The 72,089-nt window shown below is 33.2% G+C and overlaps 2 protein-coding genes and 1 pseudogene across 2 annotated transcripts; 2 read left to right on the top strand and 1 right to left on the bottom strand.

Annotated features, from left to right (window-relative positions):
* Positions 1 to 12,300: 12,300 nt before the first annotated feature.
* LOC110278537 (uncharacterized) lies at positions 12,301 to 13,685 on the bottom strand (annotated as a pseudogene).
* Positions 13,686 to 40,425: 26,740 nt separating this feature from the next.
* On the top strand, positions 40,426 to 49,319 carry LOC127745489 (zinc finger BED domain-containing protein RICESLEEPER 2-like). The gene is made up of 6 exons (XM_052258256.1): positions 40,426 to 41,102; positions 41,201 to 41,382; positions 41,617 to 42,097; positions 42,173 to 42,416; positions 45,496 to 45,570; positions 49,152 to 49,319. Exons 1-6 carry the CDS (start codon positions 40,426 to 40,428, stop codon positions 49,317 to 49,319), a joined length of 1,827 nt encoding a protein of 608 aa, XP_052114216.1.
* A 6,973-nt stretch (positions 49,320 to 56,292) lies between these two features.
* Positions 56,293 to 57,640, top strand: LOC110278536 (uncharacterized). Its single transcript, XM_052258255.1, has 6 exons — positions 56,293 to 56,422; positions 56,634 to 56,668; positions 56,942 to 57,008; positions 57,124 to 57,163; positions 57,293 to 57,425; positions 57,632 to 57,640. Exons 1-6 carry the CDS (start codon positions 56,293 to 56,295, stop codon positions 57,638 to 57,640), a joined length of 414 nt encoding a protein of 137 aa, XP_052114215.1.
* Positions 57,641 to 72,089: the final 14,449 nt, after the last annotated feature.

Raw genomic sequence — 72,089 nt, 5'->3', positions numbered from 1 at the left:
TTCTAAAAATTCTATCATTTTAGAAGATTTAATGTTTTAGATTTATAATTTAGAATTTAGGATTAAGGCTCTATAATTTAAGGTTTAGAATTTAAAATAAATAAAATAATTTTTAAAAAATTAACTAACATTAACTAAAAAAGTTAGCTTTTCAGCATTATTTATCTATTAATCTACCGAAATTTCATAATACTAGTTAGCTATAGCTTGGTCCCATGCACGTTTCTTCTATGTTATTTCCATGTCAAAAATCGAATACTTAATACTGATGTTCAATTTTCGATGTTGAAGTGTAACAAAAAATTAGGGAAAGGAAAGTGATTGCAAGGAGTACTGATGAAGGGTCCAAATGATAATGTTTATTAGTATGACTATGATCGTGATTAGGTATAGCTAACGCGGGAAGAAAATTATGAGACGGAAAATTATTCGTTAGTTGATCAGTTGCTTATGAACTTTTGTATGTGGATTTTCTGATGATGCAACAGATTCTCTTAATCACACAAGTGATTTTTCATGAGAACGAGAAGAATAAATTTATAATACTATATTATATATTAATAGTTAAAATTAAGATAAAATATATATTAAAAATAAATCAAATAAATATATATATACACAAAAAAATGGCCCAATTTTAATGTGCACGTAATATTTTTAATTTACATATGGCTATACATCTAAATTTATTTATTTCACTCATATAAACCTAGTTATCTAATATATGTGAGAAAGTGGAATTTATTCTCTCTAATTATGTTGTATGCATTTAATTTACCACTAATAATAATTATATTTCCAAATTAAGTCCTTTTTATAGAAATTAATATGAATTTTTTTAACAATAAATTTTCAATTTTAAGGAATTAATTTGTAATCATTGGGCAAGGAAAAACAATGTAAATAATCTAATCAAAATCGCCTTTTGATTGATCGGTTGCAGTATGAGATTGGTGATGGTGCAAGTGGCGGAGGTGTCGTGATAATTGGCAGTGACCGATGAGAATGTGAGCGAAGTACTTTCAGATTGAGATCTGACGAAAGAAAAAAGGGAAAAAAAAGAAAAAAAATAGCTTTAAGATTAAAATTAGAATATAAGTATAATTATTTAGTGGCACCATTATAACATATATATATATTAATAATAATTATAAATGTATAATTCGGTAAAACTAATTTTTTTTTAGTAGTGTGCTAGTGTAATAACGATTTTTTATATAAAAAAATATTTCATTCATGAACAAAGATTAGATTTAATCTTAAAGAAAAAAAATTCAAATATCCCCTATATTAAACTAAAACTGAAAAGTGAATTCAATATTCATATAGAACAAAAACACACTGTAAAGTGTTATTGAAAATTAAAATTACATAACAAAAACCAAACCAAAGTAAAGGCAAACTGGTAAAAAAAGAAAGGGGAAAAAAAAACCCAGTGCAATTGTAAAAACAAAAGTTTGAGTTTCATTCAGTTATTTATTTGTTTGGGTTTAGTTACAGTACTTGTTTTTTAATAGATGTATTTTTCTTTTTTCTTTTTGTCAACACATTGTAAAATTCTAAATCAAGATAAATTATGATATAATTGGCGAGTTGTATTAATTTGATTCTTAATTTTTTAATTGTTACTTATGAGATTAAATTATAGTAATTAAAAAATCAGAGATTAAATTAGTGCAATTCGCCAATTTCAAAGATCAAAGTGAGATTTAACTTGTCCCACAATATTATTTTTATGTATGGCCTCTCTTTTATTCACTTACTAGTATTTTTACCCGTAATATTATTATGAAAATATAAATTTTTAAAATTATGTCGATCCTGATATTACATATTATGACACAAAATTTATAGCATTAAAATACATATACAAAATGGTCATAAAGGACAAAAATCTCCGTTAACTAAGAAGATCAGGATTTCTATAAATAAAAACAAAATTAAATAATAATTTTTTTAATGATTATTTTCATATGAAAGAATTTAATTTTTTACTAATAATTAATTTTAATATTCGTTATCTAAAATTTCAAAGAATTTAATGTGTATACTTTTATATTTGATTAGGTGTTAAATTTGTTAATATATTTTGTGAATAATTAATATATTAACAATTTTAATTAACAAAATATCTTTCGTGAAACATATTTACTAGAAATTCTATCTATATTTTTTTCAAAAAAATGATGGTTCATCACCTTTATTTTTTCATAAAAAAGGTAAAGTATTAAATTGGTCTATTATGTTTAGGTGTAATTCTATTTTGGTCCTTAAAATTTAAAGTGTCCTATTTAAATCTAAAAAAGTTTTATTTAGATTCAATGTAGTCCTACTGTGAGGTCAAAGTTAAATAATTAACAGAATGTCCTACATGATAGCAGTACAAGAACAAGATCGATAATTTAAAGAACAAGTACAAAGCTCCAGAGACACAAAATCAATCGTAAATGGCTAAATGCATCGATATATTTATTTATCATTTTTCTTACAATTTAAATGAAATATTTTTTATAGAACTAAAAGAATGATAAATAAATGTATTAATACATCCACGATTGATTTTATACCTCTAGAGTTTGCACTTGCTCTCCAGATTATCGATCTTGTTTTTGTATTACTATCATGTAGGACATTCTGTTAATTATTTAACTTTAACCTCTCGATGCAACTACATTAAAACTAAATAATTTTTTTAAATTTAAATAAAATACTTTAAATTTTAAAGACTAAAATATGATTACGTCCAAATATAAATTTAATACTTTACCCTAAAAAAATCAATGCAACTCCTCAGCTTCTCGCTCTTCGAATAAGTTTGTGAATTGTATTTTGCACGTAACGATCGCGAGTAGGGTTTACATATAAACGATTTGAAGATATTTACAATACGGGTATTTGTCTATTTGACGAAAATGTAAGCACGCATTTTCTATATTCTAACAAGAAGAGTTGATGAACTTATTGAAAAATCATGGTAATTTCATAGAAAGCGAACGCTACCTAAAAGTCCCTCATATTTTATATACGTTTTCTAGGATTGGGAGATTTCTTTAAATTGACTTATCTGAGGCAACAGCTAATATGGCAAGAATTTGTATACATTAACATAATTTTATTATAAATGCAATCAGGTTATCACTGGAGGTTTCTTTTAAATACATGTGCGCCAGGCAGAATAATTTAAGAAGAGTTTACATTCAAATTATAGGTATCTCTAGAAAAATGACCGAACGCTAACTACACCAAACCAACGGCTTTTTCATTTAAAAGAATATTAGTAAAATATTAATTTTAAAAAGAAATATAGAGAACTAATTTTTAGTTAATTAATAATAACGAACCTTTTTTTAAGGTTTATAACTTAAAATCTAAAATTAAAGATTTATAATTTAAAATAAAAAATAATTTAAAAAAAATGTAAAAAATTAACTGTTTAGTATTATTCATTTGAAAAATACGTATTTATAATTTTTTTTTTTGGTAAACATAGGAGCCTAAGCTCAAAAGAAAAAAAAATACAAGTTTATCAAATTACAAGAAGTTTGTATCTCTACAACATCTATTTGCAGCAAGCGCTTTATATCTGCCGGTGAATTATCGATGAAATTGAATCTATATTGATGGTTAATGCTGATCTTTCCAAGCCAAGCTACATAATTGTTAGTTTTCTTATTTGCATACTGAAACTTATTTTTTCAAGGACGTTTTTTGTACTCTTTTATTCTCCTTAGAATTGGATCTATTGTTTTAGTTGGTTGGTATGTGTTGATTTCTTTTAAAACTTCTATGCATCCATCTCCACAATCACCCTTGTCATTCCTAAATTCCACGTCATTTGTAATCCATATAGAACTGCTCATATTTCTGCTTATGTTATCTGGAAATATCCCAATGTTGCAGTGAAACCTCCAATCCCCTCCCCTTTTGTGTTCAAAAGCCCCTTGCAGCCCGATTTCTTTGCTTTTTCTTTGACTGATCCGTCGGTATTTAATTTCACCCGACCCTTGGGTGGTGGTTCCCAGGCTTGTCGATGATTTTGGAGATTCTCAGGTTCTGCTCAAATTAGCTTCTTTTTAACTGCTTCTTTGTAATTGCTCACTGAGGCCTTAATTATTGTGACCACATTCCTTGGCCTTGTAACTTGTTGTGAGAAGAGATCTTGGTTTCTCCACTTCCATATTCTCCACCACGATACAAAGAACTCATCTATCCAGTTGTAATTTGATGATTTTTCAATCTGATTTGAGAGGTTAAAATCTATCCATTTAGCCAGATTCACTCCAAAGAAAATTGCAATTGCACTAGGTTGAACCAACTCGATCCAAATTGATGCTGCATATGGACAATCTCTTAGAACATGTAACCCAGTCTCAGGTATTCGATTACATCTATGACAGTTTGGATCTGTTCTCATCATGCGGGATCTTCTGCTGGCTGTTAGGAGCCTTCCATGTGCTTCTTGCCACATAAATACTCTGATCCTCTCTGGTCCTTTCCACCTCCATATGACTTTCTATATCCTTTTAGTCTCCATGGATGAGTGATTTGTTAATGTTTTGTAGGCCGAAGCTACTGTGAAATTCCCATTTATCATGTGGTTCTATCTTATTTTATCTTCACCTTGACCGTCCTTTGGTGGAGGTATTTATCTAATTTTGTCTATGACTTCTGTGGGAAGCAGAGCCATGAGCTTTTCTAAATCCCATTCACCTCTGCCATTTATGTATTCGACTACCTTCCCATTCTTTTGCTCATCTGGAATGGGTGTAAGAGCTTTGCTGCTGAGGCATCCTTCATTTTGTACCCAAACATCATCCCAGAAGGAGGTAGTAGAGCCATCTCCAATAGCAACAGAGCAGTATTCTTTCAAAGCATGCCATAGTTTTGCAATGTCTTTCCAAAAAGGAGAATCACTAGGTTTGCTTTGTAAGCAAGGACCTTCCTTATACTTGTGTGTAAGCACCTGTGACCACAACGCTTCAGGCGCTTTCATAAATCTCCAAACTATTTTCATCAAAAAAGCATCATTCATAGTTTGAATTTTCCTCATTCCTAAACCTCCCTGTAGCTTTGGTTAGCATAAGGTGTGCCAACTAAGATGATGAATCCTTTTCTGGTCTGGCCCTTCACCCCAGATAAAGCTTCTCTGCATTGTCTCTAATTTATTGCAAAGACCTTTTGACATTTTTGAATGTTGCATTTTAAAATTGGACATCAGAATAAAAACTGATTTTATCAGTGTAATCCTGCCCGTCAATGACAAACAATTCATTTTTCAGCCCTTCAACTTACTCTGCATATTTTCTATAATATTTTTGAATTTGTCCTTGACTCTCCTATGATTTGTTAGCATTGCTCCCGAGTACTGACCTAGACATGATTTTTCTTGATAGTTACATTTTTCACAAATTGCTGCCTTTTCTTCCCTTTTGACATTTGATGAAAACACCACCGATGTTTTTGAAATACTAATCTTTAAGCTTGATGCTTCATAAAAGGTCTTCATGCAATTCATGACAACCTGTATATGTTCTTCATTTGCTTCTGCAAACACTAGTAAGTCATCTGCGAAGAGCAAGTGGGAGATCTTTGGTCCTTGTCTTCCAACACTTATAGGTTTCCAAGACTTGCTAGCCACAAGATCCACAATCAAGTGAGAGAGCCTATCCATGACAATAACAAAGAGGTAAGGTGAGATGGGGTCTCCTAGCTTGATTTCCCTTGTCGGTCTGAAACTCTCAGTCTTTCCACTATTCCACAACAAGTTGTAGGACACTGACAAGATACATTCCCTAATGAGATTAGTTAATTGAGCTCCTATATCAAAATCATCTAGACATTCCTTCAAAAAACTCCAGCGGACTCTAGCGTAGGCCTTCTTGAAATTGAATTTTATGTCCATAAATCCTCTTCTCCCCTTTATCTTTTTCATAATGTGTGTCATCTCTTTAGCAATCACTATGTTATCATGGATTTTTTCCTGAGACAAAGCTTGACTGATACGGAGAAATTCTATCTTTCAAGGTCAGTTTGAGCCTTTCTACTATTATCTTTGACACGCACTTATAAGTCACATTGCACAATGAGATGGGGGTAAAAAAGGGTGATTGAGTCTGGCTATTTCACTTTCGGGATAAGGGTTATGAGGGTTGCATTGTTGTCTCTTATTGTGTCTGGGCTCTGTAACACCCTAACTTTTAGCACCTCATGATCGTACTAAAAGCTCAAGCGTTACTTACCTATAAACCTTTTTATTTTATACTCTCTTTATTTAATATCGAGTCTTTGTGAATATGAATCGGAATTTTAATCAAGAAAACAAAAAGTCTTTACTTTTAACCACTTTATCAAAATGATACATATATCTATCTATATATTCACAAAGCATTATATATATAGACTTATTTCAAGATTCTCAAATACAAGTCCTACCCCTCTAAAAACCAAAACAATAAACGACGAGGGAAAAATAAAATCTAATGAGAGTAAAAAAAAATAAAATGCAAATAATTACCTATAACTTTTAAAATAATTACCTTTAGAATTTCTTAAAACTTACTTTAAATAATTAGTTAGTTCTCTTCAAGTTATTTTACTTTAAACAAATTCTAATTATGTCACTCGGTTTTAAGTTACAGTAATCAGTTTTCGGTTATTTTAATCCCTGACATATACTGAAGCCAACAAGCATAAGCACACATGTAATACAAACACACAAACAATTCACACATAAATCAAATACAAGGAATTCACAAATAACTTAGCACAACATACGGGAACACTCAAGCAATTCACATAATGCATATGATGAATGCGTTTCCTATGCAGGTCATGAGCTCATGCTTTGGTTGTCTACCCGCAACCCGACGTTACTCAAAGCGAACCCCAAATATGGTTTCTCTACTATGTCAGTCAGACACATTGGTATCATCATGGGCGAACCCATGTCAGTTAGGATACCTTGGCATCACAGTTACCCATGTCAATTAGACCAAATTATAATAACATTTCTATATGCATAATAGTAAGAAACAGGCTATCAGTTAGGCGAACATTTCTGCATTAACAATCTTAGGCTATCAGTCAAGTGGGTACTTTCGCATTAGCAATTCGGCACAAAGGCCTAGTCAAACAAACAATTCTCAATTATCTTTTTCATTCTAGCTATCAGTTAGGCAGACATTCCCACATTAGCAATTTGGCACAAAGGGCCATTCAAACCTACAATTCTCATGAATAATTATCCCTTTTCAATTCTCTCTTTTATCCATGGTTTCTCATTTTCTTTCTTTGCATCATACCTCCGCATCACCAAATTAATCAATCTTACCTCCGTATCACCACATAATTTCTCACATCTCTGCATCACCATGTAATCACTCATACCTCCACATCACCACATAGGTATACTTTCAGTTATTCATCAGTCTTAGCATCATAACGTTTAGTTTTCAACTACCCAAACTTCTTTAACGTTCAATCAAGATAAAATTTATTTTCAAATAATCTGAACTCAAATCATAGCTTAAGACAAAAATATTTTCCCAATAGATTAAACTTAAAACATAATACTTCTCTTAATAAATCAAAAACCACATAATATGATTCCTAGATCAAATTTTCTTTTAAACAACGTTTTAAACAAAGTCTCGGAGTTTTATAAAAATTTCTGCAATATTTCTTCTAAAATTTGGGCTTTGCCACCCTTCAAGGGTCCCAACCAAACATTTTCTCAACCATTCGGAACATCAAATTATTTTTAATAATCAAACTATTTTCAAATATCAAATAATTCTCAAAATAAGCCTATAAATCAGATTTTCAAAACAAAATCACGCTTTCGTTTATTTTTACGAGAATTCGGACAGAACCTCCCCTTAAAATTTGACTTCACCACCCTTACGAGCTCCCTTACTTTCATAACTTCTCAACAGTATACCAGCCTTCTATCAGCACTTATCAAACATAAGGTTCTCAACAACCAACATATGATTCCAATCCTTATAAAATCATTTATAAACTCTCAAAATTACTACTTTTAGCAATTTCAGGAACTCAGTTTAGAAATCCAGACTCGATATATTTATCATTTATCAAACCTCAACCTCACAATTTACTCTTTATAACTTGACTCAGCAACCAATTACGTTATTAAGTAAAAATTAGAACTTTTGACAACCATTCATCCCAAACAACCTTGCAAGAGGTACATAAGCGCTAAACGAATTTCAATTCATACGAACATAATCATCATCATAATAATACCAAAATCAATTAGCATTCAGTTTCACAACCAAAAACTCAATTACAATCATAGCCAATCATTCACAACCAAGAATCTAAACTCAATAATATTATAATTACTAATATATTTGTAATTATCTACTATGTTTTTGGGCATTTTTAAATTGAAAACTGTTAATTTTAAAATAAAACCCCTACCTCCTACAGAAATCATGACAACAGAAGCTTTCGGGAAGGTTTTTGAACAAGATATCAAAAAAGAAAGCATCAAAATCAGCTACTCCACTTTCGGGATTCCCTCGGCCAAACGTTGCATGGAGGGACAGCAGCTCCACCAGCGATTCCTCCTGAACAAAAGTGACGTCAACATAAAGAGGAGTAAAATACGAACACTTTTATCGAATTTGTTTTTTAATCGGAATTACAAATTTAAAGTAATCGAAGTCGGAAGCTTGGAGGTTCCATGGTTCTCTTCACCCACGATTCACTTTCTTTAAGTCACGTTTATTTCTTTCTTTGTTCTCTTAATGGCATTGGTTATCTATCTATTACTTGTATAATAGGCATGGCTCATTAAGCCAGGTGTCGCTCTCACGTTGATTTGGAATAAAGAAATGAAAAAGTAGTAACCTAAAGGTAAAGCTTATTCTTTCTGTCTCTGCGCTGCTCCTTCTCTCTCGCTTCTCAGTTTCTCACACATTCTCTCTCCTCCTTCCTTTATTGTGTCAGTGTCTCAATCTCTCTATAGATCTCCTTCTTTTCCGTAAAAGCCAACAGAATTGTCTGCTTCAAAACCATCACTGACGGATGATCTGTGGATTACATCCGTCTCTCGGTTATCTGCTCTCTCTTTCTGGCGATTGCCACTCAGATTCTCTCCCGTTCTTAATCCCAAACCCTACCTTTTCACCTCCGTTTTGCACCTTTAGGTTTGTGTGCCTCTTCAATCTTCGCCAATTTCTCCCTTCATTGTTCCGAAATCACCAATCCCTACGACACCCACCTAAAACACTAACCCTAGCAGACCTCTCCGAAATCCTCAACCCATAGCGACACAACAGGCGAGATGGACTATAATGAGGCGGAGGATGTCTCGAGACTTCTTCTTCTGAGGCAGTGACTCTCCCTCCCAAACGCATCAGCGGTGGAATGATCACAGGAAGAGGGCGATGAAGAGTCAAAGAGGCGAGATGGAGTATAACGGGGTGGAGGAGGGCTCGACAAGAACGGAGTTCTTCCTCTGATGTAGTGAGTGTGACCTCTGGCCGATGTGTTCTCTCTCTCCGTGGCCGACTTCCTCTTAAGGGTTTTTTGATTTTGTTTCAGGTATCACCCGCGAAGTCATTTTGTCCCAAAATGACAATTCCAAGAACCACTGCCTCATATGGAGTGATGATGCCGTGAAACGCATACCCTTCGCTCGCCGGTGCCCCACCGGAAAAGCTAGTAGCAACTCCGATTCCTCTCACCGCAAGCACACAAAATTTCTCCATCATTTCAAGTGAGATTTCTGTTTTTTTTTTGTTTTTAAATTTAACATTGTTGGAAATTATAAGCTCAAGTTGTATTTCAGTATGATTGGCTTGCTGATGGAATGTTTTGGTCCCAGAGGATGGATTTAATTCTAGCTGTGAGGTAGAGGCCGAAGGTGAATGTGATGAATCCGACGTGGCAAAAGTAAATCAAGTGGTCAAAATGGATCTCACTAAGGATTTATTGCAAATAGCATGCCCCTAATTTTTAAGTCAATTTGAGATGTTAATGGTCTTAAAATTATCCACTCAGGCCTATCCGATAAATGTAGGTTTTCTCATTTTTGGATCCTCCCAATCTATGCAAAGCTGCGCTAGGATTTGTACGCAGTGGAGCCCCTGATGAGCATAATCATGGGTACTCCATTTAGATTTCTAGCCACTTCTGAAAATCCGAATTCTAGATACATCTACACAGTATCTCTGCCAACTGATTAAGATTCCTTTTTTGATTTGGAGGTGAATGATGGGTTGGCATGCAACTACAAATTACTAACAGTTTTAGAATAAGAATGTAATGAATGTGTTAATTTTGGAATGTAATTTTTTATTGGTAGTTATTATTTGTGTCTTTGCAACTGCAGTGGGAGATTTTAGAATGTAATGAATGTGTTAATTCTGAAAATGTTTATTCCCAATAAGTAAGGATATCTTGTGTGTTAGAAATTTCTTTTATGTATTCCTTACAAATATTATCCACATGGGAATTTTTAAAATTGGGTCTTATCTTATGGCTGCTTATATTATGTCTTAGTTGGAAAAAAGCCATTTCTCCAGTAATAAAGGGGTTAGTTCCTTGTCTTCTTCATCTACTATTCTAACTTTTAAGGCCTTATTTGTTTTTGTCTGAATCTAGCTATTTGTGTCTCATATTCGACGCCAATGATTTGTAACTTGATTGGCATGGAAGGTCAATATTGTTTGAGTTTTGCAGAAAGAAAAAGTTTTGTCTTGTCAATCCATGAATATATCATGGAAGTAGGTATGTGAGGGTTTTAGGTTCATTTAATTTAAGTTTTTTTTTTGGAATCTGTTATTGCTGTTTGTTCTTTTATTTCTAATCATGATGTTCGTATGGTTTTTATTAATGTTTGTTATTGGTCGCAGATGGTGAGGAGTGATAGATTTAAGATGGGGTAAGATTGTAAGAACAGTAACTTCATAAAAAGGACTGTGAATGAAGATCTCAGAGAAATCTTCATTGAGATGATTGAAAGGTGTTGACAATGGCCGATATAAGTTTATCTCACTGATATGAAATGACACTCGCTAGGTGTTTAGTAGAAATGTTTCTTTTTTTTATTTGTAATTTTTTTATTGTTATTTGTTTGTTTAATGCATTGGTTTATTGGATGAGACTCTCTGTGAGAATTGGTAGGGGCTGAGACGGTAAATCCTCTACTTTGGTTAAGGTCTTTGTCACAGCCTAAAATGAGCCATGACTGGCGCTCAGGAAAATAGTTTTCCATCCAGCCTAACTGATTCGAATATAAGATAAATAAGAAGGTTACACATATTTTTGATAAATTTACAATTTTTTTTTGAATAAATAATTACATATTTTTAACAAAAATAAAATAAATAAATATGAATGGATCCTGCCTGTGACATATGGAGCAGATGACGCCGAAGAACTTAACAAAGAATAGATACCCATTGCAGATATTACTCTTGAATAGAAATACTCACATAATTAAATATTTATTCCTGGAAAATATTTAAAAAAAACGGAGTGAGTTTCGCAACCCAGTGACTAGACAGTACATCTATAATTCACATGAGACCATATAAACATTATTATAAAAATAATTTTATTTAGAAAATAATAATTTATATGAATGAGTGAATCAATAAGGGAGTTCTCATACAGAAATCAAATCAAATAGTCCACACTTGGGCGGCTCCACCTCTAAGGGCATCCCTTTTCTCTCGTATGTCCGTACAGAATAACAGATCCAACGTGTGGCCTACACGTTAGGCTAGCAACGCCCCTGCTAGCTGAGGTCTGAGCCAGATGCATCTAGGTTAACGTCATAACCGCCGCTAACTACGGTTTTCTAATACGAGCCTCTCAAACCAATTCAAACATATAATTTCAAATATAACAAATTCTTCGATCTTTCAAACATGAGGTATCAAATCAAATCAAATAATACTTTCTCATCCAAATCATATTCAATTATATTTTTTCAATCTTAAGGAATTTCAAATATATTTCACAATTTCAAAATAAGTGAATACCAACAAATACTTCAATGTTTCAAAAATACATATTCGAGTAAAATCAAATGCTTTAAAATAATATGAAACTTCTTCAAACATACATATAGTCTCATAAAAACATATAATCTCATGTGCATATTAAAATGAGCTTAACAAGAATAAATATTTAGTTCTAATAAATCGATCATTCAAACTAATTTAAAATCTTTTGATAAAAATCTTTGTAAGTATAATATAAACTCAGTCACCATATATCAAAATAATTATAGCAAAGCCAAATAATTATAAATGTAAAGCCTACTCACAACATGATCCTAAGGGACCGAGATATCGAACCCAGAGTGCCAGAATCTAAGGTGAGGAGGATTGAAGTAAAATGAAACAAATGAGTGCAGAATTTGGATCGAGAAGGTGGCAGCAACTTCCACGGCTACATCGCAGATGTAATCATAACATCAACAGCTCCAACCGTTCCATGATAGCACTAATACTAGTACTCAAGATAATTTCTAGCAGAAACGCAACAAAAGTAGGGCGATAGTACTAAAACAAAGACATATTATCGCAATTAAAACCAGAGCATGTAAGACAAGAAGAAAATATAGTAGAGTAAAGGTGGAAGCATTACAGTTTCATAAATGGAGTCAGAACAGGGGAAAAATTGTGCTGATTTAGAGACAATAATGAAGAGGGTGTGGGGCTGAGCAAGATAAAAACAAGGACGGAGACGGTTCATTAGCAGTGATGTCGGTGATGCTCCCCTGACGACGAGCTCCGTTGATGGCAACGGCAGACGGGACGATGGTGAACGGCTCCTCCATTGCGACTCTTTCTTCCTCCCTTTACTGCCCGACTCAAACTTTCCCTCTTCATTCAGCAATGACGGTAACCCCCAATAGAGATGGTGACAGTTGAAGCTTAGCGGCGATAGAGATAAGGCTTGGCGGCTGTAGCAGTTTGACGGCAGCGAGGCAGAACGGAGGCAGTCCTTCTTCCATGTCTCCTCTCTTGCACTCGTCCCCCCTCTTGGACGCATCTCTCTCAGTTCTGGCCTCTGATGCCAACGCAACTGCAGTGAGCTGGACGTGGCTGGTGACGATGCGGCGGGACATGAACGGCGTCCTCCAGGCCGGCAGTGATGAGGTACGACTCTCTCTCTCCTCGCATGCATGGTGGTTCGGCATGGACAGCTCCCGCCTTCCTCCTCCCTTCTCTTATCGCAGTTAACCTTTTTCTCTCTTTCCTTTTTCTTTCTTTCTTTTTCCGTCAGAGTCTGGGTGTGTGTTATGAGGAAGAGGGTGTGAGGGGAGTGAGAGTGTGTGCGGTAGTGAGAGGTGAGTGAGTGTGTTAGAAGAGGGTTAGGGTTTGGTTTGAAAAAAAGAGGAACAAGGGGTATTGTAGAAATTTTACAGTCTTGGTTTTAACTGTTTGTGAGATCTCTTCGAATCTGTATCATTATCATAACCTGAGAAAAAAAAATTAATGTCATAACAGATCTGTATCATTATCTTGTGTATAATTCACTTTAGCTTTGGTTTCCTTAAGGATTTTTTCTTAAAAAATAAAAATATATTGCTGGTTGGGTTAAAAAAAAGGGAAGTTTAATTGTTTTGAATTCTAAGCTGATTTGATAAGAAATTTTAGATTAAATTTACTGTTATATTTTTCAATGTGTGTTTTCGACATGTTTTAAAATCTTGATTTTAATTTTTACATAATTTCTCTAGAACTTATATTTTCAATAAATTATTGATAGAGATTTAGTAGCTCTTATTTTTTTGGAGACTATCTCGTGTATAATTGACTTTAGCCTTGATTTCCTTAAGGATTTTTCTAAAAAATAAAAATATATTGCTGCTTGGGTTTAAGAAAACCAAGTTTTTTTTTTAAATTCTAAACTCATTTGATGAGATGTTTTGAATTAACTTTACTGTTTTGTCATCTGTGAGGTGTTAAATTTTGGATTAACTTTAACTATTTATGTGTCTCTTCAGATTTGTATTGTTATCATAACCTGAGAAAAAAATAAGCTGATGACATGATAAATCTGTATCATTATCTTTTGATATATGGTTATGCTTATTGATCTGTTGTGTTTTCTTAGGATTTTATTTGATGTGTTTCGAGTAAATGCACATGAACTAATTGATTTTTGTTTTTTTCCCCTTTTATATTAGGGTCTGATCACGCTGGTCCTAGAGTGCCTCACTTGCTCTTGCTCTCTAACAAGGTACTCTTTATCCTGTAATTTGGACCCACATTGTGTGGAAAAAAAATTATAATGGTGTCACATGATAAATTCTTTATCCTGAAAGTTATCATCGTGTTTTCTAAGATTTATTTAATTATCTTTCAAATAAATGTTAATTTAGTATTATTTTTTATTGTGATCTGTTGGTATATGAAGGTGTTTAAAAGATCAATTGAGGATCCTTGCTGCATTATGATATGAGATTGCAGCACAGTTCCTTTGGACAAGGAAATGGGCTCAGAAAGTTTGCAACTTAAGTTAAATAATTTCTCTTTCTGCCTTTTTTATATAGAAATTATGTTTAATTTGTTCCTTTTTTGTGGTTTTAATTTGTTATTTGAGATAATGCATATTTTAATATACATATTTATTATTTCCAAAATGTAATTAGTCTGAGAAAAATATAAACCCAACTTTTGGCAAACTAGATAGTATGGGAGCTCACAAACTAGATACCTCATGCATCCATCTGAGGGACCATTTTTGGCAAACTAGACCCTTTTAAGTGTGGTTCAACTCTTTCGTACCTCTTTTTTTATTTTTCAATCATATCTTTTGAAGTCATTTTAATCATAGATAAAGCTGATATTGAATCTTGCATCATATTTGCCTTTTTATATTTGAAATTAATTAAGTCAAGAATCTAATTTCCTTTAACTTATGCTAAGCATATCCCAGGATAAATATGACAACACAGTTAAAGAATGCACAAAAGCATTGGATCTGAATCCAGTGTACATTAAAGCTTTAGTAAGAAGAGGAGAAGCTCATGAAAAGGTTGAACATTTTGAAGAAACCATTGCTGGTAAGTTCAGATCTTATGTTAGGGGTTATTATACTTTAAGCATGACTTGAACTTTATTCTCTTTTGCACAGTAAGAGGGTAAGTGTAGTTTCTCAAACTGAAAAGGTGCCATTGTTATGTGGTATTTGCCAACCTAGAGAAAGCCAGTATGAGTATCATTATGCATTCCTTATTGTTGGATCTTAATGAAGAAGTACATGTTCTGCATACTAGTGTCATTCAGGTTTTTTTCCTTTTCGCATCATTGAGTTCATTCATACCATAATTTTTTTCACTTCACTAATTTTAGTTATTTTTTCAAATATCAATTGACAAATATGAAAAAGATCTTAGAAATTGATCCTTCAAATGATCAAGCTAGGAAGGAAATCAGATGAGTTGAGTCGCTTGCTGCAGAAAAGCGGAAAATGATGAATAGATGATTGGCAAGTTTCTATTATCATCTTTATCTTGGATTTCAATTATAATTGCTATTGTATTATGTACTTTGCGTAGAATAGTGCATGGGCATTATTTCCTTACATGACCTTGATCCTTCATGCATACATTTATAATTTGTTACCCAAATATGATGCTCTTTTCTTTATTTCTTCTTGCTGCTGCAAAATTACCATCAATAACGGAAAAATATCCTGTTTTGATTTTTGTGTATTCTTTGGCACATTCATCTAGCTTTTTTGTCCATCCCTAAGATTTATTTGCAATCTTGTGGTTGAAATTGGCTAAGTCCATATGTTTGTTTAGTCAAATGAAATCTTTTTGAAAGAAATTATTTTATCAAAGAAATTTATAGATGCCTTATTGTGATATTTCTAAGCATGGGATACCTAGGTGATAGAAAGATATACTATTATTTTATCAAAGGAATTTATTTACAATTTCTTCCTTCATTCTTCCGAAATCACCAATTCCTTGGGATAGATGCTGCTGGTGTAAATTCTTCTTTTGTATGCCTTCTAAAACTCCTTCTTTTCGTATCTTTGGTTTGGCTTAGTCACTAAACAAGAAGATGAAGAATATTTTAGAATTCAAAACTTAGTCCATGAAGGTGATATTTTTTTAAAGAAAAATTTAGCTACTTTCTTTGTAATAATAGCATTTTCTGTAAAGAAATTGAAAATAACTTTGCAGTGAATTTCAATTCTGAATTAACAGAGGCTATAATTTTACTTTAGTTGTTTCAATCTGAAATTTCTGGTATTATACTATCAGATAAATATTGAATTATTGAATGTTGCTTTATTGTCGTTATTTTCCTAATAATTTTTCATCTATGTACAATTCAATAGTTGAAAATGCTATGTAAATTGAGTTGGTTCACATTATCTCCTTAAGTTTCTCTAATTTCTGTGATAAATATTTTATCCCACTTTATAGAGACGAATCTCAAGTTCTAGATTTGTTGAGTTGTATTTTTAAAAGTTCTTTAGAAGTTTTGTTACTATTCTTTGTTTTGTTCTCTGTCTTTTTCTCTCTTTTTTATGTTTTTATTTGCTTTGTTTTTTATTTTGGAGATAGTCATCAAATTTATTTTAGTTTTATTTGTGATATTAAATCACTTGTAGTATATATTTTAGTTTCACTTTAATAGAAAACCAAAAATTTATTTTAGTTTTACAACTAAATTGAGTGTCAAATTTACATTTGTGCCTTTTTTTTCTCTCGGTTGAAAGTCAAAATTACGTGGACATTTTTATGTACAAGTGTACACCAATTGATTTTTATTGGTAAGCTATTTAAAATACTTTTTTTTATTTTGTATCCATTCGTCTTGAATAATCAAAGGTTTGTTTGCTAGGAAAAACAAGCTGCTTGATGAAGTTAATAGATATTTCTCTTTGCGTATGTTTACTTAAAATAGGTTTTTATTTTCTATTTAGCTATCGAGCTTATGTTGATATTTTTTCTGAGAAGTTTGAGTCTTTGATTCTTTTCTCTTATTTTTTTAAATAAAATTAGTAAAAAATGTATTCTTATTTGTTACTCTCTTTTGTTTATACGTTCATTCATTGATTGTATATCTTTTTTTTTCTTTTGAGCACAATTTTTGAACTTTACTGATAGCCACTTTGTTTTTTGGTATTTCATTACATAGATAATTATCTTGTGTGTATCTTTATTGGGAATATGATATATTTTTTATTGGAAATATAATTATATAGGAAGCTTAATCAAATAATGATGTCTATACTAAAAGGCTTCCTCATCTAAGTCTACCACTCTTAAATATATGCATAGATTTTCTTTTTATTTTTAGTTCTTGCTTTTTTCTAGGTGTTACCTCATGTTATCTTTGTTATCTGTCTCTTCTCTCTCATCCTCTTCTCATCCCATCCTCTCTTCTCCTATTAACTTACAATTTATATAAAAGATAACTTAGGGTTAATATAGCTTACCATTTATACACCTTATTTGTGTATCACTTGTTGTTAGCTTAGGTCCTATATATAGGATTATTTAGTGGGGCCTGCAAATATCTTTCGATTGATATCTAAGGTCAATCAACATCAATATCTTTCAAATGTCTATCTTTCTTCTTTTTTTCCCTCGCAAAATAAGGGTTCTATGGATTTCGAAATTAAAATTACTCAATTGATTTGTGTTTATAAATAAAGGTAGAACCCATTGATCATGGCAGATTTTTCTCACATTCATGTTGCTGTTGTATGTGTTTCTTAGTTGCTGTTTGATTGACTGAAATCTGTTTTCTCTTTCATCCATTTAATTGCATTTCAATATGACAACTGCCATGGATATGGTTAATAAAATTAATCCTGAGAAGAAAGCATGGAACCTCAAAGTTAGGGAGATTAGGCTTTGGACTGTTCCTACTTTCACTGGTCAGCTTCTCCCAAATTCCATGGAGATGATTTTGGTTGATGAATCTGTGAGTTATAGTGACCTAAATCTATTAAAATTTTTTGGCTGTTTATTTTTTGTATTTAGATGTGTTTCTCCTTGCCTTTTATATATCGAGGTCTGAAATTTTGTTTCATTTAAATTTGTTTTTCTCTTTATTTGATTTGTCATTTATCAGATTTTTAGTATAATTTATGTTGATTGGTAGAGGTGCAAAATACAAGCTACTGTTCGGAAGACTATGATTTACAGGTTCAAACATCTTCTCCGAGGGTCGAGTATATGTATGAAGCTCTTCTCTGTTGTGCCAAACCAAGGATCTTATAGGGCCACTAGGCATCAGTTTAAGTTGATTTTCCAATTCAGGACTACTGTCAGGGATGTTATCTGCGATTTTATTTCAAAATCTGCTCTTACAATTTCTTCATTCATTGAACTTTTGGAAACCAAAGAGGATTCCGATTTCTTAGTTGGTATGTTGTGCTATTTGCTCATACTTTTTTGTCTGGAATGATTGCAGTCTTATTTCTTTGTGATTTGTAGAATGTTGCTTTGTTGTCATTATTTCCTAATAGTTTTTTAAATATTTATTTCAGATGTGGTGGGTCTGTTGGTCTCTGTATCGAAAGAGAAATAATATGATAAAAATGGAAAGAAGATGAAGATGGCTGTGATGGAACTTGCTGAAAATGAGTTAGCATTCTTTAATTTCTACCTCTTCCTCTTATTGAGATTCTTTTTTGTTTTCTGTGTGTGACATCAACTGGTAATATCCCGATTGAGGTTTGGAAGGGTCTTGGAGAAAAAGGCATCAACTGGTTAACCAAGCTTTTTAATGAGATTTTAAGGTCAAAGAAGATGCCTGATGAGTGGAGAAAGAGCACCTTGGTACCTATCTACAAGAATAAGGGGGATATACAAAGTTACAGAAACTATAGAGGGATTAAGCTTATGAGTCATACTATGAAGTTATGGGAAAGGGTGATAGAACGGAGGTTGAGAAAAGAGACACAAGTAATAGAGAAATAATTTGGATTTATGTCAGGAAGATCTACCACTGAAGCGATATACCTATTAAGAAGGATAATGAAGATGTGTCGTAGTAATAAAAGGGATCTACATATAGTGTTTATTGATTTGGAAAAAGCGTATGATAGGGTACCAAGAGAGGTCTTATAGAAGGTTTTAGAAAAGAGGAGAGTAAGGATTGCATATATTCGGGCAATTAAAGACATGTATGATGGGGTCACAATTAGTGTGAAGACTCAAGGTGGTGTGACGGAGGAATTCTCTATTGGTATAGGATTATACCAGGGATCATCCTTAAGTCCATACCTTTTCACATTAGTCTTGGAAGTACTCACAGAACACATCCAAGAGCCTGTGCCATGGTGCATGCTTTTTGCCGATGATATCGTCCTTATGGGAGAGTCAAGGAAAGACCTAAATAAGAAGTTGGAGTTATGGAGAGAAGCTTTAGAAGTGTATGGTCTGCGCATAAGCCGTAGCAAGACGGAATATATGGAATGTAATTTCAGTCTGAGAAGGGAAAACTCCAATATAGAGGTGAAGATTGGAGAAAACATCCTAGAAAAGTTAAAAGTTTTAAGTATCTAGGGTGCATCATACAGGATAATGGAGAGATTGAACAGGATGTAAATCATAGGATCCAAGCAGGTTGGTCAAAATGGCAGAGTGCATCTGGTTTTATATGCGACAAAAAAGTGCCTTTAAAACTTAAAGGTAAATTCTATCGCACCGCTATAAGACCGGCTATGCTGTATGGTACGGAGTGTTGGGTGGCTAAAGGGGAGCACGAACATAAGATGAGTGTGGCAGAGATGAAGATGTTGAGATGGATGAGTGGTCATACGCGATTGAATAAAATAAGGAATGAAGATATAAGGGAGAGAGTTGGAGTAGCACCAATTGCGGAAAAGATGGTTGAATCGCATCTCAGGTGGTTTGGACATGTGAGAAGAAGACCGATAGAATATCCAGTCAGGAGGGTGGATGAGATGGAAGATGGATAAAGGGCGAAAGGCAGAGGAAGACCTAAGAAGACCATCCATGAGGTGGTCAAACGAGATCTACATGTAAACGGTCTCTCTGTAGACATGATACATGACAGAGCACAATGGCGTCGTTTGATTCATGTAACCGACCCCACTTAGTGGGACAAGGCTTTGTTGTTGTTTGGAACTTTTGTTGTACTAGCAAAGATAGCTGAAATAGTTGAGGATGGTCCTTGGTGGTACTCTGCCTGTGTGTGTGGCAGAGGTGTTTAGGCAGAATCTGGGATTTATTTTTGTCAATTTTGCAACATCCATGTTACAAATGTGACTCCTGGGTATAAATATTTTACAATGCTTTCTTTGTGCTTTGTTAAATAGTGAATTATTTCTGCATAGTTGTTAACCTTAGGCCAGTATTTATGTGCATCTTAAAAAAATCCAGGTTTAGAGTGAAGGTGTTGGTTGAAAATACCACTGGTGTTTCTATTTTTGTCCTCTTTGATCGTGAGGCAAGTTACCTACTGAATAAGACTTGTGCCTAGCTGCTTGAACAACATCTTAAGGATGTTGATGTAAGTCAATCCAATGCTATATTCTTTTTATGTGCTGAGTTTATTGTTAAATAGTTCTCTTATCCTTTGGTTTCTACCGATTCATTTTTTCTGTTGTGTCTATTTTATATTGTTCATAGGTTGTGTTTGGCACACAGTCTCCTTCTATATTCCAAGAAATTGTTGAAAAAACTATGCTGTTTAAGGTTCTTAGTAGGCCTGTTGGGATGGAGAAATTCAAAGGAACTTATCCAGTGAGGCGTGTTTGTGATGATGCTGCAATAGTTGGAATGTTTGAGCTCTCTGGTTCAAATTTGAGTCCAGAAAAGGTATAAAATGGAATTCGCACCTATTGTTTCATTTTAATAAATTCTTTCTTAAATTTTTCATTTTTGGTTGTTCCAACTTTATTCATGTCTTATATCGGATGTGCTTTGTATTATCCAAAGCTGGGTTTGTACCAAAAGAAGAAGGATCATTTGGGGAACCCTCTAAGGTTACCAAATCAGCGAATTTGAGATTGACTCCTTCCAACTGCTTTGAGCTCTTTGCTGGTTCACCTCAATATACCCAAAAGGAATCAAGTGTTGTTGACTCGAGAGCTGATGAAGATGCTAAGGTTCCATGCTTTCAGTTTCTTTTATTATTTTTTCTGTATTACTTTTCACCCTTTTTTAAGTTGTGTTTAAATTGAACCTAATATGTTGTGTCATTTAATAGTGTCCTCTCCTTAAGAGAAAGTCTGATGATGCTGTGGTGGATAAGTTAAATAAAGTGGATAGTTCTGAAAATTCATGCGATGAAGTTGATGAAAGTAAAGAGGTAAGTAGTGTTGCCAATTCTGTTTTTTTTTACAGCGCCCTTAATTTTATGATCAAGTTCCTTTGACTAGAACTCATTAATTATCCCTCTAACTAGGTTTATATTTTCATGAAATTGTTTACACTAGGAGTATGTGGTTGGCCTTAATCGAGGCTTTGTTGATGCTGAGAAAGTTGTGAAGCCTTCGTTGAAGAGATTGAGAAGATCCTTGAGGCTGCAATTTGATGAAGCTGATGAGTCTCATGGCTCGGGGAATGATGGCTCATCTGGACATGGGGTTAATTGAGGTGGCTGCCCATGACAGTTAACTAGAGCTACTGATTAGGACTAATATAGGGCATTAGGTATTTTGGTTGTGTCCATATAACAGCATTTGATGCATTGGACTGTAGTGGATGAGAAAATGTGTGTGTTTTTATGTTTTGTATAAGTTGTTTGGATTGTTTTTTGGGCATCTTTCTCATGTAATAGATTAAGTGTTAGGGTGTGGACACAATATCATTAGCCACTAGGCAAATTAGCTATTTAGCCCTTTCTGTTTGTACTTATTTTTTTGAAGTTCAATAAAATGCAGTAGCTCTTTTATGATATAAAAATCTCTCCTTCAACAATTTAGTTTATTCCTTAACTTATGTGATTTTGCCAAGTGAATTCTTTATGATATTTAGATGACTGAATCTTCATGTGTTGTTGAATTGATTTGTACTTTCTTGATATATCTATATTGAATAGGTTGAAAGTGATCTTTTTGGCCATTTCTTTTGTTTTGATGGATTTCTTAGGTGCATTTTACGTAGAATGGCTAATGTAGCTTTGGTATTAAAAAAGTTCATTCTTTATTAAAATGATGACAAGGATATATGTACACCATAAAATCAGTCATGATTTTCTATTCGACTGATTATTTTTTTGTTTTAGATAAAGTAATTTCAAAAATATTTGGATCTTATTGGCTCTCTCTCATGTCAATTTGAAAGTCAAATACACAATTCTCTAAAAACACAATTTTAAAATTAATGACACAAAATTATAAATACAAATTTTTAACAAAAAAAAATTTCAGGCTCTTGTGACTCAACTCGAATAGTTTACTTATGATTAGTTGATTTACGTAGAGTAAGTTTAACTATATATTTTATAATAATAACTACGTTCTCATGGTCACTGTATACAGAAACACTATATTTTTTTTAATATAATGAATGGTGTATTCACTATATTTTATCCAATTACTGCTGAATCCATTTTTTCAATATATGTTGAATATGTAAATTGTAAATAGGTAAAAAAATTTTGCATCATGTCATAATGTAAAGATCAGCAGCAGCAGCATGCGCTAGACCATTCAATCCATAAAGTTCTCTATACTCAAAAAGACCAGCAAATTTTGGATGAAGCTTATACATACAAACTTTGTGACTTCATAATAACATAGATATTGAAAACACTATAATATTAACAATACACTTCATGAGTTCAAAATATGGTGAATGTAAATTTTAGGATCCCAATCACCCACAAACTATAAGATCTTTGAATTTTCATATCTATTCGGCGGTTTTGCAAGGAGTCCATCTTCAGGATAATGGTGTCATTTTCCTTCAAGTTATAAGTTGACAACATTTGGCCCAATTCATCCCAAATTTCCACTATGTATTTCTTTCTTTATTTTTGAGTAGATGGAAAAAAAAGACGTTGTTGCTTCTGCTAGATGATGGACCAACGATTTACCAAATTGAGCCATGTCCAAATAGAGTGAGATGTGCAACAAAACTAGCACCCAGGTACTGCAAAAAATTGAAGCATTGTTAGTGTTTTTGGGAGAAATTAAGCATCGTTATGTATCGTAAATAGATAATCAAAATTTGATGTATTTGCATAAAATTGATATGAATTATTTAGAATGAACGTACCAATCTACTTCCGGTCACGTCAGTACGTGTCAATCTCTTTCTATAGGAAACCTGTGGATTGTACCTGCTTGAGGATAGTTTAAATTGTTAGTCTCCATCCTAAAATTTATCTCAATGTTATCTAGAAATAAAATTTATGGATAAATACATAAATTAAGTGCCACATTACCTATTGTCAGCTATTTCTTCTCTTTCAAAACTGTCTTCACTCAACTCAATGATTGAATTGCTTTCATCAGACATAATTATTGGATTGTTAGGGTTATTATCCTCCATTGTTGAATCTTCATCCTCATTTGATGAGTCTTGAAGCTTGGATGGTTCAGACCCGGACAGTATCATAATATCAGGTGAGAAAGAGTCACTCACTATTGCTGCTGTAATCTAGATGAAATGCTCTTTTGACATTTTTCAGTGTATTTTGGTCCAATCGGTCCCCCACATAAAAGTTTTTATTAGGAAAAATTTTAATTGGTTGGTTCATTTCATTGAAAAGTGAAATAAAAAATATCCCAAAACCCACATAGGTAAATTGTATAGTATTTCCTCTCCCGACAAAATAAAAATTCCTAATCTGCTCGAATAACCCCTTAGTTATAGCCTTCTGTTTATTTTTACTCTCTATATCCAATACTAAGCAATTTTCCACTCATCAATTGCGTAGCATGAGGACCCTAATTCATGCCCATAAATTACTTCAAAACACGGTGGTAGAGCTCTGTCTCCCTATATTACATGTTACAGTTCAAATTAAATGCTGCAATTCACATGCTATTTACGATATATGACATAATATTATATATATTTAGTTACCTGCCCGTCATATAGTTGAAACCTCAAAGTTGCTTCTTTTTCTTGTATCCAGTGTTGTTGGGTTGCCAAAACCTCCTGAGAGCATATAACAACACTATCATAAGTTAGTGAGACTTCGATTATTTGCAGCGTAAGAAATGGACTTGTGCCGACTTAAGTAAATAGTCATCTTAAAATCAACTATTCTTTTGATGGGTATATATTCTTAATTACTTAAAATTATTTTAATAAGATCTGGATGCCTTATATTATTGATCTTTCCATTTTAATTAAAATTTCTCAAAAAGTCAAAAAAAAAAAAGAATCAATAGGGCAAAACTTAAGAGACAAAATACTACAAGGACACTTAATAGTTTTCCTTTTTTTTTTAAATACTGTAACAACAACCACTATATAAATTAATTAAGGGAGCAAAGAACAGATAAAAAGATAATATACGCCAATAATAATCCTAAACATTAGACAGCGACCCAATAAGAATCAAATTAAAGATGCTAAACTTCCCAGGTTACGATCTTGCAACACAAAATTTGATTAGCATACATGTACCATCCAAGGTTCATTCACCTAATTTGACCCTTCTCTGATAAGGATTCAGATTTTTACCTGTTGGCATCATTCCTATCTGCATGCACCGCTATCAAATTTTATGATGTTGCTAACTGCGTTCTCAGCACTGAAGAATAGACCAACAATTTTTTTTCTTAGTACAAATTATTGTATTAGAATAATTAATGAAAAAATAAATTTCTTTTTGGTTTATTTCTGTGTTAAGGGAGACGGTTAGAAGTTAGAGGGATAGGAACATTTCATATGGATGGTGCAAACCTTGCTTTGTTTTTCGGAAGGATCTTGGATAGATGCTGCTGGAACATGTTCTGATGATCATGTGATTGTAACCAAATTTAAGATAGATCCTGTTTCCAGTGTTAATAGTTTCATTCCATACTTTTACTTTGGACTTTGTTTACCGTGAATTGATCTTTTGTTCTTTCAAAGACATATAGTTACCATGCTTTTTTTTGTTTTTCCTTTTTTATTTCTATCTTGATCAATTAACATTTTGTGTAGAGACTTCTCCCACCAATTGTATTTTCGCTGATTTATGAGGATGTCATTCAAAATCCGCAGCCTCATGATGAAATATCATCTCTTGGTAGTAGAATCTCAGTTACTTCTGACAACATGGAATCTATTGAAGTTAATATGGAGGCTTTGGGTGCTGCGTATAACCTTACAAAGCCGGTACAAAATAGTTTAGATTATATTTGCAGATTAGTTGTCTAATATGATTTTGTATAAATAGAAATGATATTAAGCATGCTATTTGGATTCAATTTAATTATTTTTCTCATGTTTTTTTTGGATCATAAAATTCAACAAATTGTAGGATCCTTGTGTTTTGTTGGCTGGTACAATTACATCTATCTCTAATGATAGAAATTGGTGGTACTCAATTTGTTTGTGTGGTGAAAATATAGATGTCGACCAATCTAAGCTCTTTTGTCACCTTTTCTTGACACATTGTTCTGATGAAGTTTTGAGGTTATCTTTTAAACTATGTTCATTTCTATTTATATATTGTTTAATTAGTAGATTTTTGGGTTAGTTTAGGACTTTTGAATTATTTTAAAATATTTTTACTGTTATTTTGTTATTGTAGATACAAAATAAAATTTTATGTTAATCATGTTGGTGGTTGCAATGCATTAATTTTCTATGATGGAGATGTGCAACATTTAATAGGGCGAGAATGTTCTGAGGTTTTAAGAGATGATGGCTCCTTTATCTTGGTTAGCTTCTTCACGAGTTACTTCTAAACGAGATTAATTTATTATTTATTTGTTACATTTATGCGTATCATTTATCTAAAAGTTGTGAACTATTCAGATATGAATTTTGATAACAACTCATTTATTTCATATGGTGCTATAGGTAATACTGAAAATCTGTATTTTTTACAACTAATATTGAAATAAAATTATTGAGGAGTTTATTCTTATTTGTATTATTATACACCACTTGAATTTTAGTTGGATATGTTTAACATTTAGTTATTTATTGTTTGTAATCTAAAACTGATAAGTGAGTTGTTTTTCTTGGAATCGGTAATGTATTTAGGAGTTGGTTGTGTGTGTGTGTTTTTTTTTTGTTAGTGGTATTTTTATTTTAATTTTTTTTATATTTTGCAGGTCACATTCTTAACTTTATTAGAAAATAAGACATTTATTTAAATTTCATTTACGATGCTAAGTTAGTTTCTAATCTTTGAATTATTGATGTTGTATTTCTTACTGGGAATTTAATTCAATAAATTAATAATGTTGCTGTTCTGCCTTTTTTTTCACCATGTGCTCTAGACTGAAACTCTTTAACTCTTATATTTCTACCTATTAAATGATATATCTTTATTAATTTAATGTAAAAAAAACTGTTGTGATTAAAAGTAGAAAATTCTGTAAAATTCTCTCTGGTGTGATATCAATTGATGGTTTCCTTAATTTGTATATTAAAGATACGTCATGTGTATTGTTACTTCTCTTTAATTTGTTCTCTTTCTGTGTTTTTAATTTTTTTGGTTTGATATTCTATTTTTTTCTCTGTATTTCAGATATTGATTTCTCTATTCTTCTATTGTCAGAATGAAGAATTTTACTTGGATGCATCCGATTTTTTTGTACAAATTGATAGGAAAAAAATTGGTATTCATGGTTGATCCTCAACCCGTTGAGAGTGAAACAATATTTCCTGCGTATAATGTTTTTAAAGTTTCTACACATGAGTTTATGTTAAAGCTGATTGAACGTGTTGAGAATCGTGTTTTGAATGCGGTTAGTTTAATTTTCTCTATTGACTTCCAAGATATTTTTTAATAAGTGTTTATTCACTTTTTTAGTGTTGTGTAACAATGATATTGTCTTTTCTATCAAAATATGTATAATTAGCATGCTATTGTTTTGGCTTCAAATGTGGCTTCTATTGAAGACTCTGTTTCACATATTTCTGGTTCAATATTATCTGTTGTAAGTTTTCATCTCTATGTTGTATTTTCGATTATTATTCCTTGATATCGCGTTTTTGTAGAACTGGTTCTTTATTGTTTAAGTATTTCTTCTTTTATTAAATTTCAATAAATTTAACAGATTTCATTTTTGTTGTCTTATTTCTTAGAACAAATCTGTTCGTGTGGTGAATAAAATTATTTGCACCAAGAGATTGGCATCCCGATACCGTGATGTACCAAGATCTACAAAGCAAAAACTTGAAGATGCCTTTTCTAGGAGTATAGATGAAATTTGGAATGATAATGAGGAGGCATCGTCATCTATGAATATTTAGGATCAGATTCAGTTGTTGCTAATGTGATTTGCCTAGAATGTTCAGCTACAATGTGTGATTTAGTTTCTGTGTTAAAGATATAGTGTTGTAGTTTTCTTGAATTGGATTGTTGTAAGTTGGCTGGACTTAAACATTCTGTTAACATTTTACTTGTTGAACTTCTAAATTCAGATGTTTCCTTTTATTAGAGTAACCTACAATTTTAGTTATAACTTTATTAGTAAAGAGTGGAGTTTATGTTCTAATTAAGAATTTTTAGTACATGACTTGCGGAATTGATGCATGCATTTCTAACAGGTGGTTTGGGAGAAGTAGTTCTCCCAAAGAATTAAGGTAAATATTTTGTCCTTTTTCTTTGGTCTTATATCAACTATATCTGATCATTTGTAATTTATTAAGATTTTTTCGGATATCTTTCCTGTATATATGAATTAAATGTTCTTTTTTCCTTTTTATATTGGTATCCGAGTACACTGATTTCAAAGTGCTGTTAGCGGTGGCGTTACTGGAATTGATGGAGTTGGTTGTGTTAAGAGAATTACTTGCATTTGAGATCTTAGGTCAATAAATTAGCGACTTGCGTATGTGTATGAAATTTTTTTAAACTTGATATTATTTGTTTATCTTATAACTAATAACTAATATAAATTTTTTGTTTTATTATTATATCTTACTGATAACATTTTTAATTTATTAGGAAACCAGATATTTCTTTTAGATTCAAGTATGAAACTAAAGCAATTTTTACTCTTTCGATTACTGATGATTTTTGTCAATTTTGACTCTTATTTATCTTAATGTTAGAAGATTTAATTTTATGCATTTGAATAATAATATACTTTTGTTGTAATACGTGAAAAAACCTATAAAATCCTATACGATTCAATTTCAATTGCTCCCTTCCTTAAATTTTAATGCGATGAAAGAATTTTTTTTATATACATAAATTATTGGTTTTGGTTCTTATTTATGTTTATTCTCTTAATTGTGTTGTTTATATTTTTAAGCTATATTTGTTGTTGCATAGTTTATGAAGTTGAACAAGATACAATATTCTAAGACAGGATTTCTATAGCCAATTCTAAGATGTGCTCATCAAAATTAATATTTTGAAAAGCAGCGATACTTATGCAAACAATGAAGAGTTAGAAAAAATACTTATGTATTGAGTAGTGATAGAGTAAATAAATCTGTTACATTTAGTTAAGAATTGAATAACAAAAGTACTTTTTATTAACGTAAAAAGTGACAATCCAAAAATACTGAAAAAACAAATCCAAAAGAAGGAACAAAAATTTTCAACTCGTGCGTTGCATAGGTCTTCTGCTAGTATATTATATATACATACTTGTACATAAGCCACGTTCCCATTTGCTTTCCTTTTGTTCTTTTAGTGGCTTCGGCCAAATTAATTTTATTGTAATCTAAAATTTTAATTATTTAAAAATTTTAATGTATTTTAAACTCAAAGTATAAAATTTAATTTTAATTACTTTTACAAAATTATTTTTTTCTAAATAAAATTCTCAACAAATATAATAAATCATGAATAATTTTTTATTTAATTTTCAAAAACTTGGGTTGTTATAGGCTCGACCACATAGTTTGGATATAATCGAATACATTTTGCTTAACCATATCCTAGTTTTCTTTAAAGAAGAGGGTTGGATATCCGTCTGATCTCGGCGCTTTCAATGAACCGATATTAAAAAGTGCATCTTTCACTTTATTCTCCTCTGATTTTCTGTAAATCTGCTCTTTGATGCTAGGTTCCAAAGGTGGATATTGACTTCGGGTCACAAGGCCACTGCTAGTTACATTCTCTTCCTCATATAAGCATTTAAAGAACTCAATGGCATGTATTTTTAAATCTTCATCTTTTTCGATACAATTTTCTTGTTGGTCTTTCAATTTTAAGATCTTATTCATTGTTCTTCTAATTACTGTTCTAATGTGGTAGTATCGAGTATTGCGATCTTCATCCACCACCCAAAGATCTTTAGACCTCTGCATCCACAAAACTTCTTTCTTTTCTAAAATATCTTCTAGTTCTTCATTTAGCTTCGCCTCTAGTTTTTCTAAGAATGGATTTTTCTCATAGCTGGAAGCTCTTTGTATGCCTTCAATCCTGCTAAAAATTCTTATCTTCTGCCTTTCGACATGTCCAAACACATCTTTGTTTCACTTCATCAGTTGCCTCGTTGTCCCATTAAGCGTTGTTGTCAATCGTTGGTTACTGTCCCAAGCCTGTTTTATGAATTTCTTATATCCAGGTGCATACTCCACATGGCTTCATAGAAAAAGGCTTTTCTATTCTTGTATTAGCTTGAAGCTTTGTAGTGATTAGCAATGGGTGATGATAAGAGTTTCTTATGGCTAACACATTAACTCTGGCTTCCGGGAACATCAAACCCCAATCTGTATTAGAGAGTGCTCGATCGAATCTTTTGAAAATTCTGTTGAGGTTCTCCTACTAGGGGCCTCTCTAAGTGAATCTAGCTCCTACTAACCCTAAATCAATGAGTGATCAACCTTCTATCCAACTCTTAAATCTCTTGCACGCACCCAGGTCAACTCTACTACCTCTTTGCTTCTCTATTGGGTGAGCAATGTCATTAAAGTCTCCCACTACCAGCCACCCTCTAGTTAAGGTAACACTTATCCTCTTCAACTATGCCCATAACTCCCTTCTCCTTGATTCTTGGGGACTAGCATACACAACCGTTAGAGCCCAAGATTTGTTAGAGCCATTTTTCATAATCATATGAACAAATTGCATTCTGGATTGGACAACTCTTATGTCCAAATTCGGATCTTTCTACATAATCCAAATACCTCCGCTATATCCCTGAGCCTCTTCTATATGGTAAAAATCAGACCCAAAACTTCTAATAGCCTTTTTTGCATTATCACCACTGCATATTGTCTCCATAAGAATAACTAAATAAGGTTTATACACCTTGGTTAATTCTCTAAGAGTGTGACTAAAAGAGTTGCTAGCCTCTCATCTACAATTCCACGACATAAAAATCATTATAAGTATTCAATAAAAGGATCTTACCCCAGATTAAACCTTGGGCTCCATCATCCCCTCCTCTTTGGGGAGTCCTACTTCCACATTCTCTCCACATACATGCTCTTTTTCTAATTGCATTATGCCATCCTCTCCAGGACATTTTTTTAGCAACCTTCTTCATACTTCTTGACTGCCTCTATCATAAGCTCTGGTTCTAAGAAGCTGAAATCTGGTGGTTCTGGCTCAGGATTCTCCACAGCCTCCACATCCTCATCCATTGGTAAGGTTTCAAGTATGACTGTTTCTTGGGAGTAGATGTTGGCGGTCATGTTATTCATGGTACGAGAGGGATCAGTAGGGGATAGTGGTTGTTCTAGTTATTGGGGACATGGGAAATTTTATTTGTGTTGATAGTAGTGGGATTCATTGAGTTGGGTTCGTAACTTAGGTTAACAGTTGGAGGAACATTAGAAGGCTCAGCTGATATTCCTTTATTCTTGTCTTTATTGGTCTTTTGTGGCTTATTAGAAGATGAGCCAGATGTGATCTCTTGTTGGGATGCTAGAGCTGGGGCTTTAATGTTATTATCCAAAGTGGATCTTAGGTTAGGTTGTTTGTTTTTTGGGTTAGGTGTCTCCAATGGAGATTATGTAATTGTCTTATTAGGCATGGGGTTCCTTTTACTGTGATGATTGGCAGCTATTCTCTCATCATTTGAATTATCTTTTTCTATCATTTGCAAAGCATCAAACCTCATACTCCCAGTAACCTGTACGTTCTGATTGTCTCTCGCTCCATTTCCTCAACTACTCGCTGCCTTTGTATTCCTACTAGTTTTTTTTCCGCGCTTTCTCCTCTGAACGACCATCCACGGGCCGTAGGCTTCATCCTCATTTCCTTCTAAGACTTCTTTGCCCTTGTCCTCACAATTATTTCCAGATTTGTCCCATTCTCCCTCGTCGTTTTGGCTTTCTTGATTTTTCTCAGTTCCACCATTATTGCTTTCTGGAGCTTTCTGGGTTTAGACTTTCTTGGGACAGTTGGTTTTCTCGTGCCCTACCATTCTACAAGAAAAGCAAATATTATGTATGCCTTCATATTCCACAACATACTTCACCCCATTAATGGAATAATGTGAAACCAGAGGGGATGTGAGATCTAATTCCACACAAAGCCTGACAAATTTTCCTCTGCATATATCAGCAGTGTTGAAATCTACTTTTATAGTTCTTCCTATAATGTTACCGATTCTCTCTAGCATACTCTTCTCGTAATATTCAATCGCTAATCCTGGAACCCTCACCCATGCTACTGTGTACCCGATAAAGGCCTCCATTGGATTGAAATTTGGCTTCCAAAAACTAATCGTGAGGTAGTGATAAAAAATTCTCCATGGGCCTCCTGTTAGCACAAAATCAAGATCTTTTTGGGAGTAAAACTTCACAATGAGAAAGTCATTTCCATGATCAATAACTTTTACTGCCTTGTTTTTCCCACATAGCCTCCAATTGCCTAGTTAACACTGCCAAAGAGATTTTTTGACCCAACAACTTCACTATCAATGTATCCCACCATGGGTGTCTTAACTGTTTAAAGGCTGCTTCATTGATCACTACATCACAGATTCCATCAACTCTCTCTACTTTTATTTGAGGAGCATCTTTCTCAGTGTTCTTAGAACTCTGGCCTTGTGTCTTTCTTCTTTCAGAGTGCTCCTTTTCTGAACTCATCTCCTCATCATTAGATTTTTGGGTTTGGTCCTCTGCTTCCATCACTGCTGATGGCCTTCTGCCTCCTTTGACTGCATCAACAAATAAGCACTGAGGGTGGTTGGTTGCTGGTTCTTCCTCCTGCTCTCCCACCATCCAATCTTCCTCCCTGGGAACCAACAGCTCTTCCATTGTGAACTCGCATCCATCACTTCATGTTCTGACTTTTTTAACATTCCGTTGCACTTGATCATTTTCTTTTCGAGTGAACTTCTTAGGTTCATGGGACCGTGAGTGTTCTCCATGGACAAAGCCGCCCCTCATGATGGTGGCTGAGGTCAGGTGTTTCACAAAGAAATGAGAGATTTCTTTTTGCACGAGTTGGTTGCTTTCTTGTTCTTTTTTTAAAGAACACGTGTGTGCATTTTAAAAAGATTATTTAATATATGTTTCTGCCCTTTTTTTATGTTGCCATGCAATGGATTTCAGCCCCATTTTGCTCCAAATGCACGTGAATTGGGCCAACAAGTTCCAGCGCACGTAAAATGAACAAATATATGCTCTTAGTACCCATACAATTGGCATTTTGGCCTAGGGAGCCACCGTTGCATCAACATCGGACTCTACCACCCAGCAATTTTAGTATCGTGGATGCACCATTTGCATGGTATCTAATTTTGTCAAGAAAATGACGAACATAGAGGGAAAGTAGAATAAAGACAGAAAGAGAGAATTGAGAACAAAAATTAGAATAAAAGATATTAAACCACACATCAAAGTATGTTCCAATGTCCGTTCCCAAAAAAATATAGAACGATGTTATGGTGGAAATAACTAGTCTTCCTTTAACCAATTTTCGATTCCCAACTTAAACTTAAAAAGACTTTAAAACTTTAAAACTTTTCGATTCAGTGCTGTTAATATGTTTTGAAATACTGAAACTCCAACAAAGTACGACTGCCTCTCCAATAACTTCAATGTTCCACCACGCCGCCACCTGTCCCTGCATGCAACTCTTCCACGACACCGCCGGTTTTTTATCACTGCTATGCCATGGCAAGACTTGGCGACCTGCTGTGCTTTCCTCTCCCATCGTGATCCTTCCATGGCCCATCTAGAGCTCCGACTAGACGTCTCTAATCATCTTCTCACTATTGCAGGTTGCAAGTTCCAACTCTGGTTCTATGATAAGGATGCATGAGGTGGATGCCCATTAATATTTGGATGGCTCAATTTTTTCATGGTAGAATGCTCATGTTACCAAGAGAATTTATATTTAATGAAGGTTGAAAATGAAGACTCTATGCATGTACATAAACTCTCTCCTTTTTCTTTATTTTATTTTCTCTTCCTTATTTATTTATTTTACAACACATTATCAGCATGAGACTCTAATCAAAATTTAGAAAGACTCGAATAATAAATTTTTATTATGTCGAAACTCTCTCATTTTGAATTTAATGCTCTTGATATATTTAGAAACAACTACTTATCATGGATATTAGATGCTGAAATTCATCATGATTCAATGGATCTTGGAGATACCATTAAGGCTGAAAATAATACATCCCTGAAGGATAAAGCCAAAGTCATAATCTTCCTACATCAACATCTTGACAAAGGATTGAAAAATGAATATTTCACACTAAAAGATCTTGCAAATCTGTGGAAAAACCTTAAAGAAAGGTATAATCATCAAAAGACAGTGATACTTTTTCAAGTCCGATATGAGTGGATGCACTTACATCTTCAGGATATTAAATCCATAAATTAATACAATTCAGTAATGTTACAAATTACCTCACGAATGAAATTATGTGAAAAAAAGATAACTGATAATGACATGTTGGAGAAAACTTTCTCAACCTTCCATGCCCCGAATGTGCTCCTGCAGTAGCAGTATCGAGAAAAAGAATTTAAAAAAATATTCCGAGCTAATTTCTTACCTTGTTGTTGCTGAGCGTAACAATGAATTGCTTCTAACAAATCATGAAGCGCATCCAGCTGGCGCCGCCCCATTTTCTAAAGCAAATGTGGCAAATTATAATCCCAAAATAGGTAAATGGCAAGGTATTTTGGTAAAAAGAAAAACTATAGAAGGAAGAAAAATTATATTCACAAGAAAGGATCTCACCAGAATTGGGATAATGAAAGAAATAATGGGCAAAATAAATCATCAGAAAATAAATATTTTCGTTGTAATAGAAAGGGCCATTGGTCGCATACCTATCGTATCCCAAAGTACCTAGTTGATCTTTATCAAGCATCATTGAAAAAGGATGACAAAGGAAAGGAGAAAAATTTTATTTCAAAAGATGTTGCTAAAAATTACACTACTCATTATGAAGTATTTGATTTCTTTAAGGATTCTGAAGAAAATATTAGTCATTTGATCAATGATAAAAAAGTTTAATATATCGGTTTATTAAGTACTCATGTAAATAAACAATGTTAAGTTTTATTCCCTATGTATTTGAATTTCAAGTATGATGTAAATGAATAATGTTTAATAAAATATTTATGAATTTCAAAATTACTAAGTGCATCAAGTTTTAAAATAATAATAAAAAATTTTAGTATATGATGTACAGTAATTCTTAGAAAAATAATTTTAATCAGAAATACAATTTCATTGCGTATGTACTTTTACTCATTATATTATTATTATTTTCTTGGAAGAAAATGGTAAGGACATATAATGAAGATGTTTGCCTTACGGATAGTGCAAGTGCGCATACCATTTTCAAAAGTAATATATATTTTACTCATCTTGTACCAAAAGAAGAATGTGTTAATATCATTATTGGCTCAAACAATGTGATAGAAGACTTTGGAAGAGCTACAGTTTTGTTTCTCGAAGGAACAAAATTCATAATAAATAATTCACTATTATCTACTAAGTCTCTAAGGAACTTGTTGAGTTTTAAAGATATTCGCCGAAATGGATATCATATTGTAACAATGAATAAGAAAAATTATGAGTACTTATGTATCACAACCCATGATTCAAATAAAAAGGTTATATTAGAAAAGTTTTACTCACTTTCTTTTGGGTTATATTATACTAAAATTAGTGCAATTGAATCACATGCCATTGTAAACAAGAAGTTTACTAGTTCAAATGAATTTATAATTTGATATGATGTGGAGAATTATTGAAAACTCCCATGGACATTTACTAAAGAACCAGAAAATTCTTAAATCTAATAAAATTTTGTTGTGCTGCATGTTCTCAAGGAAAGCTAATTTTAAGGCCATCACGAGTAAAGATTATATTCAAGTCTCCGGAAATCCTAGAAAGAATTCAAGGCAATATATGTGGACCTATTCATCCACCATGTGGATCTTTTAGATATTTTATAGTCATGATAGACGCATATTCGATATGGTCACATGTGTGCTTATTGTCTTCTCGCAACCTGGCGTTTGCGATATTACTTGCTCAAATTATTCGATTAAAAGCACAGTTTTTAGAAAATCCAATCAAAACAACTTGTCTTGATAATACTGGTGAATTTACTTCCCAAGCCTTTGATGCTTATTATATGGCTAACGGAATAAGCGTTGAACATCCAGTAGCTCATGTTTATACACAAAATGGGTTAGCAGAACCACTTATTAAATGTCTCCAATTAATTGCTTGACCCTTACTTATGAGAACAAATCTCCCAACCTCGGTTTGAGGCATGCTATTTTACACGCCGCAGCATTTATTCGTTTGAGGCCAACAAATTACCATTAGTTCTCTCCTAAGCAATTAGCTTTTGGCCAATAGCCAAATGTTTTCCATTTAAGAATATTTGGTGTACAATATATTTTCTCATTGCACCACCTTCTTGCGCTAAAATAGGACCCCAAAGAAAATTGAAAATATATGTTAGATATGATTCTCCCTTTATAGTGAGGTATCTTGTTCCCAAAAAGGAACTCAATTGGAATGCATCATCCTTGATACATTTAGATTTTCGACCAGGGCAATGTGAACTAAATGTTTAAAAGATTATACATTTACAAAGAATAGCAAATGAATTGCTTGATGCATTTTTTGATACGAAAAGGATAACTAAATCCTATATACCAGTTGAAAATGCTCCAATTCGATTGATGTCCCAGTCGGACAAATGGCCACTGAAACAAATTCTGTCAAAAGCGTGGTAGACCTATCGATTCCAAAGACAAAAATTCTCGAAAAAGAAAAGAGGTAAATACTATTTCTGTTGAAAAAGATAAAGACATAGTAAAGACACCTGCAGTTATCCAAAATTTTGATATAGTTTGAGCCAGAAGATGATCAGGTACCTGAAAATTATAAAAGTTATGAGATCTCGATAAATTATGTGTTCTCAGGAGAAAAAATGAGATCGAAATAAGACAATTGTCAATTAAATATTTTCATATAATGTGGCATTAAATATCATGCATGAAAGTAAGGATTTAGATCCAAGAACAGTCGAAGAATGTCGACAAAGAAATTATTGGCCAAAATGGGAAGAAGCAATGAAGTCTGAGTTAGACTCACTTACAAAACGTGAAGTCTTTTAGACCTGTAATCTGTACACCAGAAGATGTAAAACCTGTTGGATACAAATGGGTATTTATGAGAAAATGAAATGAAAAAATGAAATTGTACGCCACAAAGTTCGACTTGTGGCACAAGGTTTTTCACAAAGGCCAGATAGAGATTATGAAAAAATATATTCCCCTGTAGTGGATGCAATAACATTGCATTATTTGGTCACTTTATCCCCATACCATAAATTACATATGCATTTAATGGATGTGGTAACAGCCTACTTATACGGATCATTAGATCTTGATATCTATATGAAAGTCTCTAAAGGATTGAAGATATCTAAATCATCCAATGAATATTCACAGGGGTTATACTCAGTCAAATTGTAAATATCTTTATATGATCTAAAGTAATATGGACGAATGTGGTATAATCGTCTTACTTAGTATCTAGCCAAAAACGGATTTGAGAATAATGATATCTGTCCATGTATTTTCATAAAGAAATCTGGATCTGAATTCATTATAATTGTTGTGTACGATGGTTTAAATATCATTGGAACCCCTAAAGATTCCAACAATCATAAAAGCTCTAAAAGAAGAGTTTGAGATGAAAGATCTTGGAAAGACTAAATTTTGTCTCGACCTGTAAATCGAGCATATAAAAAATGGGATCTTTATTCATCAAACAACATACACAGAAAAGATCTTGAAGAGATTTTATATGGATAAGTCATATCTATTAAGTACCCCAATGATCGCAAGGTCTTTGGATGTAGAAAAGGATCAATTCCATCCTAAAGAAGAAAAATATCCTTGGCCCTGAAGTACCATTTCTTAGTGCTATGGGAGCACTAATATATCTTGCTAATAATACTCGACCTTGCATATCATTTGCGGTGAATTTACTTGCAAGATATAATTCATCTCCAACCAAAAGACGTTAGAATGGAATCAAATAAGTTTTTCGGTATCTTCATGGAATAGTTCATATGAGTTTATTTTATCCATATGAATCCAAGTCACAATTAGTTGGCTATGCAGATGCTAGATACTTGTCTAATCCACATGAAAGGGAGATCTCAAACAGGATACCTATTCACATATGGTGATACAACTATATTATGGAGGTCAACGAAATAGACGATAGCAGCAACATCTTCTAATCATGCTGAAATACTAGCAATACATGAAGCAAGTTGTGAGTGTTTTTGGCTCAGAAGTTTGATCCAATACATTCTATCATCATGTGAACTGACTGATCATAAGATAGTCCCAACTGTTCTATTTGAACATAATACATCATACATTACTCAACTTAAAGGTGGAAACATCAAAGATGATAGAACAAAGCATATTTTTTTCTAAATTCTTCTTCACTCATGATCTTCAAAATCAAGGAACAATTGATGTTCAACAGATCCACTCACACGATAATCTGACAGATTTATTTACAAAGTCACTTCTGAAATCCTTCTTTGAAAGACTGGTACATTAGATTGGGATGCGCTGATTCCGAGATATTAAATAATGTCGACAAGAGGGGAAGACTGTACTCTTTTTTTCTTAGTCAGTTTTTTATCCCTATTGGGTTTTTCTTGACAAGGTTTTTAATGAGGCAGTACCCATTATAAATGATATTGTACTTTTTTTCCATCATTAAAATTTTTTTTTCATTGAATTTTTCTTTAGTAAAGTTTTAATGAGGTATAATCTTAAATGATCATCGAAGGAGGAGTATTGTGATAAGGATGCATGAGGTGGATGCCCATTAATATTTGGGAGGCTCAATTTTTCCATGGTGGAATGCTTATGTTATCAAGAGAATTTACATTTAACGAAGGTTGAAAATGAGGACTCTATGCATGTATAAATAGGGGTATAATCTGAAGCAATACACACAACAATAACAAACATTTCTCTCTCTCTCACTCTCTCTCTTTTTATGCATTACATAAACTTTCTCTTTTTTCTATCTCTCCGTGGATTTAAGTTACAATATATATAATATTAGTAAATATATAAATCACTTTTATTATAATGAGATAATAGTATAAGTGAATATTAATATTAGAGACTTCTATTTACATTTTTTTTATTTTGTTTTTTTATTTATTTATTTTACAACAATATTAAATAATTAAAATAATGCAATAAATAATTATATTCAACCATTTGTAATATTTTGCCAAGTTAATATAATTTGTAACAAATAATAAATGAAATCATATTTGTTATGAAAAAAAATCTATTTATATATATATTTTTTTAACTTAAATAAAAAATATATTTATTCCATTAATTATTTGAGGCGAGATTAGGGCTGGCAATTTATACCCTATCCGCGGGTACCCTACCCGGCCCAACCCATTCGGGTAGGGTAGGGTACGGGTGTGTACCCTACCGTACCCTACCCTACCCTACCCACACCCCCATATATAACATTTTTTAAAAATTATATGCATAGTAAAGGAGGTGAGAGTTGAACCCTCAACCTCCTTCATGTGCAACAAGTAAGTAACCACTAAGTTAGCTACTAACTTTCATAATATATTGCATTTGTATATTTATGAAGTTACCATAAAATAAAAACTAAACAAAAATAAAAAGCATATATAATTCATGATTCAGAAATCAGAAACCCTAACCTAATACTAAGTGGGACTCTGTGGAGGCTGGGAGCGCCGTTTCTTCTCAAGCCATAAGCCTCAGTGCTTCACTGAAAGCCCCAACTATCCTTCCTCGTTCCTCCATTGCCGCCACTCTTCTTCCTCCTCTGTGCTCTCCTCGCAACGCCGCTGATTCGTGACCTTCTCTCCTCTCTACGCTGCTGCTCTGTGCTCTTCTTGGTATGAACTTTGCGTTTGAATCTGTGAAAATTGGGGCTTTACCTTGCGTTTGAATCTGTGACTTTTGCTCCTTCTCTGTATTCAACAGATTATAGTTCTAATTTTAGGGTTCATGCTTTTTCTGTTTCTTTTGGTATTTTTTTGGCTAGTTGGTTTCTCCTTCAATTCTGTGCCTATGAAGCTATGATTAATTTTCCCCATTTTTTCCCGTTTTTTAAATTTAAACTCTTGTATTAGTATGGTCTCTTACTAACTTAGTTTAGTCATCACTCAAAAACAACAAAAGCCTTTTACAGTTGCTTTCTGTTCACATAATCTTGAAAAGATCCAAAAACAAACGTGTAAAATATTAATAAATATATAGCAGTTGTGCATATCAGTATAAAAATAACAATAGTTTAATATTCTGCTATCTTCTTTCAATTAGTTTAAATATATATGTATCAATATCTGTGCATATCTGTGTCTATTTTTCGGTCCATGTAATTAGATATCTATAGTAGCTTTTGCTATTGAGACATTTTCTATGATGCTCAATTATTTGGTCATAGTTATTTAAATTGGATATTGGTATATTAGTTAAAGAACCGTAGGCATTATCTAACTGTTGTTATTAGTTTTTTAATCCTTTTTTAATGTATTGGGGGGAAATATTGTACATATACACTTGGTAGAAGTGGAAAGGAGAACCACGTACTATAATAGCTAGTCTTGTTGAACAATTCTTTGAGTTAGCTTTAATTTAAAGTCATATTAGGTGACTTATGTGTACTGTCATAGAATTGAAAGAGTAATTGAATGAGAAGAGTTAGATGAAGTGATTTTGTTACAACGGTGGATCACATACACATTTACAGTTTTACACTATACATATATGGTGACTTTTATGATGGCTTTTTTGAATTTTAATGATTTTTTAGCATGTTTGAATTTTAATGTTTAATTATTTATTTTATTATTGTGTAGGTAATAATGGATAGTACCAACATGGATGTAGTGGCTCAAGAACAACAAGAAGAAACTCCTGTTGAAGAAACTGCTAATTTTGTTCCAGACGAGTCTACCTCTGATGAAAATAGTAACAAATCTTTATTAAAAAATGTTTATTGGCAATACTTTAGTAGATATAAAGAGGGAGAAGAGCGGAAGGCAAAGTGCAATCATTGTAAGTCTGTTCTTGGTGCCAATCCAAAGAATGGGACTACAAATTTGAAGAAACATGTGCTCCATTATTGTAAGAGAATAAAATTAGCAAATTCAAGACAATCAACAATTGCCGAATCTCTTCAAAGACATAGAAAGAATAGTTCAGATACTTTTATATTTGATACATCTCACACAAGAAAATTGATTGCTAAGTCCATTTGTATGCATGAGTATCCTTTGTCATATGTGGATCATGTTGCAACAAGAGAAGTGTTTGCTTCAATGCAACCAACGTTTAAGATGTCAAGCCGAAACACAATCAAGAAGGATATCTTTGAAATGTACGAAGTGGAGAAGTTTAATATAAACAAGATGATGGATGCAAATGATAGTCGAGTGGCTATTACAACTGATATGTGGACTTCCAACCAGGAAAAAGGATACATGGTTGTTACAGCACACTACATTGATAGCTCATGGAATTTGCAAATGCGAGTATTGAGGTAATACCTTAAACTTTGCTTCTAGTATAAGATATACTTTCTAATGCTTGATGTTCTTGTGATATTTTTTTATCTGATATATTTATAATAATTTTTAGCTTTACTTATGTTCCTGCTCCTCATTCAAGTGAAGTTCTCTCTAATGCATTAATGAAAGTTTTGTTGGAGTGGAACTTAGATAGAAAATTATCAACTATTACATTGGATAATTGTTCTACAAATGATGCTATGATTGATGTATTGTTGGGACGTCTAGACTCAAATTATTTGTTGTTAGGGGGTAAGTTATTGCATATGCATTGCTGTGCTCATATTTTAAACCTAATTGTGAAGGATGATTTCAATTTAGTTAAAGAAAGTGTGAAAAAAATTCGTAATAGTGTGGTGTATTGGACTTCAACTAGTAAAAGACATGAAACCTTTGTGAGTTGGTGTAGTAAGTCAGGTGTTCCCTTTACCAAAAAATTATCTCTTGATTGTATGACTAGATGGAATTCCACTTATGTGATGTTAGAAACTGCATGGTTGTACAGAGATGTCTTTGCTCGACTAAAACAAAAAGACTCTAATTATAAAAGTGTGCCAAGTAACGAGGAATGGGAACTTGCAAAAGAAATTTGTGGTAAATTAAAACTTTTTTATTATGTGACTCAGTTGTTTTCTGGAACTCAAGTTCCAACTGCCAACATTTACTTTAATAAAGTATGTGAGATACATGTTGGATTGGAAAAATGGGCTGTTTCTCCTAATCCAGTTATTAGTAGCATGGCATGTATGATGAAGAGAAAGTTTGATAAGTATTGGGAAGAAATTCATGGCATTATGGGTGTTGCTGCAATTCTAGATCCTAGGTATAAGCTTTATGGGCTTGAATATAAGTTTGCTAGGATATGTGAAGATCCTAATGAATGCACAAGGAAAGTTGAGAGAATCAAACAGGCATGTTATGAGTTACTTCATGAATATCAAAAGAATACATCTAATTCAAGCAATATGTCAGTAGAATCTACACAAGAGCTTAGGGTTAATGCAGATGAATATGATGATGTTGGTTATCAATTATATATTAGACAAAAGAAGAAGGAGAAAGGTTCATTTGTGAAGACGGAATTTGATCACTATGTAGAAGAAGATGTTCATCCTTTAACTCCTGATTTTGATATATTAGATTGGTGGAAGATAAATGGAGTTAGGTTTCCAACTCTTCAAAAAATTGCAAGAGACATATTTGCCATTCCTGTGTCTACTGTTGCTTCTGAGTCTTCTTTTAGCACAAGTGGCTGTATAATTGCTAATAGTCTTCATGAAGATACGGTAGAAGCTCTTATGTGCAATCAAAATTGGTTGTGGGCAGAATATTATAAAAGAGGTTATTTATGTTTTCAAGTTTTTTAATTTGTATACAAATTATAATTGTGTTAAAATTATATATAATAAAATTGTTGTATTTGATTTTTAGGTGGAAAATCTGATTATCAAACTGCTAATAAAGATGATGATGCATTTTTTGAACTGACGGAAGAATAATGTTGCAAGAACTTGAAATTAAAAGAAATGTTTGAAGACATTTATCTTTATTTATGTTATTTTAATTTTATTAAGAACTTAATTATTATGCTATTTGTAATTTTATGTTGAATTTGTTTAGGATTTAATTATTTTTAATTTTAATTAAAATTTAATTTTTTATTTTATTAATATAACAATATGTATGTTTGTAATTTTATGTTGAATTTTTTAAAGATTTTATTGTTTTTTATTTTAATTTGAATTTAGTTGTCTATTTTTTTATTTTATTAATATGTATGAAATTTGGAATAATTGAGTTTTATATTTTTTTTAAAAAAAAAATTGATATCTCTGCGGGTAGGGTAAGGTATGGTTTTGTAATTTAGGGTGCGGGTAGGATTCGGGTTGAGAGATTCTCAACCCGCAGGTAGGGTAGGGTAGAGTTTTATTGAGATTTTTTACCCGCGGGTAGAATTAGGGTAGGATCCAAACCCTACCCTACCCTACCCATTGCCAGCCCTAGGCGGAATTAATGGAGACATAAAGCCACGTATTAACAAATATTAAGAAACTAAAAAATTATGTAAATAGACATCATTTTATTTTAAATTTTTTTTGAATTATAAACTATTTTAATATTTTTATTATTTGTGTAATACATTATAAGTACTATTTATCTTCTAATTTATTTAAGTTACAACTATGTATGAATGAAGTATTTTGTAAATAAATAACAAAATTAATATTTACCTACATTTAAAGTATATTCAAGAGTAAAACATACTAATAAATTATTTCAGACTTAAAATTACATTAATGTCCTATTTTAATTTTTGTTACAAACATGTTTTAAATGATTCTATATAAATCAAATTAATTAGATTTAATTTACACTCTTTTAATATAAATCGAATAAATTAGATTCGGTTTACTACTAATATAATATACATATGTAAATCGAATTTTAATATAGTAAATAGAATCAATTGGATTTGATTTACTATATATGCTATATCAATAGTAAATCAAATTAACTTTATTCGATTTACTAATGAATATCACATATATAGTAATCGAATCAGTATGATTGGATTTACTATTTGTAACAAATTATTGACATTTATTACTTTTAAGTTAATTAAGTATAAAATTTATGCCTTTGATGACATTACTTCTAATTTAAACTTAGTTTTACAAATTATACTCTATTTCACAAATTAAATAATAATTTAATTAATATAATATTTTAACTATTTCTCAAATTATATATTGTATATATATAGTTAGTCATTTTATAATGTATAACTATATGTTACTTTTGACTATGAAAAAAATATCAAGTTTTGACTACTATGCCACCTTGTGAGGGGCTATACTTTATTTTAACTTTTTTAACATCAAAAGTTCTAATAATGATTCTTTAAATATTAATGAGTTAAAGGATAATTTTTAATGAATTTTTAGAAATCGTTTATTGTTCCGTTTTAAATTCATAAGTTTATAAAAAGGTAGATTTTCTGAAATTTGAACTAAAACACAAAAGTGAATTTTTATTTTTATTTGTTTTGATTTTTTGATATTTTATTTGAATCTAAATGAGGGATATTTTTTATTGACATTTATGTTTTAAAGTTAATATAGAATAAATAAACAATGTCAATAATCTATTACAAGTAGTAAATCGAATCAAGCTGATTCAATTTGCTATATATGTGCTGTTCAATAGTAGATTTATTATTGTTACAACATATACATGCTAAATCGTATCCAATTGATTCGATTTACATAGAATCATTTAGAACATATTTTTGTAAGAAAATTAAAACAAGACATTGGCATAATTTTAAATCTGAAATAGTTTATTGTATTTCATCTAAGTAAATGTACTTTTCAATTAAATTATTTTTATTTTTATTTTAAAAATATTTATTACATTTTTTTATTTTTTATTTTTATCTTATTTGTTAAGTAAACATTTTCTAAAATTTAAACTGAAAATTTTATTAAATATTGTTTCTGGATATGAATTTATTGATTAACAGTATATATAATTGGTAATTCAATGACAAATAATATATATAGAACTTAGATTATAAGGATGATCATGGAATAGTTAGAATTATTTTGAATGTTACATTATTTTAATTTGTTTATCATTTGTGTAATGTATGATTAGTATATATATACCAGTTATTTACAAATTAATTGAAGCTATAACTATATCTGAATTAAATATTTTTTAAGTAAATGAAAATATGATATTTATCTGTATTTAAGATTTTGTCAACAAAAATTTAAATTAATTATTTCTTTTTTTTTTTGATTCCATAGGAACAAAATAACAAAAATTGTCAATTTTTATTTCACTATTATAATACTTTTAACTCATACTTTAAAAGTATTTATAGTCATATATTTAATTATTTTTTAACATGTAATTTTTTTAGTTATTTTTTTATTATTTTTATTTTTATCTCATTTGGTATCCAAATTTGTTATGAAATTATTAGAATATTTAATATTAAAAGTTTAAACCTGAAAAATTACGCAAATTATGTAAATTAAGGAAAGCATTGTTTAGCCTCACTCTGACATAGCAAACTTACCATCTTCTCCTATGTCATTACTGACTTTAAAGTTATACTCTTGAAAATTTCCAACCGATCTTATTCTCACGGTTAGCTACATATCTTCTTCTACTTGTCAACTTATCCTTTAAACACGTCATTTAGCCATCTTAGCCACTAAATATATTCATCCACCGCAGACGTCACCTTAAATTTTACCTTCTTTTATTTAATTACTTCTGTTTCTATTAATATGAGTTTTTTTGTTTTTCTCCTTTTTATATTATTTTTTGTTTTAACTTATATTTTTCTTTTAGGTTTGTCTTCAAAAATTCAGGTATATCATTCGCTGGATTGCTGTTGATGATTATAAGAGGGAAGAAGTAGAACTGGTTAGAATGAACAAAGATGTTATAGAATATAGATGCTTTTTAAATTTTGTTTTTTTGTCTAATTAGTTATTGTTGTTTTTCGGTCCATATATATATATTGTAGTTTATTTAAAAAAAGATAGATTATCGTGTGTTATATTTTATTTTATTAAGTAATGTGATTGTTATTATATAGTTATATTTATTTTCAATTTATCAGTGGATATTTAAATAAGAAAATAGAGAAGGCATATAAAAAAAATATACCATAAATTTTTAATCTTTTAAACAATCAAACAACTCTATTCTAAAAAAAATAATATTTTTATCTTTTTGAAATTAATTAAAAAATATTTTATTCTTTTTAAAATTAATTATAAAAAGATATTTTTGTCTTTTTAATTTATTTTTATTTTTTTTGTTTCCCACGATATCCCTCAACCCAATCGGTCAATGACTAATTCATTGCGATACTAAATTCCATTTAAAAAGTTTATTGTTGGCCAACGAATTACTGTATGCACGAAGCCTGATAATATTAAATATTTCCAGGTTGTCCAGTTGTCCTATGTTTTGTCAATTTGTGTATCTACGACTCAAAGCGTTGAACTCGGCACACGTGTGGAGCCATTGCAGTGAGTGGACCTTATTTTTTGAACTAGAATCATTGGGCCTTTGATTTTTTTATATAGTGAAATGGGCCATGGAGATCTGAATATGTAGTGACATGCAATGGGTTATTTACTGTTTAACAAGTATATTAAGTTTTGATGGTTCATTGGGTAGTAATAGGTATTCTCTAGAAATTATTGCTGGTAGTGAGATTATGCCATGGTTAGTCTCCCCGAAAATGATTTGGAAGGCGTGGTAGTTTGAAATTGAAGGAGAAGATTGTATAGTAGATATGTGAGGTGGAGTCATGGCGGGTATAGTGTTCCCCCATGTAGTTTGAAATTGAAAGAGAGGCATGGGCGGCACAGTATCCCCCATAAATGGATGATTCAGTTGTGAAGTTCTCATTTGAGAAATGAGCAAGAATCAAATAATAATGGAGTTAAATTCGTTACTGTGTATGCTTTACTTTGTTGGTTATTTTAGTCAAGTCAGGGAACATGGGTGATCATTGTTGAACATCAAATGGTAGCTGGGCCAGAGTATATTTAAGTATTGATTTAGTTGTTAATTTTAGTTGGGTGCAAAGGTGCAGATAATGATAAAACTAAAACGATAATTTTGTATTAAATAGGTGATGAAGTAATAGAATAAAGCAGACACCATACACGAATAACAAGTTTGGGAGGAGACAATAATAATGATCTTATCATTTTATCATATGTTGTGGTATTAGCCTATCACGTATGTCGAATATCACCCTTATATGCTAATCAGTTTCAAGCCAAAATATCCTATTAGTAAACCCTTCATTTAATTGTACTGATAAAAATTCATATGCAACTCTTCCAATTTCTTTGGAACCTATTGTTTCTATATTGTTCAGTATGGCATTCCTTAGTGTATTTAGAGGATCAACATGCAAATACGCAATATCATAATCGAATTACCCTCAAATATTACACCTTTTCATAATTTTTTATTGTTCTATTGAGATAAATTACTACAAAAAGAACTGATTCTTATCCATGTGCATGTAAAGAAGAAGCATAAAGACTTAGAGTAAAAAGATAGATGTAGTGTGATTAATGATAAAGCTAGCAAGTTCTTTATATAGAGGGTAATTTTTTTGATATAGTCATCTTGGATGCAGAAACACCTAATTAATTAGATATGTATCTCGAATACTGTGACCACATTTTGTGTCTCTAACTATATTTCAGGTACTGTGACCCTGTTTACGTGTCTAAATATATCTTGGTTATTGTGACCCTATTCAAAATACGATTATATATTGGATACCGAGTACCTGTTTTTAGTTATGCGTCACATCCCGACTGCACCCAGGATATATTCAACTTTGATAGTCTCATATCCTGGGTACTCAGTCATGGGGATATGAGTTTAATAAAATTTGGATCATAGCACCCGAGATATGACATGTGTATATCAATAAATACACCGTAGTTTATGTATTTTGGTAAATAATATATTTATTTATTTTAAATAAAAAATATTATAAACTTGTTAACCCTCCTAATAAAGAGTTTGATAATCCATGTATCATCTATAAAGTTGTATAATTTGTCCCCCTTAAAAGATGCAATTTAAGCCTATCGCAGGCAAAATCATTCTTGCGCAGAAGCACGATGTCCTTAGGATTTGTCACACGTCCTTCTACATGTGCAGGGACGGACTTAGGGGTGCAAGTAGAGGTCTTGGCCCCTCCCCCATATTCTTTAAATAAATAATAATAAGTTATTAAGTATATAAAATTATTATATATTATATAATGTTACTTTTTGTTTGAAAAATACATTTAGTATTTAGTCTAATATAAATAAGAGTCCAGTCCAAATATTAATGATCTTTAATATCTAAAAAGTAAGTAAAATAATGGAATGATTTTATCCAAATGAGTTCAATAACCAAAAGAAATTTGACACTAGAATGCAAGCTCAATATTATAAATTTGATTGTTTCTAATCATGTTGAATTAAGTAACTTGTGCATTTTTGAGTTATGTTAAGGATTAATAAAGACAGGAAAGTCTTTAATGTATTATTTGATTGATAATTTGATTAACTTAGTATTAACTCTTTCTGTTTCAACTGCTACAATTGATAGATCTCTTTTAGCTATGAATATTGTAAAGAATGGACTCGGAAACAAAATGAAAGATGAATTTCTTGTTAATTGTCTTTTGATTTACATTGGAAAGAAAATTATTGAAAGATTTAATACAAATTCTATTATCAATAAATTTTATAATATGAAGAATCGACGTGCACCATTTCATTGGTAAAAAATAGGGTAAATGACATAAACAATTCAAATGGCATTCAATATTACATGATAGTCCTAAAGACAAAAATGTTACATGCATGTCTAATTTTGAAAATGTAACTATATAAATCTAAACTAATCAATTCAATTTACATTTTCTCTATATAAATCAAATCAATTGGATTCGATTTAGCTAGAGAAGTGGTAAATCAAAATAGATAGATTCAATTTACTAAAAGATGAACTTTCAGGATGTAAATTGAAGTAGCTAGTTTCGATTTACTACATTTGATACACCAGTAGGTAAATCAAAGCTTAACGTATACAAATTTGTAGGACTCGCAATGGCTAATGAAGATTTAGTTTTTGTTCACTATAGAGGGACGATTAAGAAAAAATGCGAGAGAATAAAATTTACTGATAAGGATCAGTTGAATATTTTTATTCCGAAAACTAGGATTGCATGGCATGAAATAGGTGGAGAAGTTATTTTATAGGTGATAGACAGTGACGAAGATTTGCAAGTTTTGTTTCACTATTGTTGTCAGTTTCTTGAAGTGAGAATCCATGAGCTATTGTCTAAGTTTGGAGCTGTGCTTCAGAAGGATCGAATCCGAATCGTCAATCTTTAGTAATGCTAGGAGCCTCTAGTTTAATGCGTATTGGTACCTCTTTGTCTGTGCCTGTCATTGCACCTGAGGCAGTTTTGGTGGCATCACGTCCTTCGCAGCTGTCTTAACCGTGATGCTGATGGACAAATAGGTGATAATCGACCTTTTGGTCAACTTGCTATTGCAATGGCCGGTACTCCTGTTGGTGGAGAACTAGATGTTGTCAAATATGTACTACGAGATGATGATGATGATGTATAACCTGCCATAATTGATGAAGATAGCGATGATGATCTAGAGGGAAGTATTCTAGTTAGGTGTGGTAGAGCATCTAGTTCGGAAACTCAACAATACCCCCCACATTTTTTGACTTTAGACTTGGAGGCCATGACATAACAGGGGATTATCGAATGTAGCATCTGGATTTGAGGCCAGAGTTACAGGATACAACAGGTCTTAAGCATAAAGACTTATAGCATCCGCTGTGAGATTGAGTACAGAGTGCTAGAATCTGATCATATCAAGTACCATTGAAAGTGTAAGGAGTTTGAAAACGGCTACACATGGTTGATTCGGGTCACTCTTCGCCAGCGAAAGGGATCTGGGAGGTAAGAAGGTATAATAGATCTCATACATATTTGACCACGTCGATATATAGTGATCACAGGATGCTTGATTATCCTGTTATATATGCTTTCATCTCTGCCTCTCCCTCCGCATCGACCTCTACCTCGACCACCACCCCTCCCTCCCTGTTGACTGTGACCCCTAGCTCGTCTACGGTCTCGACCCCTCCCCTCCATTGCATCAATCGCATCCTCGAGCCACCTCCACTCATGTGCACTCGCTTGTGTCCCAACACGACATCTTTGCTCAACACGATACCTGTCTGGAACATCAAGAACCTACCCTGGACCTCTGTGTTGCCTCTGTCAAGATTGCAACTTCTCTAGGGTCACCGAGGAAGAGCTTAGGCGACAAAAATCTCCTTTCATGCTCATGTTAGCACTCCAAGTACGCCTGTGACGCTCTTGGGTTTGGAACGACATCAAATCGTAACCATGTTGGGCCCTGTGAGTCCAATAGAGGTGGCAAGTTTGTAACGTACTCGAAAATTACCGATCACAGCCTTTGCCATCATTCAACATCAAAAAATCAATGTTGAGTGTGGCACGAGGTCGATGCTATACTCCACCAAACTGTGGTAACACCCTATCCACCTGATGTCACTATCACAGCAAAATAGATCAATGCCGTAATAGCCCTCCATAACGCTATATGTTGAGACTCTAGTATCTCAGGATGCATTATTTGAACAAGCTCTGATGAGTTATAAAGCATCCACGTGAACTGTTGAAGAGAAAAATGATTGATGAAGGTCGTACATAAACAATAAAAAGTTATATAACTTAACAATAATAACCTGAAAGCTAAAATACTCACATCCCCAGCTTGAGGTAAATCTATCTTGAGCCTCCAATGTGCGACTCTAGGCCATTTTTCGCTCAATGTTGGCTGATATGCTGACCACCTGCCACCCGATACATTAGCTCATCAACAGCCATATACGGAAAACATATTAATCAACATAACTTATTTAAAAATAAATACCTCGATGCAAACAGCCAATGAAATGTGTCAAACCCATCAGACCTGAAATCCGAGAAATTCCAAAAGATCCATGACTGAAGGAGATGCAATGGACCAACCAACTTAACGATGTTTTTGTTGGCCACACAGCACCTGCATCAATATAACCCCAAAAGAGCAGTGGATCTCCAGTTGTATCTGCCCTTATCCTCTAACATAGCTACGTACGGTAACCACTGGATATGACAACGTGTACCAAACTTGTCCCCAAAGAGCTAAGTCGATAACAGCATCATCATGTACGCTCTCGTATACCTCCTAACTATATCCTCGTCTCCGCCATGAGAAAACTCACTAAATGTATCCTACATCCAAGTGCACTTCATAATAAACTTGTTGATGCAGCCCGCAAGAGGTAAGACACCTAATAGGTCCTCGAACCAAGTCTATGTAGGTCGGCCACCTTCAATGTACCTGTCAAAATTTCTCAGACATCCACTAACATACTCACCGTCAATCGGGAGGCCTAACTGGTACGTGTAATCGTACACTCCCCGAATGGCATATGGCGAACGCCATCTCTCCATAAATGCATTGACAAGTGGCTCATCCCACGAAAACCAGTGTTTGTTCATCCTTGCAAGATGGTATAAGCCGATCATCTGCAAGTACGATATAGTCCTATCGCCCAAGAACATACCATGTTTCCTCCTCATGCTGGTAATATATTGGCTGGGATACATAATGATAATTTTTTTTAAAAGCCATTATAATTAACAAAATAATACATTGAACGAATATTAAATTATGCATGTCCTTTTGAAAATAAATACAAACATCCCAAATTATAATCTTACAATGCCCATATATTAAACAAATTCAAAAAAAATCAAATTTAAACTAAATTTAAAATCACTTAGAGAATTCTAATAAAAAAATTTAATGTAAAACATATTATAATCTTAAGTCACTATTATCACTGACACTTTTAACTTAAAATAAATCCTAATTAAACTTTTAGTTACTAAATATTCTAACATTTATAACATACAAATCCTAATGAAATCTCTAATCACTACTCTAACTAACATTTATAATAATTACTCTAAGTAACATTTGTAGTTTTAAAATTCTAACAAACTATTAAATCACTACTCTAACTAACATTTGTAATTTAAAAATTCTAACTAACGTTTATAATCAAATACTCTAAGCGACTTAATATTGACAACATTTCTAAACTATCTTGAACAAAACTTTTTTTTCACTAACCTCTTTATTAATACTACCAGTAATATGGGCAACTTCATCCAACAAGTAAATATGATCTGAGTTGTTTTTCATGTCCGCAGTTTTAAATCTTGTCATGCTTTGACATCACTTTTATCTCGTGTGGGTATATATATATATATGTATATTAATCAAGGTTCTGAAAACCGGTTCGAACCGGCTGGTCGAACCGGTTGAACCGTGAACCGACACAAAAAACGAATCGGTTAGATGTTAAAACCGCAGATTTTAAAAATCGCCGTTGAACCGCTGAACCGGCCGGGAACCGATCGGTCGAACCAAACCGTGACCCGGCCGGTTTTTTGAATTTTGCTAAAACGCTGTCGTTTTTGTGTGGAGGAGCACCGAACCCTAATTTCATCCCTAACCAAAACGCGTTCTTTCACTTCTTTGCCTCTCTCACACTTAGCCACTGTCCAGAGCTTCTCTCATCAAACTCCTGCTTTTCCCTCACTCCCTCACTTCCGTCCAACCACTGTCTACTACTGTCGCCGTCGCAACTTCCAACTTTGAATAGCCACCGCCTGCTCCCTCACTCCCCTTCCTTCGCGCAGCAAACATCGCAAACTTCCTTCCTTCCATCGCACAGCCACCGTTCGATCGTCGAAGCCTCCATCGCGCAGCCACTGTCCCGCCGCGCCAGCTCTGTTCCACCGCGCTCCCTTCAGCGGCGTCTACTCTGTTTCGTCGCGTGGCCCTTCCCTCGAAGGTATTTTTTATTTTTGTAACTGTAATTGTGGTTTTAGTTTGTTGGTTAATCAGTTAATCTGTGATTTATTTCTGATATTCTTGATTTCAACCTTGCTACTATTAATTTTTTTATTGTGTATCACTATGCTAATTATCTATTAGATTAATGGGTTGCTGTAAGCCTGTAATATTGATATTGGAAACATTGCAAACATTGAAAACATTGCTGATGGGCAATATCATGTGCAAACATTGTATGAACCGATTGGTGTTGCTGGTCAGATTATTCCCTGAAATTTCCCTCTTCTCATGTTTGCTTGGAAGGTTAGTGGCTCTAGTTACTGGCTCTTCTTTTTAATTTTGCTCTGGTTACTGGTTCTGTTTAATTTCTGAATACTTGGTTCTTCTTCCTTTTAATTTCTGAAAATTTTGTTCAAAATTTCATTTTAATATTTTATGATTTTTTTGTAATTGCTCTGGTTACTGGCTCTGTTTCATAATGTACCAATGTTAGTGTAATTGCTATTTTGTAATTGCTGCTGGTTGCTGTCATGTACCACTGTTCTGTTTCTGTTCAACCATTTCCATTGCATTTCAAAGTTCTAGCTCCCTCTCCCTGTTCTGTTCGAATTTCAGAACATGCTCCAGCCTAAGGTAATTTATTTTTCTTTACTTGTTCTTTCTTGTATTAATTATTCAGTTATTATTTTATTTAATTGTTGTTTTTAATGATTAGTATGTTGTTCAAGTTTTTGTTTTCTTGTTGGTTTGCTGTATTTTAAAACTTTAGTTGTTCTTGTTATTTTGATTTTCAATTCTAATTAATCTTATTAACTTGTTAATTTGATAAATTAATGTTTTAGTACTGTTCTTAACTTTCAAATTTTAGATTGTTAAGTTGTTATGTTGTTCTTGATCTTTTGATAATTTGTTAATTTTATAAATTGTTAAGTATATAAATTGTTCATGATGTTGATCTTAATTAATTGTTCTTGTTATTAGAAAGAGAATGGAATTGAGGTATATCAGTTTACAGGTAGCTATAAATTAAAAAGATGACACTCACTGGGCAGAGCTGCTTTGTTACTTCATTAAATGTTTTTTTTTTTTTTGGGTTTCTGATGCAATACTTGAGATTAAGAATTGAATGGAAGATGAGCAATATTGACTTTCTTTTCGTTTGATTGTTTGAATATGAATTCAAAATTCTGTAAAACTGACTTTTACTAGGAATCCTACAGCTTGCTCAATATGTTTCAGTTTCTCCCAGGCTGAGGCAGTTATGATATAAATATGGAATAGAAGAAATAATCTCAAATGGTTGATTGGTGCTCACCTCATTAGTGGCCTCAATACACCATCTCTCTAATTCACCCAATCTTACCTTTACATACTCTCTATTGCTGAATGAACAACACTCAAAATGTTAGTATTCTCTATGCAACAAATTGACATATAATATGAAGATGGTGAATAATTAAATGGTTTGTGATTGATTATTTTTTTTTTTTGTTATTTGACTTTTGTGTTTGTATTTGGATGAGATTATAATATTGTGGTTGATTGTAATACTTTTAATTTGGATAATATTTTAAAGATTATTAGTCTATAATTATATTTTTGTGTGTTTATTTATATTTTAATTATTATTTTTTTATAAAACGGTTTTTCGGTTCAACCACGGTTGAACCGGTTGAACTTATAAACCAGTAAACCAATAACTAGAGCGGTTTGATGACCGGTTCGGTTTTCAGAACCTTGATACTAATAGTAAATCGAATCTACCTAATTCGATTTACTTTGGCCTCCTTTTCCTATAAATCGAATTCAATTATTTTCATTTACTATGGGCCTTAAATCGAATATCTTTGCTTCGATTTATTATGGAAAAGCCAAAATCAAAGCGTTTTCCTACTAAATTGAAGCTAGTTAGTTCGATTTACCATTATTAATATTAATTCAAATTCATTTAATTCGATTTACATTGAAAAAGTGTAAATAAAATCTAGTTGATTCGATTTACATTGATATACAAACGAGACATTCATGTAATCTGTTTAGATTTAGGACATTGGTGTAATATTAAAATCCATACTATTTGTTTATGTGAATTACCCTAAAAAATACACCTTCAAAATATATTCTCTATCAATATATTTCTATAATACATCTTATATAATTTATTTGCATGAATCTTATTTTAATATTATATATATTATTAGTCCCCATAATAAATTTAGGTATGTGTATGTATCGAGAAAGAATTTTGTTTTGTTTTTTTTTTTCCATAGAACCATCATGTTGTTAGAAAAATGTGTTTGCATTTAGAAAATCTGCTAGGAGTTCTTTGAGCAAAAAGATTGTTTCTATTGAATAGGAGTTGAATTTAGCCAAAATGTAAAAAAAAGATTTAATTTCTGTTTTTTCAAGTGCAGCTAATTTTTTATTTTTTAAATTTTTTGTTATTATTAATAAAAAATAATTCAGATTTTACATGATGTTTGGTATTTGATAGTGTTGGATTTTTTTTTCAGTGTTTTAGTTCACAGTGGTGGTGTGCATGGCAGACATTATTATGCGTTTATAAGGCCAACTTTGTCTGAGCAATGGTATGCAAAGTGCTACATAATATCAACACCCCCCTTTCCGTTGGGGAATTTGAATTATTTTGAGACACAATAATATATATAATTAGCTAAGCAACACATTTGGTGAGAGTTGTTTACTTAGCTTGTTTCAAGTTTTGATGTTCAATAATATATATAATTAGTCCGTGGTATTTGATGATTTGATCCCTTCAAATACTAGAATGTACGTGTTAATGCTTCAATCACTTGTATTTTTACTGTTGGTTAAACTTCTATTTTGTAATCTTAGTTGCTCTATTCTTAAAAAATTTGCACAGAGCATATACAATGAATAATTTATAGCAGAAATTGAAGAAAGAGCAGGAGAAAAAAGAACACAAAAGGAAAGAAAAGGCTGAGGATCACCTTTACACTGTTATAAGGGTTCTTTGTTGTTAACTTATTATTTGTCCTTATAAATATGCTATTAGTTGCTAGATGCAATTGCACCTAGCTATTACTTAATAGAATATAATGCTTCTTAGATGGCATGGGATGAAGATCTTGCAAAGCAGATTGGAAAGGATATATATTTTGATCTTGTAGACCATGACAAAATTAGGAGTTTCTATGTCCAAAAGTAGTTGTCTTTTAACACATTTAAGCAAGGTTTTGAAAACCGGTTCGAACAGGCCGTCGAACCGGTCGAACCGTGAACTGGATGCTAAAACGGTTCAAACAATAAGAAAAACTGTGAAATCTAAAAACCGGGATTGAACCAGTGAACTGGCCGGTAACTGATCGGTCGAACCGAACTGTGACCCGGTCGGTTTTTGAGCTTTGCAGCAAAACGCTGCCGTTTGGAGCTCTGGAACCCTAAATGGCTAAATGTGATGAACGCTGAGGCTTCTCTGTTCTCTCTTCTGAGATCTAAAAGTGAAATCTGAATCCCTAATGCCTTCGCCCTTCGCATTTCACAGTTCAGCTTCACCATTCTCATCATTCATCAAGGTTTAGAGAGAAGTAGAGAACGCCATCACCCATCACGATCTCATCGGCGCACACGGCCACACGGGTTCATCGTCGCGCAGTCAGCTATGTCGCGTAGTGAGATTCGTCGCGCAATCACTTCCTTCGACCAGTCACCACTCGTGTCGACGTCGCTGTCTGTCTCCCACTCTCCCTATTGGCCTGCTGCATGTTCGGTTGAAGCGTTGAAGCCTGAAGGTGCCTTTGAGACTGAGAGAAAGCCTTCGAGTTCCAGTTAATTTTTATTTTAGTTATGAACTTATGATTATTCATTGAGTAGCTATGATGAACTCTGAATACTGTGATACTGTGATGAACTCTGAGTCTCTGATGCTATTTGATTTTGTGACATGATGAACTCTGAATTCTGAAACTGTGAACTCTGATTTTGTGAACTCATTTTGTGAAGCTTTGAAGGTGCCTTCGAGCTTCCAAGAGTTCCAGGTAATTTTTTTAGTTATGAACTTATGATTGTTTGATTAAATCATTGAATAACTGTTGCATGATGAACTGCTAAACTATGACTGTGAACTCTTTGATTGAGTAGCTCTTTAATTTTGCTTTGTTTACTATCAACCTCAAGTTATGGTTTTGGATTGAAAATTAGGATAATTCTGTTTTCATGCTAGCATTCATAAACACTTTTGGCATATTGGTAAGTGAAGTTGAACACTTTGTTAAAGGAATATATGACTTGATGCCTATGAAATTGTGAAGGGTGATGTTTCAGGGTCTCTGGTGGAGTTTGACAGGGCAATTGAGTTGGACCCTCGTCAAAAGGCGTGTATGTTTATAAGCATTTTAAAAAAAAGCGTTATATCATCACTTTGGATTGGAATGATTGTAAATTGAATTCAAGTTACATGAAATTTAGTTGTTCTCATTGTGTTTGTAACCAGATCTTTGGCAAAGGGGCCTCTCCCTTTACTACCTTGATAGGTACTCACTCTACACTCTTCTGTTATTTATTTGAGTTTAATTACTATTCACATGGAATTGCATATTTATAATGTATTGCTTATGAATCTGTAAAAAGGGGGACTGAATTGGATTCCCATTTTGTCGTAGATTTGAAGAAGGAGCTGAGCAGTTTCGGCTAGATGTTGCACAAAATCCGAATAATACCGAAGAGTCCATATGGTGCTTTCTCTGTGAAGCTCAACTGTATGGAGTGGATGAAGCACGAAAGCAATATCTTGAGGTGAGTCATTAATTATGTTACTGGAATTTAACAAGAAAAACGAATATGTGAATCTTCACAAATCTGCAGCAAGTTATGGAGGATTTTGATTATTGATGACAAACTTGGATCATTTTGATGTTGCTATGTTATGTTTGATTGGTTGTTTTATTTTTTTACTTTTGAATTTGTATCTGAATGAGATTATAACATTCTGGTTTATGTAGTACTTTTAATTTGAATGATATTTTAAAGTTTACATTAGACTATAATTATATTTTCATGTGTTTATTTATATTTTATTTATTATTTGTTCGATGACCGATTCGGTTTTCAGAACCTTGCATTTAAGGTATCGCATCCATGAGTTTTAGCTATTCTGCAAGAAGTGTTTTTTTACTTTTGAGTAGACTTTTTGGCCGCCGACCCATCTTATAATTGAATATTTTTTTGGATGGTCAGGTTGTGCTCAGCATCCCAAATAAAGTGCAGCTGTAACAAAGAAGGTTTAAATTTAGGTAAACAATATAGAGGATATAAACTAGCTAAAAAGGTTTAAAACAGAAACAATAAAAGTAATTACCGCCCATTTTTTAAACCAGCGCTGCCTGGTCTCAGTGGAGATCTTCATGTAGCTGGGCTAAGAGTGGTCGAACATCAGCTTAATGACATTCGTCACCTCCTGAGTACATGCGTTCGGATTCAACAAAAACCTAACAACAACCCACAAACAAGAATTAACCCTAATCATTAAATCTAGAAAACAAGAATCAAGAATCATAATCATGAAAACTAGAAAACAATAACCAGCATTCCAAATCAACCTAAATCAACTAAACATGAATCATGTTTCAGGAACTTTCAGCAATAACAGGAATCATAATCATGAAAACTAGAAAAAAAATAACCAGCAATTAACACTTAAATCAACTAAACTAGAAATAACTCAAGCACTTTCAGCGATAACCATAAACAGGAAATATATGAGCATTGAATGTGTTACTTACCTCGTGCCGCCATCAAGCCAAATGCGCAACCGTGTGGTGGGAGGTGGTGGAGGGGCATTAGTTGTAGCCTCACTTCCTTGACTGGACTCCGGGGTTGCGGCATCTGTCGCTTGAGTCGGCGTCATCGTGGATGTGGGCTATTGAGCGGTCGCAGGCGGCATTGCTATCGTGGACGGAGGCATTTAGTTGGGGTTAAGGACCATGATGAACGGCTGGTCCGCTAAACCTGAAACCTGTAGGATCGCCGGTGTAACACCCTACCACACAGAGCATTACACCTAGGATGTAACACATAGGTGGTGAGGCGCTACGACCTCTAAAATGAAATGTGTACATATAATAGTAGAAAGAATATAATAAACTAGGAGCCTTGAAAAATGGGTAAAACAAAATCGTGAAACAAAAAGTGCAACGCTCTGGAAACGGAATAACTTGCATGTGAAGAAAACTATATCTATCAAACATAAAAAAATAAAAGTAGGAATAGAGAGTAAGCTAAGTACATATAAACATACATCACTGTACAACAAAATAACCCAGTAACCACTTCGTTTCAGGAGCCCAGACACCTAATGAGACGCCTCTCGACCTGCATTTGAAAAACAACAACATAGTATGGAATGAGAACCGGAGGTTCTCAGTATGGTAAAGGTGCCACACACATAGTATATAAGTCCATGGGAATGCCAGCGGCAATCCTAGAATGCCGACACTCAGATTATAGAGCTTAAAGTATTAAACAGGAACTATAAAATGGTGGTTTTCTAAGAGTATCTAAACCTAACTTAACTTAACCTTAAAATCTAAGTCCCATACTACCATTCCTCCACACCTCCATCTCTGTCAGTATTTCACAGACAAATAAGCAGATAAAGACAAGCACAAGAAGGTTACAAATACTGTAGGTAACACATATACATTTAACATGGCAAGTACACTTAGGCACACCCAGTTAATGCACAAACAAGTAATTCAAGTAGTATGCATATGATGCATGCCTGTCCTATGGCTAATGAGGCTCATCTGTCGATTATCCAGCCAACCCGACAAGTTCGAAAACCTTAGACTATCCCCCGACACACATCCCCATGAGTCTATGCATAGCTTTTTCTCAAATAATCAATATAACTCAATGGTGGTTAACATTCTCGGGAATTTATAGTGCCCGAGCACCCTTACGTCGTAGGGTCAATAGAGTATTGAGTTTTCAACCTGGTACACGTGGTGGCAAGCCACGGCACTTTATCCAGGGAATCTCGTATCTCAGATTATTTAATCATTCAAGCCAAGTTTCATGCATAATCATTCATTTGATTATCAAGTCAAGTATCATACATGATTATCCGTAATATTTCATAATCAATTCGTCACTTTTCCGCTTTACTTCACCTCTAAGTTATCTCCATTTCCTAACTTCATCTGATTATCAGGTTTAACACTATTATTAATGATTAAAGGAATAAAAATAGAGATTTAGAAGTTTGAAATATAGTTTAAAATGCTGAAAACCATGTTTGCTGATAGGTGCCACGCGTACGCGTAGCTCACGCGTACGTGTGGGTGAAAACTTCATGTCACGCGTATGCGTGGACATGCTTATACCCCTTACACGTGCGCATGGCATCAGTCACGCACGCATTGCCAAAATCCCATGCCGTACGTTCTTAAAAAAAGGGATTAACCAGGAAGCTGAATGCCCTGGAGTGTTTAGTTGCAGAAATTCACAGATTTCATAATAAAACTTCTAACGAGCATAACTTAATCGTTTTAAATCATTTTTCTTCTGTTTTTCGAACGGCATAAACTACAAAATTCGGGAATTCCGAAATATAAGACTATTGGAACCCCCCTCTTTTTAAAAAAGAGGATTTAATTGAATATGAAGGAGTCAAAGAATGTAAACCAAAATACCAAATCAAAGTAGATCGATTTTTTTTTCATTCCCGAAGAAGTGCATCTTTTATCCGAACCTTCTTCCATAATGGTAAGGAACAACAGTATTATTGAAACAAATACACCAATCACTTTTAATATAAGAAGTCGAGTAGGCGGATTGGTGCGAATGGAGAAGAAAAAAAGATTGAATTACAAATATTTTCTGGGGATATCCATTTTCCGCTTCACGAATCAAATTTTCATTTAAGACAAGTTGGAATCAATTTGGGGTTCTGAAAGCCAAGTTATAGCTCACTGAAATTCGACCCAAAACTAAAATTTTGCAAATTCCTCAAAACCTCATTTTCATTCAATATTTCAATTCCATACATTTCCAACCTATCAATATCAATTCAATATGCCAACCACAATACTCAATCTACTCTACATCATTTCATCAACCACCATTCAGTATTATTACACAATTTCATATTTCAATAGATCCATCAAGCTTTCCTTCAATATACCTATACTCATATAATCAATAATTCAACCATGATTCTTTTCAAATTATCATAATAACCATCTCCATCCATAATCAATCACTTATTATCCAACAAACAGCAACCAAATATATTCATCAATAAATTGCTAAACATTAAATATACACCTGCAATCCAACCTATCCTATGGTCATCTAGCCTAAGTTTTCACAGAACATTATATATTAAATGCAAGAAACCTAAACCACGCCTTGGCCGATTTCCACGTAACGACCAAAGCAATTTATTTAAAACCAAGGCAACCCCTCAAAATTTAATAAACTCTAAGCTCAGCTTCCTCCAAGTTCCAATATTCACAATTTCAAGCTCCAATTATTTATTCACAACCTAATACACATTTATAACACATATATACCCAATTTAATTCCCAAAACATAAATTCAACAAATTAAATAGGATTTATATTATCCTCACCTTACCCAAGCTTTACATAAGCCAAAGTAAACGTTTTTCTCAAGCTAATTGGATCCTAAAACATCAAAGAACAAAGAAATTCAATACCTCCACTCAAATTTCCAAAAATTGGGGAAGAAGAGGCTGAGAATAAAGAACAAGTTACCTATGAAATTGTTCTGGTAGAAACGTAGATCTCAATGCGTATGCTTCACGTTGCTGCAGCCAAAATGAGGAAGAAAAGGAACGTGGGCTCATTTAAAGGCTGGCCCGGTTGGGCCCACGGCCCGGTTTGGGACCGGTTCAACCGGTTCGGCCTACTCGGTCTAATTTTGGACCGTTTTCTTCAAAATTCGTGTCAAAATTCTCGTTTCGATGAGTTCTATCCTAATTTAATATAATACTCACATTCCTAATCTTCTTTATAGAAATTAGTGCCTTTTATAGGTATAGAGTTGATGAATAGAGTTGATGGTATGACCGTTGATTATTAAGTTAGAATAATGGTCATTAAGTCGGTAATGAAGGTGTCGGTTACAGAATGAATGATAATTAAGGCCGAGTTATAACTTATAATGCACAATAAAGGCCGAGTTATAAGGTGACGGATCATAGCCCCAAAGCTTTGTCTGCCGATCATATGATCCAGGCTAAGCTTAGAAAATAAAATGATTTATAACTCGGTTAAAAGATAAGTGAATAATGATATGGTAAGCCCCAATCTTAGTCGGGTTATTATGTTGGCACTTATTCAAAAAATAATTGAGTGATAAGAGTCACTCAATCAAGATAGTTGTGTGGGGAATACTTTTTCACTTAAGAACAATTTTAGCATTTGATTGTATGTGAACTGAAAAGTTCAGAGACAGATATCCATTGACAGAATCGATTGTATGATCCGAGGATATAATGGTTAATTGTCTTGGGAATTTTTCTGGCCCACAACAACTTATTGATAAATTTCTCGCTCAAAGCAATTAGTTATTGAATATTTACAATTTATAGCGAAGGTATGGCATGAATAAGATAAATTGAGAAAATGAATAGGTATAAAGTCACAACATATATTGAATAATATATATTGTAAAAGTAAAATAGTTTAAAGTAAAAAAAATATACCTTAAAAGTTGATAATATTAGAGAAGAAGACGACATATATGAATGTCATACATTCCAAATGTGAATATCTGAATTTTATTTTGTAGTAAAGCAATAAGATAACAGTTATTGAATTATACATTTAGTATAATGTTTCTAGCAGTTACAGTATGACGAAGGATATTCCTCGTGTAGTAATAGTAAATTTTAAATGTTTGCATGTGTTTTTGCTTAACTTTTTGTATTAAATAAATAGTAACATAAAATTTAATAGCATAAAGTGAATAATGTAACAATTATATACAATTGATATACAATTAATTGTTTATGGAATCCAATTTTAGAATTTGAACACATCATTAACATCATTTAATTGTATAAATGAAATCATTAAACAATAAGAATATAATACATAATGAAATAAAAATGCAATTGACATGGTTGTTATATGTCATTATTATATAAGACATATATTGAGGTTTGAATATAACTAATAAATCAATAAATATTAGTTACACAAACTATAAATGTAAAAGTATGTTGAATAAAATATATAATTTTACTTGTGTAAGTAGAGAACTTTGAAAAAGTTAGCAAAATTGATATGTGAGTTTGTACTTAGATTGATTGAAAACCGAGTTTTTATTTTTTGTTTTTCCAGATTGGTTGAAAGCCGAGTTTGTTCTCGGATTGATTATGATATGTGAAATATTATGATACGTTAGATTAAAATTTGATAAAATGTATTAAATAAAATCTTAAACAAGATTGTTGAAATTGGTTCAAAAATTTGAATGTAATTCAAGTTTTATGAACATGAGGGGAGTAGGAATTATTTTACTCGCTCCCCACAGACGGCACCAATTGTTCTTGCTGAGTTTGGCCGATGTATAGCTCATCCGTCGATGAATATCTTCAAGCTTCTCGTCAGGATGAGTTATACATCGGCAAGGAGAGAACAAGGGGGTGGATACCTGCAAAAGATACTCCGACGCTCAAGTCAGTTAGTGTTTAAGAGGTATAAGAATAATTCTATGAATATAGAATGTATATAGAATATATTTAGAATCTCTCTCCAGAATGTATCTATAATGTCCCTTGTATATAGAAATTGGTTCCTTTTATAGGCATAGAGTTGATGAATAGAGTTGATGGTATGACCGTTGATCATTAAGTTAGAATAATGTTCATTAAGTCGGTAATGAAGGTGTCGGTTACATAATGAATGATAATTAAGGCCGAGTTATAACTTATAATGCACAATAAAGACCGAGTTATAAGGTGACGGTTCAACAATAATTAACACAATTTGACATTTCCAGACACTTTAACAATTCAAGACCTAATGTATTGAATCTAATCTAACTTAATCAACCTAAATTCACTAAGATCAGCAATTAACATAATTAGACAATTCTAAACACTTCAACAATTCAAGACCTAATGTATTGAATCTAACATAATTTAATCAACCTAAATCCACTAAGATTAGAAAACTAAACCTGAACTAACTTTGAAACTGATTCAAAATTGAAAGTGAAATTCTTATCAAACCAAAACTAAATTAAACTAAAATTAAACAATTAGCAAACAATCTCAACAACAATTTCTCAAAAAAACAGTCATCAACGTAGCAATTAAAACAATTAGACAATTTTAAACACTTCAACAATTCAAGACCTAATGTATTGAATCTAACCTAACTTAATCAACCTAAATCCACTAAGATTAGAAAACTAACCATGAACTAACTTTGAAACTGATTCAAAATTAAAAGTGAAATTCTAATCAAACCTAAACTAAATTAAACTAAAATTAAACAATTAACAAACAATCTCAGCAAAACAGTCATCAACACAACAATTAACACAATTAGTCAATTTCAAACACTTTAATAATTCAAGACCTAATGTATTGAGTCTAACCTAACTTAATCAACCTAAATTCACTAAGATCAGCAGTTAACACAATTAGACAATTCTAAACACTTCAACAATTCAAGACCTAATGTATTGAATCTAACCTAATTTAATCAACCTAAATTTACTAAAATTAGAAAACTAAACATGAACTAACTTTGAACTGATTCAAAATTGAAAGTGAAATTCTAATCAAACCTAAACTAAATTAAACTAAAATTAAACAATTAGCAAACAATCTCAGCAACAATTTCTCAGCAAAACAGTCATCAACGCAGCAATTAACACAATTAAAAAATTCCAAACACTTCAGCAATTCAAGACCTAATGTATTAATCTAACCTAACTTAATCAACCTAAACCCACTAAGATTAGAAAAATAACCCTGAACTAACTTTGACACTGATTCTAAATTGAAATTGAAATTCTAACTAAACCTAAACTAAATTAAACTAAAATTAAACAATTAGAAAACAATCTCAACAACAATTTCTCAGCAAAACAATCATCAACGCAGGAAATAACAAAATTAGTGAATTCTAAACACTTCAATAATTCAAAACCTAATGTATTAAATCTAACCTAAATTAATCAAACTAAGTTATAAACCCTAAATAAATTCAATTTACAAACCCAAGACTCACAATAGCATGCTTAATTACCTATGAATAAAGAGAAATCCTAATAAAAAAATTCTAATTTTACTTTAAATCAACCTAACAGCAAAAAGTAGTTTAACTAAATTAAATAACTAACGAAAAACTAAAACCTAATTAAACCATAATAAATTTAAAACAGAGAAGATTAAATTGAAAATTGACAAAATTCCAAAACCAACCTCAGAGCAAGAAGAATGGAGCAACAGTAGAGGTGGAGGTTATGGTGGTGGAGGTGGCTCGCCGGAGTACGCCTCGGTGGAGAGGGCGGCAGACGTTGCGGTGGTGGAGGCTTGGGTCGCGGTGGAGGTTCTACTTCCCCAAATCCACGTGGAGCGTTGAGCGCGGCTGGCGGTGTAACACCCTATCACCCTAAACCTTACCTCTAGCCATAAAGAAAAAGATAACAAAGTGACACGACAGTTCCAAAGCTCATACCATACTATATATATAGAAAGAAGTAGTAATACTAGAAACCCGATGAAGGAATAAAAACTCAAAGTCGCATAAAGCGGAATTACAAAGCGTGAAGCGTTCACACACGATAACTAAACGCGTTGGCACAAAAAGATACAAAACATAATAAATACATATATAACCTTATAGATATCTCCAGGATACACAAGGTAATAATTAAAGTAAATAAGATATATATAAAATATAGTATACAAAAAGAAAACTAGTCACAGCCTGTGGAGTTTAGGCCGACTAGTCAAGAGATACAACAGAGTTTTATAAAAGGCTTACTTTTTATATCTCAAAGGTTAAAGCAAAAGCCTCTAAGGCAACAAAGTTATATAAATACAAAGGATGAGAGAGTAACTACAACAAAAATAAAGCAGAATAAAACAAAGGAGAAACCATCCTCTGCTCTGTCACTATGTTCGCAAACTCACCAAGGTGGGTTGCAATCTACTTCTGAAAAATAACAACAACGTATAGTATGAGAACCAAAGGTTCTTAGTATGGTAACAGTGTCTAATTACACCATTCCACACTATCAAAATCATTATTCATCATCATATAAATTCATCATAAACACTCATAGTCCTTCTCATTTCACAACAACAACACTATTAATCATCATTACTCATCAACAATATCAACAAACCTCATCAACAACAATAAATTACAACATTCATCATCAACCTCCATAGTCATTAAAAAATCAAAGATCGACACCTATAATCAATTTACAACACTTACAACTCATTAAACCTTCATCATATATCATATATCCCACATCCCAAAACTCTATATCATCATCACCACCATACAACTTATCTTCAAACATCAAATTCACATACAATTAAATATACACTCAAACATTTAATCTTATCTTAGGGCCACTAGCCTAAGTTTCACAAAACATTACATATTACATAAAGAAAATCGAAACCATACCTTGGTCGATTTTCAATATGTTCAAATCCACCAAATTGAGTCCTCAAATAAGCTCAATAATGCCTAGCCACCAAAGATCAACTCCAAGTGCACCAATTCCTCAATTTAACTCCAACCAACAAGAATTTCCAAGCTAAACCATATAAATTACCAATAATCAAAACTTAGGGTTAACAAATATGACAAATCACAAGAGTATAGAGCTTTCTTATCTTACCCACTGTGAATTGGGACAAAATCCAACAATAACCCACTAGTAGATCAGACCTAAACAACCAAAATCACAAAATCTACTCAAAACGATACCTAAAAATTCAAAATCTATTAGGACTGGAAACTGGAGCATGAATTTCAAGTTTTTACCTACTTTGTTTAGATAGAATTGAAGAGTTTATTGAGAGCTTCGTGTGGTTGCAAACAGCTCGTCAATCGGAGTTCTGTAGCTCGAGTTATGGTTCTCGGAAGATGGTGACGAATAGTATCACCCTCTCCTCTCTCTCAATCCACGTTATCTTTCCCTTTGATGCTGAAACGATGATGCAAATCCCCATTAAAAGGTCTTGTATATGTTGGGCTTGGATCCAACTTGGGTCCGGTCCAACTAGTTAGTATTTTTGGCCCGTTTGCTCTTACTTTGGGCCAAACTTTTAGAATTAGTGCTCAATTTTCAATTTTAAAGTTGCTAAATTTTTCTACCGTTCTTATTACTCTTATGCAATATCAGACAGACTTAAGCCGATATTGCCGGCTAATTTACCGGTACGCGTTTTTACGCATATTTAAGTAGAAAAATACATTTTTCTGCTTGAAAAAAATTACTGAATCTGAATTTTACTTTTATATTTTTAAAATAACATTTCTATATTTTCGAACTTATCCTGAATAATTAAGTTATTATTTTATTCTAATTAATCAATTTATTATTTTATTCTAAAATCCAGTTCTTACAGGTGGTGGAGGTTCTGGCTTGCCAAGAACGGTGGAGCAGCGACGACGGGGGGGCAGAGAACCGGCGATGAAGGTGGAGGCAGTGATAAGAGAGAGAGGGTGGTGATGAAGAGAGAAGAAAAAATTCAAAATGGGGGAGACAATGTTCGCGCTATCATTTAGGGCACGGTTATTGTAGAAAAAATCCGACGTAATGTTTTTCGTGTATCCAAAATGCAGCGTTTCACTAAACAAGTTTACCATCAGATTTACCCACCGGTAAATCTGACGGTAGTGGGACGCGCCATAAATTTTTTCCCGCCAAATATTACCGTCAGAACATTAATTTCGACGATAATATTTGGCAGTTACGAGTTTATAGCCAAATCTGACATTAAATCCGATGGTACTCAATTTTTTTCTTGTAGTGCAACATATTGTGGTTTAGCAATTTTTTTTTTAAAATATCATGTGAAAAATTGCGGCGGGTTAAAAACCATCGCATTTTTTTTAAAAAGCACCTAATAGAATTCCAGCGGTTTATAACCGCCAGAATTTTTTTTAAATTAATAAAGAAAATAGCAGCGATTTTACAATAACTGCAAAATCAATTATCTGATTTACAACGTTTATTCTAGCAATTGTTAAAATCTGCCGCAAAAAGTAATCCCCATACCCTAAAAATTTTTAAACCATTGGTATTTTGTTGTACATTAGTTTAAAACCGCCGCAGAACCCTTAATAACCGCCACTGTGTTCCGCTTCTCTTGTAGTGATAATTAGTTACTAGTATAAAATATATATTAAAATATAAATACACATTAAAAATAAATTAAATCACATATATATTTATGTACAAATATATTCATAACTAATTTTAATAGTTAATTTTAATGTACAAATAACATTATTTTTTTAACCATTCAAAGATCAATCTCCAAATTTCTTTGCTCCATAAAATGTGGTTTACGTTAAATTAAAGCGTCAGTTATTCACTTGATGCTAACCATAAGCAAATTGAACTTTTTTTTGGTGATATAGGGGGGATTAAACCCTAGCAAGGAAAAGAAAACAAACAGGGAAGAAAAGGACTTAAGATCCCTTAAGTCTAAGGGTTCCTATGCAGTCGCATAGCAAAGCATAATTGATATCCGGAGGGGAGCTGTCAAAGATGTGCAGACCAAGGGGAAGATCATGCCCTTTCTTAGCTAATTGATCAGCCACCATGTTTGCTTCACGAAAGATATGCATCCACGAGACTTGTTGGAGGGGTCCAACTAGAACTCGAATGTCCTGGATCAGAGGAGCACAATAGTGGCCTGGGAAACTTCCATTCTTGATGAAATTGATAGCAGCTACTGAGTCGGATTCAACCACCAGGTTTTGGTAACCATGAGTGGTGGCAATGGTCAGTCCATGAACAATCGCCCAAAGCTCCGCGTGCATAATGGAGCAATTTCCTAGATTTCCCGCGAAGCCTTCTAGGTATCTCCCAGCAGAGTCTATGAAAATTCCTCCACAAGCAGCATTACTTCTATGAGCAAACCAGGACCCGTCCATATTTAATTTGATATACTCTCCAGTCGGTCTCAACCATCTAACAAGACACCTGCTAGTAGCTTGATTGTTTCTCGGGTTCAGGTTTCTATTCGCCACCTTCAAGAATTCCTCGGTTCGCGCTTTGATTTGGTAGCTACCACTAGCAGCATCGACAATCTCTCCATTGAAGACAAGTTTGTTCCTGAAAAACCATAATGACGAGATTGCAACTCCAAAGAGGCAAGACCAATAGTTATTCACAGTAAGGTTTAGAGCTAGCCAATCATGGAGGCTGGTGTTAAAGAAAGAGTTGATGCCATTAGGTGGTATAAGCATTTGCCACACGCTTCTAGCATAGGAACAGTCCCTAAGGAGATGGAGGCTTGATTCTTCATGTTGTTTGCATCGGGGGCAGGCATCGTCCGTGGTTAAGTGTCTGCAGCTTCTTTCTACATTGGTGAGGATTGCATTGTATGTTACAAGCCAGAGAAAAGTTCTCACACGCTCAGGGCCCTGCCACATCCAAACTAACCGAAAGATCTTGTTGGGAGTAGCTTGGGTGTCCCTAAGATTTTGATATGCTATTTTGATGCTGAATTGACCATCTGACGATGGTCCCCAAGCTATGTAATCAGCTTCCTTCCAAGGGGATGGCGGGGAGATGGTTACGATCCTTTTGACAATGTCCTCCGGTAAAATTTCTTGAAGCTTTCTAACATCCCACTGCCCTGAAACATCAAGGAAATCTATTAGCATGTCTGAGGAGTTAGTAATGTTACTAACCTAGTTTACAGTCGCACTCAGGCTGCCTACATCCGGGATCCAGTAGTGATCCCAGAAACGAATAAGGGAACTGTCTCCCACTCTCCAGATGCAGTTTTTTTGAACAATCTCCCAGGAGGAGCAGATGCCCTTCCAAAGGTTGGAACTGTTCCCCCTCCTTTCCACTTTGGGTATAATATCCGAGCCACTTCCATACTTTGATCTAAGAACTCTAGCCCAAAGAGCCTCTTTTTTTGCAATCAGTCCCCATCCGACCTTCATCATGAAGGCTTGATTCATTTGGCTTGCATGTCTAATACCCAGGCCCCCACAACTTTTTGGTTCACAAACATTCTTCCAACTAATGAGATGGATTTTCTTAGCTTGCTCTGTATTTTTCCAAAGAACATCCTGCAGATACGGTCAATCGTATTACAAGTAGAAGAAGGTAAAATAGAAGATTGCATATTATATAAAGGCATAGAGGAGAGGACAGATTTCACCAGGGTCACCTTTCTCGCAAGGGAGAGAAAAGAGGCTTTCCAAGAATTGAGCCTGGCTTGAAGCTTGTTGATGATGCCTTCAAAGGTGTGTTTGGAGACTTTTGAGTGCAGGATAGGAACGCCTAGGTATTTGCCCAAGTCATCCGTTCTGGCAAACTGTAAAACATTACTCAGCTCTGCTCGCACTGTATGTCCCACATTTTTGGAGAAGAAGACCCTAGTTTTCTCTCTACTGATGCTTTGACCTGAGCTACCACAGAAAGCCTCAAGACACTTGTTGATGACATTTGCTTGGTCAATATTAGCTTCTGCAAACAAAATAATATCGTCTGCGAAGCATAGGTGTGAAATTGGGGGACCGTCCTTCTTGAGTCGAATTGGTTTCCAAAAGCCATGATCCACTGCAGCACTAATGAGTTGGGAGAGAATACACAACACAAAGATGTATGGGGAGATGGGGTCCCCCTGTCTAATGCCTCTGGAAGGTGTGAATTCTTCCAGTTCCTCCCCATTCCACAGGACCCTCTTCCTGGGAGTTGAAATACAGGAGAGAATAAGGTTCACAAGATTTTGGGGGAGCCCAATATCTGCGAGGGTCTCCTTGACAAAGCACCACTTTAATCTGTCATACGCCTTCTCCAAGTCAATCTTGATAGCTATCCATCCTTTTTTTCCTTTCTTCTACCTCATAGAGTGGATGACCTCTTGGGTAATGATGATGTTATCAAAGCTTTGTCTACCGGGGACAAAACTGCACTGGTTAGGCATAACTAATTTGTCCATCACTTTCCTTAATCTGTTAGCAAGAATTTTAGTAACCACCTTGTAGGAAACATTGTAGAGGCTTATGGGCCTCAGCTGTTTTAAATTTGAAACAGGTTCCACTTTCGGGATGAGAGTGATTAGCGTTTCATTAATCTCTTTGATCTTGCTCGGGTCTTCGAAAAAGTTCTTGGTCAAATCACAAACATCAGTACCGACTTTGTTCCACTGACTTTGGTAAAAGATAGCTTGAAGCCCGTCTCTGCCAGGTGACTTCCAACTTCCCATACCAAAAATAGCATCTCTTACTTCCTCGATGGTCACATTTTGGGTCAGTGTGTTATAGTCGGAGCTATACAGAGCAGGAAAGTTATTCTTCAGGATGAAAGGAGTATAGGTAGGGTCATCAGAATATAGATTACGGAAGAAGGTGGTGGCCATATCCTCCAGAGCAGTTTTATCTGTTATCCAGTCCCTGTTGTCATTTTGCAATGAGGTAATCTTGTTTCTCCGTCTCCTAATCATTGTAGAGCCATGGAAGAATTTGGTATTGCGATCCCAAACTCGATCCATTTGGTTCTAGCTTTTTGGAACCATAAGATCTCCTCTTGGATGAGAATGTTTTCATATTCCAACCACAACTCTTTTTGAAATTTTTCTAAATAGTAGTTTTGAGAATATCCCAATCTATTAGCAATACCTTGGAGCCTGCGGAGAATTCTGTTTTTCCGTTTAGAGATATTTCCAAAGACTGAGCTATGTCCCAAGAGTTCTTGACATTCTATATGGCCTTAATAAAGTTTCCAAATTCTGGTTGGGTAATCCAGCAGGCTGCAAGAAATCGAAAAGGCCTTCTCCCTTTATTATGTATGGCAGCATTGGAGAGTTGCAAATGGATAGGTGAGTGATCTGATTTGAGCATAGGAAGGTGTTTTACATACACCTCAGGGAAGGCAATTTGCCACTCCAGGTTGCTCAACCCCCTGTCCAATCTCTCCGCAAGGTTCCCTCTCTTCCAAGTGAACGGCCAACCTGAGTAACCCAAGTCGACTAGGCTGCAAGTCGAAACACATTCTTGAAACTCCCTACAGGCACTTTGGTTGTTGTTGGTCGCCCCACCACATTTTTCATAGTTATGTAACATAGCATTAAAGTCCCCCAATAAGCACCAAGGTAGATTCACATTCCTGGCATATGTTTCAATAGAATTCCACAAGGCTCTTCTGGTCACCCTTTGGGGGCTACCATAAACAGCAGTGAGGAGCCAGGGGCTCGAG

This window comes from Arachis duranensis, chromosome 3 (genome assembly GCF_000817695.3).
Source record: "Arachis duranensis cultivar V14167 chromosome 3, aradu.V14167.gnm2.J7QH, whole genome shotgun sequence".
Classification (NCBI taxonomy): Eukaryota; Viridiplantae; Streptophyta; class Magnoliopsida; order Fabales; family Fabaceae; genus Arachis; species Arachis duranensis.
This window is presented reverse-complemented; position numbering and strand designations above follow the sequence as displayed.

Bases quoted from the DNA above. Each gene is read 5' to 3' on its own strand.
- LOC127745489 (XM_052258256.1), top strand. From the start codon at position 40,426: ATGGATAGTACCAACATGGATGTAGTGGCTCAAGAACAACAAGAAGAA. The intron at 42,098-42,172 runs GTCAGTAGAATC...ATTATATATTAG, and splicing joins ACATCTAATTCAAGCAATAT to ACAAAAGAAGAAGGAGAAAG. The intron at 42,417-45,495 runs GTAGAAGCTCTT...TTTTTCTTTTAG, and splicing joins ATAGTCTTCATGAAGATACG to GTTTGTCTTCAAAAATTCAG.
- LOC110278536 (XM_052258255.1), top strand. From the start codon at position 56,293: ATGTCGCGTAGTGAGATTCGTCGCGCAATCACTTCCTTCGACCAGTCA. The intron at 56,423-56,633 runs GTGCCTTTGAGA...CATTTTGTGAAG, and splicing joins TGAAGCGTTGAAGCCTGAAG to CTTTGAAGGTGCCTTCGAGC. The intron at 57,164-57,292 runs GTACTCACTCTA...ATTTTGTCGTAG, and splicing joins TCCCTTTACTACCTTGATAG to ATTTGAAGAAGGAGCTGAGC.